Genomic DNA, 54,328 nt, shown 5'->3' on the forward strand with positions numbered 1-54,328 from the left:
AGGGAGACTCCATCGCTGAGTAGCAAAGGTGGGGGCTTATACCCAGACCACACTATATAGTACACACTATATAGTACACACTATATAGTACACTCATACCCAGACCACACTATATAGGACAGGAGGAAAAGTGTCTGAGTTAGAGAGACCTGCGCACAATGCTATAGGGTAGAGTAGATAGGGTTTTGCATACTCTCTCTCCAGAGATCTCTGTATTTTTACTTGCTTATAATAAAAGGTTAAAGACAAGACTGGTAATGTTTTCTCTTGCATCAACGAACATGCTGAGCTAAGGTGAAAGTGGAACCAAGCGCAACATTTTTGGTGACTCCCGACGTGATGCGAGACGTTTTGGAATTCTTCGTCTAAAGGCTGTTAGTTCATCCGTGCCGGCACAAAAACTAGGGGTAAGCAGAAAACCTGTTACAACAAATTTCTGCAAATTGTGCATAACTAAATTGTGATGAACTAATGGTACTTGGGCGATACCAAATTAAATCCAGTCTTTGGTAAATAAATAAATAAAATAAAATAAATAAATAAATTTTTACTAAGGAAAAAGGGTTTCAGTCCCTAAGGAATAGGGTTTCAGTCCCTAAGGAATAGGGTTTTAGTCCCTAAAAGGAAAAGTGTTTCAGTCCCAAAAAGGAAAATATAGGGTTAGGTTGAAGACAATTTCAGGTGAGTATCTGTTTTTTATCAACATGGTGAGGAAACGCAGAAGTCATACAAACAGTTTGATGTAGATTGGAATGTTGGTTCATGGGAATGAAATACTTTAGAGAAACAGATGAATATGACCAGTAAAGTAATTTATGCTATTGAAAAAAATTGTAAGAAGTGGGACTAAATAAGGGCTGGCTGTTATGCTAACTTAAACGTATGGGTGACCAAGGCAGGAAGGCAGGTGACGACCGTGTGTCTTGAGGTGACATCATTGACCATAAATCATCACAGTCTCTCTGCAAATTAGAACAACTGAAAGAGCAACAAATGATCAATTGTGAAAGAGAACTAGCATTGCGACGCAAAATATAAGTGTTGTTGGCTTGGGCTATCGGGGAACAGGCCAGGAAGATAGCGGATAGTAAGAAAGATATGCCACCCTCACAGGAGAGTGCCACCAACACTACAAAAGGAATCTACGCAGTGGTTAATGTAAAAACAGGAACCCTGCAAATAGTTAAAACCCCCAATAAAGAGTGTAAAAACCAAAGCAAATTGAGCCGTTCGACAAGATGAGAGAGGGGGGGAGAACTGCGACAGAAGACAGGCAGGCGAGCAGAGGTAGTGAAGCGTGCTAGTCCTGTTAAAGGATTTAAATTAGGAAAGACCAAGAAGGGAGTTAAGGGAGCAAGAAAAAGGGAAATAGACAATAAAAGTAAGTCAGGTCGTGCAGTAAGGATTAACTACAAATTAAAAGGGACTTGGGTGGAGTCAGATGTTGAGAGCGCACACGTGGGGGTAAGTGAAGAGAGTGAAGATAACATGTCAGAGGGAGAAACAGTGGGGGGGTGATGGTTTGAAGTCAGGAAGTCTCTCCCTAGTAGAGGAACTTATAGAAGCCAGAGAAGAATGACGTAATGTCACAAAACAGCTTCTCTCGCCCCAGCATTTAGCCCCAGAGTGTTGTGAGTTGGATGAGTCTGTAGGCCCGTACCAGGGCACTAGATCTAGGGCACTAGACCCACTGGCCTTGGTGAATATCAGCCTCTGCCATTGACTGACGTCACTGCCCTGTCTGACCAACTTCCCCCTCTCAGTGAGGGAGGAGGCATTTGGCTAGTTAAACTGGATAAGCTGACAGCAGGAAAGAGCTTGGCTCTGGGAGACTTAGAGGAGGGGTAATAATAATAATAATAACAAATAAAAATAATAAAAATAAATACTTGAAATTGTTTACACTGCGGGCCCTGAATACATAATCCATGAAAGTAGCTTTTTTGGATATTGATCAACATTTCCATGTTTTTCAAATTTTGTTGTCAGTTCAATATGGGGAACCTGACGCCAGTTAAAGTGACTGGGAAATGTTTAATAATAATAACAACAATAATAATAATGATAATAATAATAATAATAATAATCTGTATTTGTATAGCACCTTTCATACATACATGCAACTCACAGGATAAATTAAAAAAAAGAAAACATTAAAAGGAAGTAAAGAGAAAAGAAAAAGAATGTTAAAAGAAATTAAAGATGGAAAACAATAAAAGAATGTAATAAAGTGACAAATTGTGAAATAATAGAAAAATAATGCAATAAAGTAAATAAGATGGCATTTAGAACAGAGTTGGAGTTTCTTAATTAAAAGCAGATTTAAACAGGAAGGTTTTGAGACTCTTCTTGAAGCTGGGCAGAGATGAAATGTCTCTGAGCATGTTGTTGCACTACAACAGTCCTCAGAGCGGGGGTCCGCCCCAGAGACCTCAATATGTCCCCTAAGTGTATTATTTTATACAGTAGTATCAACAGTTTGGGTCTAACCTAAATTTTAGAAGAAGGGGTTTTGGGAAGGGGCAAGGAAAGTCACAGTGATCCTGGCAACTTCGTTGTGGCAGGTGGGGTGGATGTTCTCTTTGTGTTCAGGAGAGTCATTGGGCGAAAGAGAGTCCCCACAGAACCGTAGGATGAGGGCCAGAGGTCAGAGGTCCAGCACCAAACCCTTCTGCAGTACCAGGGCAATGGCGGGGCCCTGATGAAAACTCGGACAGCAAAGCTACGGCAAACCCTATGCTGTCCCTCACTGGCGGTACTCAAAGACTATCATTTCTGGCTGGAGAATATCAAAGTCTGAACAGAACTGTTCTAATGATTGTACAATGCGGCCAGCAGGCCATTAAACACAGGTTCAAACACTGCACCTGTTAACCTGTGTGGAAGAGACATTACAAATGCACTGTTCACAGACAGCAGACACCTGATGCACCTGATGTCCACAGACTGGCCTCCACGGTTGATATCTACAGGGGTATCCTGAAGCCTCACTCATGGGCCTAGAGGGGCGTCCACTCCCAGTTCATTTCCTGGAAGCCGGATCACTTTGATTGAATGTCCCACCACCCGACCCACTTCATGTTATATTGTTTTATGACACAGCAGGTGATCCAATTCATGGGGAGGAATTTGAGGAACAGCTATAGAATCAGGTATGGGAAATTAAAACTAGGGGTCTGTGAGGCCTAAGGGTGCGGCGACCCCTGCAAAGCTGAGACATGCCCAGCAGTGCTGGTATATGATGGGAGATTCAGCCACTCCACAGATCTCATTAGCTTCACACACGGGTCACATGGGAAAGGAGTAGGGAAGCATGACAAGGAGAGCCAGTACACTGAAAAATTTGGAGTATGGTTTACTAAAAAAAAAAAAAAAAAAAAACTTAGGAAAGTTTTTCCATGTAGAAACAGCAAGTAAATTTAACAAAGCATATATTCAAGTAATATTTACTCATAATTTTCAGTGTATTTAACTACAAAATGTTTCAGTAAATGTTACTTTGCAACACAATATATGCAATTAGATTTTACTCGGTGTACTTTAGTAGATTTTACTACAACAATGTCGCACCACATTCTCCCATGGCTTTTATTATTTACGTAATAGTAGTAATTTTTGAAGTTCTTTAGTAATGTTTAACTGATAAATATTTTTATTAACAGTATTAATTTCTGATATAAAACCAGCATTAAAATGTTACAAAGCATTGTGCAACATTTTGTGAAGCAAGAAAAAATTGCTTCTTTTAGTGCAGCAACAGTAACAAAATCTCAGCTGCGCTCCGCTGAAAAACATTTGACTTGCTGATGTCACTACGCATGCGTGGATCCTGCAAGTGACCTTTTACTTGCTGTTTTCAGTTTAGCTTCTCACAAAAAGAAAAATTACAAAAGCATTGTAAATTTTACTTTGCTATTTAGACTAAAATATACAAATGTATTTGAAGACAAACAATTACAGAGAAACACCAAGTATTGCATGTAATTTTCTGTGAGATTCTTAAGTAACCAGCTGGTACTAGATAGTACTTAAATAAACTTAATTATATTTACAAAGTCAAAAATCATTTTTTATAGAGTACAGCAAGGCATCGGTAACAACTAACATTCTGAGTGTGAGCTAATTTAAATCTTGTAATACCTAGTTTATTAAAACAACTTTATTTGACTAGTATTTCCCCATTACAGAGAAAGACAATTCATTAAACTAAAGCAGGCATTGGCACAGGCCGTGGACTTTGTTGTTGATTATAAGTTTAACCATTCTTCTTAGAAATTTCTAGAACACAGTCCTGAATGTGGTTTCAGGAAAAGGAGGAGAGGAAGTCAACTTCCTGTTAGATTGCACACAGCATGAAGCAGAAGTCGCACACACACAGTTACAGGATATCAACCTCGTGTACAGGCTGCTTAGACTTGCAGACGGCTGCATGCACTTTGGCAGGACAGTCTTTCCAATTGTGTGACTGAGCCCTCCCACATCTATAACAGACAGATGATGTAGCATACTTGTTCTGTTTAGCTCTCTGTTGTGCACTCCCCTCTTTCTTCTGGGCACGCGAAAGCACGTGCACCTCTTCACTAGGCTCTTTAATGGGTGCCTGGCCACTCGCATCACACAGCAACCCCTGTTGTTGTTTCACAGTTTCGCTCTGTTTTACTCGCTGTACAGCTGTAGTCAGGGTCAGTTTTGCATCCATCTGTAATTTCTCGGAGAGGGTGACATCTCTTATGCCGACAACAATGCGATCGCGGATCAGTTCATCTCTGAGAAAGTCTGCTGTTTCTCCTGGTTCCTGTTTACGCATGTTAAACTTCGCCCTTTCGAAAATGACATTGTATTCTCCAGTGAAATGGGCGTCAGAGCACCTTTTTACCTCCATTAGCTCGGATGCATTTAGGATATCCTCGGATTCATCTCCTATAGAATATATCAATGTATTGACTTGAAAAGCTTCTTCCCTTTTAGCCAATCCCGATACTACCCTGTACCTCTCAAACCGTTGGGTCCAGTTTTGGATATCTCTGCAGTCAAACTTTTCTGGTGGGTTTATGCGAAACACCTCTCCATCGTAGCTAGCTGCAGCGGAGCCTTCCATGCGTTCCCGCTCAGTGTCGGACATTTCAAATACGAGTCAATGCTTAATCCTCACTATGCAGTTCTTGTGATGTTAGTCGCATGTACATTAGGAATAGAACAGCATAACATTGAAGAGGCACCACTTCTGACACCATGTAGTAATTTGTAGATCAGTCAGGAAAGACTCCAGGGAAGATCTAAGAATAAACAAGGAACTAAAGAGAATAACCCTGAGGACAAGATGATTAACTTAGAACAGGATCGACCGAGAAAACATAACAAACCAACAGAGTCGTGGCTACAAAGCAACAGGGAACACAGAGGCTGGCAAACGCAAAGACTGACAAAGACTACAACAAAGTAAAGAGTTTAAATAAGCGTTTACCTACATAAGGGAACAAGACTCTAATATGTATTTAATAACTAGGAAAGCCAGGACTGGTACTAGGAAAACACGGAATGGAAAACACCAAAGGAAGGAAACATCTGACAGAGGCGACGGAGCTATATGTTACAATATCTGTGTTAGGATAGGTGAAGTGAGGTTAATAACTGTGTTGGGGTTGGACACCTGGTTAATATCTGTGTTAGGTTAGGTAAAGTGAGGTTAATAATTGTGTTGGTGTTGGACACCTGGTTAATATCTGTGTTAGGTTAGGTGAAGTTAATAACTGTGTTGGGGTTGGACACCTGGTTAATATCTGTGTTAGGTTAGGTAAAGTGAGGTTAATAACTGTGTTGGGGTTGGACACCTGGTTAATATCTGTGTTAGGTTAGGTGAAGTGAGGTTAATAACTGTGTTGGGGTTGGACACCTGGTTAATATCTGTGTTAGGTTAGATGAAGTGAGATTAATAACTGTGTTGGACTTGGACACCTGGTTAATATCTGTGTTAGGTTAGGTGAAGTTAATAAATGTTTTGGGGTTGGACACCTGGTTAATATCTGTGTTAGGTTAGATGAAGTGAGATTAATAACTGTGTTGGGCTTGGACACCTGGTTAATATCGGTGTTAGATCAGGTGAAGTGATGTTAATAACTGTGTTGTGGTTGGACACCTTGTTAACAGTGTCAGGTGAGGTGAGGTTAATAACTGTGTTGGGTGAGGTGAGGTTAATAACTGTGTTGGGTGAGGTGAGGTTAATAACTGTTGGATGAGGTGAGGTTAAAAACTGTGTTGGGTGAGGTGAGATTAATAACTGTGTTGGGTGAGGTTAATAACTGTTGGGTGAGGTGAGGTTAATAAATGTGTTTCATGTCCATCTGTCCTGCGTGTTGACCCCTGGACTCCTTAATGGGAGACATTGCCTAGTGCTACCAGCAGGACACTGAACATTTGTAGCATTACCCCTTAATAGTAGTTACTATGGTGACCTCCTACCATCCCACACAAACAAATTGGTGGTGTTGCTATGGTGACCTCTTACCATCCAACACAAGCGGATGGACTGCCAGGGCAGTCATGGTCTGGTGGTAGGGAACTGGTCTTGTGACCGGAGGGTCGCAGGTTTGATTCCCAGACCTGAGGCCATGACTGAGGTGCCCCTGAGCAAGGCCCTTAACCCTCAATTGCTCACTTGTATAAAAAATGAGATTAAAATGTAAGTCGCTCTGAATAAGGGCGTCTGCCAAATGCCATAAATGTAAATGGATGGTGTTACTATGGTGACCCCCTATGAGGTCTCTCACCACACAGAGACACTCACCACCAGTGTTGGGGAGTAATGAATTACATGCCACCATCAGAAACTACTTGTGATTATGCCAAGCCTTTGTGTAAATTGTGTGTGTGACTGGTTGTCTGTGACTTGTACCTGTGTTAAATTGTAAAGCGCCTTGGGTATTCTGAAAGCCGCTATATAAATCAAACATTCATTCATTCAATCTCGGAGTTTGGAGGTTTATTGGCCTTTTATATCAGAAGGCAACCACTATTGAGGTTGTAAGCGAGCTAACAGCAAGGTGTGCTGACCGTCAAACACTGTGGTTTCCATAGTTACCTGCTGGGCTAGCTACTACCATTCACTTGAATGTGTTTGTCCTTTTGCATGTTAGCTTGATTTACAGGCTAACCAAATTAGCTGTTTAAAGTCCTAAACAGGTATTCGTTAGAATCATACATGACTATTATAGACAATGACAGAAGGTATCAAATGAGTATTTATGACTGTTTGGTGTTGGAAAAACGTTTGTCGATGTCTATGACACGACCTAGCCTAGTAGTCAGGGTCAGTTTTGCATCCATCTGTAATTTCTCGGAGAGGGTGACATCTCTTATGCCGACAACAATGCGATCGCGGATCAGTTCATCTCTGAGAAAGTCTGCTGTTTCTCCTGGTTCCTGTTTACACATGTGAAATGAGTATTTATGACTGTTTGGTGTTGGAAAAACGTTTGTCGATGTCTATGACACGACCTAGCCTACCCAATTGGTATCATTGGACCTATCTTAGACCTACCGTTCAACAAGCAATACATTTAAATAAAATTTGTATGAAGTAGTGAAATACAGTTTGGTATCTAATCAAGTGCAACACGTGCAGATTGTATAGAATGCAGTATTTAGAGATACAATGCAGTTAGTTACAGCTAGTGTAAGTAAAGATGGTTAATAGATATGTGCAGAGTAGATAAATTACTTAGGGAAATGCATGTGTGTGTAATGTAGTTATGGCAGTACAATGCACAGGGCAAAGAAAAATAGCATGGCATAAATAAATGTGATAAATACAGATGGAATCATACAGATTATCCTATACCACTGTAGATAGGGCTATACAGATGTGAATTGAAGAGGAACACTGTACAGATGTTGTGTGGATGGTAAGGTATGGATAGAGGGGAAGGAAAGAATGGTCTTTGGGAAGAGTTCAATAAGGTGACCGCTGTGGGAAAGAAGTGGTTTCTGAACCTGCTTGTGTTAGTCTGCAAACTGTGAAAATGGTAGAGCCTGGGGGAGGAGCAGAAAAGAGTATGGCCTGATGACAGTAGTCTGAGAATCTTACGTGTCTGGTGCAGGCATCTCTTCTTGTGGACCTCCTGTGATTGCCTGTCAGCAATTCCCTCTCAGCTTAGTACTCTTTTAAGGTTCACACTGTCAGTTCTCAAAAATTAAATGTTGATCATGGGTCAATACTCATATAAACCTTAAAGTAATCCAAAAGTAATTAGTTACATTACTTCTTAAAAGTAATCGGGAAAGTTACACTCCAATTACATTTTAAACAAGAACACACAGAAAAGGTTTTATTAAACCTTCCTTAGTCAGCATTTGGGCAACACGGTGGCTTGGTGGTTAGCACGTTTGCCTCTCAGCACTGGGGTCTTGGGTTCAAGTCTCTATCTGAGTGGAGTTTCCATGTTCTCCCCGTGTCTGTGTGTGTTTCCTCCCACAGTCCAAAACATGGAGGTTAATAAATTGGCAGTCCCAGACAAATTCTTCCTGAGTGTGTGTCTGTGTCTCTCTCTGTTCAATAAAAACAAGTTGTTGTGTGTGTGTTTGTGTGCCCAGTGGTGGATGGTGCTCTGCCACTAGGGTCTGTCCTCTCTCCCCTTCCTGCACCCCATTCAGTCCCCCAGGGGGCTGTGGGCTCCGGTAGAGAGTACGCTGTGTGTGATTGGCTGCCGCTTCTCGCCGGTGTATGATTGGTTGTCTGTGACGTAGCTGTGTTAACAATTGTAAAGCGCATTGGGTATCTAGATAAGGCGCTATATAAATTGAAACATTCATTCGTTTTCTCTGGACACGTTTGTTAAATTGACATTTTAGAGACCAAAGCAGCCGTTGGTCTCCTCGTGATAATTAGGAATCACTGCTTGGTGCGCGTAATCCGGTGACCATGTGTGCGTGGTACATTGACCGTTAAACAGCTAATAAACCTCCATCCTAAACATTTGTTTTTAAAGGTTCACATCACGTTTGATGTTACAAATGTCTGAGGGAATTTAACGTTTCGTTCAAGTCTTCACTTTACAGTCGCGGGGATGTAAAACATTATTCTCCGGACAACTGACACTGTAGTGAAAATACCGTTAAACTCTCAGCAGAATTGTGATGACAGACGAAAAATGCTTCTGTAACATAAAAGCGCACTAACAGCGCACTAACTGCGTTAACCCACCCGACGTTCAGATGAGGTGAGTGGGTGGACTGTATTTATTTCGAAACTATGTAACGCGAGCGCGTGTTCTCCGAACGGCGCGTGAGTCTCCGCCTCTTGCTCACTGAACGTCGGTGTTTCTTCGTTCAGCGCTCCTCCCCTCCTCTTCCTCCCCTCCTCTTTCACCTCCTCCTCTTCCTCCTGCCCCTCTTTCACACCATTAGACACATTTTTTCATACAAGTAAAGGCTTGTTTACATTTAAAACCCTGTATCAGATAAGACCGTCTGCTAAATGCCCTAAATGTAGATGTACATAACTACTGGCCTTCAAGTACCAAAGTATTGAAAGTAAAGTATCATCATCTATTAAGGCTCTAATATCCTGTTATTATCTTTATAAGAAGACTCTTGCATAATCAACTCATTTACATAAACACACTCTATTATCACTAACAGCGCACTAACAGCGTTAACCCACCTGACGTTCAGATGAGGTGAGTGGGTGGACTGTATTTATTTCGAAACTATGTAACGCGAGCGCGTTCTCCGAAGGGCGCGCGCAGAGGCGGTCTTTGCATAGAGGTGTTTCTTCGTTCAGCGCTCCTCCCCTCCTCTTCCTCCCCTCCTCTTTCACCTCCTCCTCTTCCTCCTGCCCCTCTTTCACACCATTAGACCCTCAACACAGAGGAGATACAGAGAGTGTAGGGATACTGACCCTCAACACAGAGGAGGTACAGAGAGCGTAGGGATACTGACCCTCAACACAGAGGAGGTACAGAGAGCGTAGGGATGCTGACCCTCAACACAGAGGAGGTACAGAGAGCGTAGGGATGCTGACCCTCAACACAGAGGAGGTACAGAGAGCGTAGGGATGCTGACCCTCAACACAGAGGAGGTACAGAGAGCGTAGGGATACTGACCCTCAACACAGAGGAGGTACAGAGAGCGTAGGGATACTGACCCTCAACACAGAGTAGGTACAGAGAGCGTAGGGATACTGACCCTCAACACAGAGTAGGTACAGAGAGTGTAGGGATACTGACCCTCAACACAGAGGAGGTACAGAGAGCGTAGGGATGCTGACCCTCAACACAGAGGAGGTACAGAGAGCGTAGGGATACTGACCCTCAACACAGAGGAGGTACAGAGAGCGTAGGGATACTGACCCTCAACACAGGCAGGAATACCTCCAAACAAGTATAGAGAGCTACGTCAGAGACATCGAAACAGGAGAGAGGAAGAGAATAAGTGAGCTTACTGAAAGAAGTAAGAGAGTGCAGCACAAGGAATGGAGGGATCACCAGTAAAGGTGCAGGACCAGATCTAGGACCAGATCTAGGACCAGATCTAGGACCAGATCAGATGGACAGAACAGCAAAGATGCATTGACCCCTCACTCAACACCTGACACACCACCTGGCGATAGGCCAGGGTACACATTGAACTGCAAAAGGGAGACTGTAATATCCATATAGTTGAAAACTACAGAAAACGTACACACACTCCAGCTGGAAAAGAAAATATGAAAGAATTCAATAGTGTTGCAGTTGACAGAAGAATGACCACCTGGACAGAAGAATGACCGCCTGGACAGAAAAATGACCACCTGGACAGAAGAATGACCACCTGGACAGAAGAATGACCGCCTGGACAGAAAAATGACCACCTGGACAGAAGAATGACCGCCTGGACAGAAAAATGACCACCTGGACAGAAGAATGACCACCTGGACAGAAGAATGACCACCTGGACAGAAGAATGACCGCCTGGACAGAAGAATGACCGCCTGGACAGAAGAATGACCACCTGGACAGCCCAGAGTTGGTCATTCTTCATGGTCAGCGAGTTAACACCAAAGTCAGAAAGGCCCTGCCATCCCATTTAGCAGTTTTGGGTGCATTAAAATGCAAGTACAAAAGTTTGAAGAATACAAAGTCCAAACAAAGCTTGGCACAGTTGTTGACAAGAAATACAGTGATCAAGAAATATAGGTGCAAAACAGCTCTAAGGAAAGCCATTACTCGTGAGTCCCGAATCTTAAAGAAAACAAAAACATTCCTGGAAATCGGCAATAGAATGAGAGTGAAATCCATCCCACAGTTTTTTCTTCATGATGATGTCAGTAGACTGACAGCTGGGAGGAGGAGCACCATAACTCTTCAGAAGGTTAAGCAACAGAGGAGCTCAACCTCCACAAGAAATACGTGTCAGAGCACCAGCAGGTCTCCTATGCTTTTTTCTGCCATCAGCAACCATTTTGGGTTGTTCCCCTTTCTGACCGAGACACAAAAACATGTCAATGTAAGATGCAGTTCATGACAAGTTGTTTAGGCTTGGTATTTCAAACTGCATAGAGGAAATGTCTGACGGCACTGTCTGCAACAGTTCCAAGGCATGTGCTTATGGTGATTGCTCAGAGTGTAAATCATCTGCCTACCCCTTAAGCCAGTCTTCAGATAGGGAGGTGACTCTGAACCAGTGGTGCCATGAGAAGGTGAACATCACTCAGCAAGGTGAAGAGACACGACAGTACAATCACTGTCAAAAAAGATGTCCTACTACGAGAGGATGTGCTTGTGACACAATTCCAAGACAGGCTCATTGTATTTACATATGTTTACAGATTGAAATTAAAACACCAGTTCCATAGAACAATATAAATAACACATTTTGCATGTAAATTGTCAGAGAAAATGCCTCATTAGTGTTAAGGACTCCATAGAAGTCTTATGGATGTCACTGGTGTCTCATTATGTCACTGGTGTCACCGTGTGCACTTTCGGGAACATCACATAAAAACATGTCAAATTTGTCATGGTTCGGATTTTGAATTAGTTCAAATTCATTAGTTCACACAGACTCTCACCACACAGTGACACTCACCACAGAGACTTACCACACAGAGAAACTCACCACACACACTCACCACATAGAGATTCTCACCACACAGAGACTCACCACACAGAGGACTTTCTGAGAGAGGCAGGTGTTGTGATGACTGGAAATACTTCATTATAAATTATTAAATTAGTGATTAAATAAAAAATATAAAAGAATGTTATAGTGTTATAGATAAGGGATATTAAAAAAATTTATCTAAAAGTACAGATTAAGTTTAAAAAAGGCAATTAATCCGTCCTTCTCTTAGCCATGCAACCCCCCACCAACCCCGTAGGTCTTTTATAGACACACACACACACACACACTCACACAGAAAAGGTTTTATTAAACCTTCCTTAGTCAACATTTGTTTTCTCTGGACACGTTTGTTAAATTGACATTTTAGAGACCAAAGCAGCCGTTGGTCTCCTCGTGATAATTAGGAATCACTGCTTGGTGCGCTTAGTCCGGTGACCATGTGTGCGTGTGTAGTGGTATGGCCAAAACCAAAAAGTAACTCCGACTACGCCACCCCCGGGGGTATAAGCTCCCGGGGGACAGTAAATTTTGATCCTCCAACCTCCCAAAATTAGTCCCAAATTACCCAGGTTCCCGCACACTTCAGGTTCTTGCAATACACAGAGACAGGGTCAGAATAGAAATGTTTATTAATAACAAAGTCAATTTATAAATCTATTTACAATTTATAAATCTATTTAAAACCCGCACTCCCAAACACACACCGACTCACTCACACATTGGGTATACTCAGCTCCAAATCACACAACTCAAAAATGGCAAATAACTCAAATAAAGAACAAAAGAAATATTATGGGCCTTATGCCTGCCCTCCCCAGAGAATGACTGAGCACACCAAGCAGCAGCACGATAATCCCCCAAAACCCAGTGATCACACACAAGAGTTTACGCACGTGATACAGATAGTACACCCCAGCGGCACCGCAGATATCACCCCCCAACAAGGGCACCACAAACGGCCCAACCACCCCCCAGGAGGAACCCAAGGCCCAACGAAATTAAAACCAAAGAAACAAAGCAAATCCACACAGCGATAAATTAACCCAACCACAGCAATAAACACAAGAACTGGATACCCACTTACACCCACACACGCGCGCACACACACCCACACACGCGCGCACACACACCCACACACGCGCGCACACACACCCACACACGCGCGCACACGCTGTCGTACGCAGGGACCGACACTCGGCCCCGCTCACCGTAATATCGCCGTTGGCGGGGTCAACACCATGTGCGCGTGCACTATAATAAACACATAAAACTAGCAGCAGAACAACAGCCGGAGCGAAGCCCAGCACCGCGCGGCTGATGGTAGGTCCGGTAGAGAGAGAGAGAGAGAAGCTGGAACCACCCGGTAACCCCGATCCAGTGTGACTAGACGCCCAACCCGAGTGCTAGTCTCGGGGCTAACAGGCACAAATATGGAGCCAAACCACGAGGAGCCCACGAATGAGATAACCCGCTGTAATGGGTTACCAGCGCGTAGCGCAGGACACAAGAACTTCTCAAAGCCACGGCAGAAAGCCGGCCACTGAGTGAATCACCTCCAGAAAAGTGTAGTTTAAACGAGCCCAACACAGCCTCAGCAGAAATTGCCCACAGATAACACACAGCAAACTAAAGCCTGGTTTATACTTTCGCGAGCGACCGTAGCGCGCGACTCCGCCCACCTCGCGCGACCCTGCGCGAGCGGTGTAGGCGTTTATACTTTCGCGAACGTCGCTGCAGTGTTCTCCGAAACGATAGGTGGCGATAGGTGGCAGTGGAGAATAAAAAACCTCTGCAAAACCGGGGAAAGAACATTTTTACCTGACCAGAGACCGTATATATACATTAGGTATCAAACATAAATATGGCTTTGCAATGTTGTCCGAAACGATATGTGGTAGTATAAAGAAACACCCCTCAAAAAAAGGGGAATGAACATTTACCTGACGCATTTTGATGTTGCTTTGTGTTTCAGGTTTGAAAAGTGCTGGAATTTAGGCTAAAGTACATTAAAATGTTGAAATTACGTTAACAAATACTAGCCTCTTGTAATTCCAGGACGAAACATGAGAGAACGTGAAGACGTTAAGATTGAGCGTTTTGAAAATAAACAACCATTAAATAATGTGATAAAAAGCGAATTATTTCGACTATATGTATTAATATTTAACTTAATTATGTTTATCGTGCTATAAAATATTGAAATGGACCTTGAAAGTTCCGTACAAGTGCTTTAATTCCACCTTGTTTAGGTGTATGAACCCTGCAAACATGACTTTGTCGATCGCGCTGAAGCGCGGCGCGCGCGCGAAGTTACAAAATTCGAGAGGTGCACGACCTCGCGCCGCGACAGCGCGCGAGGCCCTCGCGCACGGGCGGAGCCACAGCGATTACGTCATTTTCGCCGCGCGGACCCTCGCGCCGCTCGCGGCGCGTCGAGTATAAACCAGGCTTAATGCCGATGACCGGACAGAACGGCGTAGGGCAGCCAGAACGTGCATCTGACAGTGTCGGCGCCCTGAATTTAAAGCCCAGCCCTACGTAAGATGCCCGAGCAGCGTGATGACGCAACCCATGACGCAGCATGGCTGCAGCACCCGTAGTGGTGCCGAGGCACCACTACACGTGGTACATTGACCGTTAAACAGCTAATAAACCTCCATCCTAAACATTTGTTTTTAAAGGTTCACATCACGTTTAATGTTACAAATGTCTGAGGGAATTTAACGGTTTTGTTCAAGTCTTCACTTTACAGTCGCGGGGATGTAAAACATTATTCTCCGGACAACTGACACTGTAGTGAAAATACCGTTAAACTCTCAGCAGAATTGTGATGACAGACGAAAAATGCTTCTGTAACATAAAAGCGCACTAACAGCGCTCTAATGGCGCACTAACAGCGCACTAACAGCCACTTCTGCGTTAACCCACCCGACGTTCAGATGAGGTGAGTGGGTGGACTGTATTTATTTCGAAACTATGTAACGCGAGCGCGTGTTCTCCGAACGGCGCGTGAGTCTCCGCCTCTTGCTCACTGAACGTCGGTGTTTCTTCGTTCAGCGCTCCTCCCCTCCTCTTCCTCCCCTCCTCTTTCACCTCCTCCTCTTCCTCCTGCCCCTCTTTCACACCATTAGACACATTTTTTCATACAAGTAAAGGCTTGTTTACATTTAAAACCCTGTATCAGATAAGACCGTCTGCTAAATGCCCTAAATGTAGATGTACATAACTACTGGCCTTCAAAAGTACTAAAGTATTGAAAGTAAAGTATCATCATCTATTAAGGCTCTAATATCCTGTTATTATCTTTATAAGAAGACTCTTGCATAATCAACTCATTTACATAAACACACTCTATTATCACTAACAGCGCACTAACAGCGTTAACCCACCTGACGTTCAGATGAGGTGAGTGGGTGGACTGTATTTATTTCGAAACTATGTAACGCGAGCGCGTGTTCTCCGAACGGCGCGCGCAGAGGCGGTCTTTGCATAGAGGTGTCGCTAGGCAAGTGCCTTGGGCCCCTCCCACTGCAGCCCACTGTAGGGCCCCCTGACTAGCTAACTTATTTCTTGCATATTATTGTTGATGGGCCCCCTAGCTAAATTCGCCTTGAGCCCCCAAATTGCTAAGTCCGCCACTGGGCGTGCGAGTCTCCGCCTCTTGCTCACTGAACGTCGGTGTTTCTTCGTTCAGCGCTCCTCCCCTCCTCTTCCTCCCCTCCTCTTCCTCCCCTCCTCTTCCTGCTCCTCTTTCACACCATCAGACACATTTTTTCGTACAAGTGAAGGCTTGTTTACATTTAAAATCCTAACGACAGGAAGGCTGCCATGACCTTTATTCTAACACTTACCGAACTCCACATTTCTCTTATATCTCTTATATGTACTTTCTGCAAAAATAAAATATTACAGAAATGGTTTATGTTTACACTTCTGTTAAATGAAAACACACTTTTGCCGGGTGTGAAATGTAAAGTAGCATATGCATGCATGACAGAGAGGATGAGCGAGGCAGTTGAACATAGCTCGCTTTGTTTTCAAATGTCAACGACCTCTCTGTCACTTTCTGTCTCTCTCTGGTTATCTGAATGTGTACTGAAACACACTCATAAGTCACATACCCGCTGGCACTGTTATATTTTTGGATTATAAATTTAAATAACTCGGATTATATATGGTTCTACTAGGGAGTTTTTCCTTGCCACTGTCGCCCTTGGCTTGCTCACTGGGGGCTAGGACTCGGCACTTGTAAAGCTGCTTTGTGACAATAACTGTTGTAAAAAGCGCTATATAAATAAAATTTGATTGATTGATTGATGGTTCGGTTAATATGTCAGCGGAGGTGGCAGCTTACACAACCACCCTAAGCACATACTTGAGTTAAAGTACAGATACCCAAGGTAAAACATTACTCCAGTACAAGTAGAAGTCTCCCCTTTAGTCCTCTACCTTAGTTAAAGTACAGATACCCAAGGTACATCACTCCACCCTTAGCAAAAAGAAGTTTGTTCAAGTGTACTATGAGTATACTTATTTTTTACTAAAACTGAGGAAGTATACTTGAAGGTGACTTTTTATAAACTATATTTTAGATACTTAAGAATAGTATAGTGAAGTATACTTGGCTTATACTGAAAAGTATAAACAGAAGTCTAAGACTAAGTACATTAATACTTATACTTGTACTTTAGTATACTTTTTACATCTTTCTGCCACAAAGTACTAATACTTACTATATCTTGCTCCAAATGCATAATAAGGTCGTCATCGACTCATGCCTAACTTTTAATTTATATATTAATAGTATAATGCTGGAGTTTAAAATGTTATGTTTATGTTTTTACAAGCATATGCACAAGTTTTGCTTTACCTGTCACGCTACAGCCCCTGACCCCTCCCCTTTGGGCGTGTGTTTATGTTGTCTACGTCTAGTCGTCTGTGTATCTTCGTGGGTGTGGTTGTGTCTGAGTGTGTTAATTGGTCTCACCTGTGGCTCGTCTAGTGATCACTCGGGACTTATGTGGTTTGTCTATTTAATGTGCGTTCGCGCAGTGTCCCGTGCTCGTCTTTGTCAGAGTTGATCATGTTTACATGTATAAGTGTTTCATGTGCGCTGTCTGCGCTTTTCATGTGTTAAATAAAGTGCCGTTTGTACCACAAGATAGTACTTCCTGCCTCGTCCTTATCTCGCACCCCAGCGGCACATTACCACTTTTTACAAACAAGGACTTGATCTTGGAGAGACCATTATGTTTATATTTTTTTACATGCAAATGTGCACTTTTCCTTTCATTTTCTCCTGTATGGAAGGACTTTATTTCATATGTATTTGTTTTTGAAATGTGTGAAATGTTTGAAAATATATTGAACTTGTTTTAAACATTGTCTTGTGATTTTGTAAATGCATCACACTCTTGTGTATATACAGTAAACTTCAAGAATACTTTAAGGAGTATATTTCAAGTACATAAATCGTAAGCTACAAGTAATATGCCAAGCAAACTTAAAGTAAACTAGTGAAATAACAGTATACTTAAAGTATACAATAAAAATAGACTCAAAGTATAACTAGTAGAATGGCAGTATATTGAGAAGTGTACTTGTGGTATACTTTAAGCATACAAGAAGGATATACCAAGTACATTGATAGCATATAGATGAGTATACTAGTTTTATACCATAAAGTGTACTTTTGAAAACTTAAAATGAACTTTAAAGTATACTTTTATAAACTAGAAATGTTCCAATTTAGTCAGAAAAAGTATTAACTTGGTATACTTTCTAGTACACTTAAAGTATATGGTCTGTAGTATACTTGCTATACTTATACTTATACTGAAGTATACTTAATAAAATGAACTTTAAGTATACTACTTTTTGCTAAGGGCAGTACAAGTAGAAGTGCCCCCTTTAGTCCTCTACTTGAGTTAAAGTAGCTTGATTCCAAACACCAAGCGTCCTGGCGGAGTGATCCTCCATTAGCTGCTCTCTGCTATCTTCAAGCGTAGACTGAAGACTCACCTGTATGTTGTCCTTAAATCAGTACTAAACACTGATTCCTGTAGTTTAGTGGTAGTCTGGTTCAAGGGGATCTTGAATTCTGGCCTATCTGCACTATTATGTAGGAAGAATTCTGTGATCAGATGCAAAGCACTTTGTAAGTCGCTCTGGATAAGAGCATCTGCTAAATGCCCTATTATCACTCTTTGTACAACAATGTTTAATATAATTAAGTAATTGGTTAATTAACTATATTAGAGTTAATAGTTGTAACATCAGGGGTGTCAGTGAGTTATCAGACTGACTCATGTGCTGAGCAGAGCAGGTTTATTAAGGGCAGGTCCATAATCAGAGCAGGTTTATTAAGGGCAGGTCCATAATCAGAGCAGGTTTATTAAGAGCAGGTTCATAATCAGAGCAGGTTTATTAAGGGCAGGTTTATAATCAGAGCAGCTTTATTAAGGGCAGGTCCATAATCAGAGCAGGTTTATTAAAGGCAGGTCCATAATCAGAGCAGCTTTATTAAGGGCAGGTCCATAATCAGAGCAGGTTTATTAAGGGCAGGTCCATAATCAGAGCAGGTTTATTAAGGGCAAGTCCATAATCAGACCAGGTTTATTAAGAGCAGGTTCATAATCAGAGCAGGTATATTAAGGGCAGGTCCATAATCAGAGTCGGGGTCACAGTCCAGGATCAACAAGACAACACTGAGATTCATAGTAACTAACAGAACTGAACAGACTAGCAAAAGGACATTAACAAAACACTAAGGAAAATTCACATTAAATTACTAGAAACACTTGACTTACGTTGGACATCCAGATTGCAAAAAACCACTACATATATATATATATATATATATATATATATATATATATATATATATATATATATATATATACACAGAAACTCACAAAACACAGCCAGGAACAACGTTCCTACATTCATTAACAGCCCTGAACAAGACTGTAACGCAGCACACGCTGCTGAGCGAGGAGGCCGACACAAACGCTGAGAAGAGTGAGATTTATTAGAGGGAATTCCATAATCGAGGTCGTAGTCACAAGCTGGGGTCAAAACAGGTGAGCCATCCCCGTTGACTGATTGATAGATACAAGGGCATGATCACAGACAGTCACAAAACAGGGCAGGGTAACACTGAACAGAGAGCAGACAATGGAGAATATGATACCCACAAGGCAGCGATGACAGAGCACAGAATACAAACACCAAACCACGATCGAACATTAATCCATGAAAGAACGAATAACCGACAAGGGGCTAGGGCAGGGGTACTCAACTGGCGGACCGCGGTCCGGATCCGGACCCGAACACAGTCCTGTCCGGACCCAATCTCATTCCTGATTAACTGGATACGGACCAAAACAAAACCGTAGCATTTATTTCAGGGCTATTGAAAAAACACTCCGTCACGAGTGTTACGTTTGTCACCCCCGCTCAACAACTTACGTTTCGTGCGGCGAAAATGACGTAATCGCTGTGGCTCCGCGTGTGCGCGAGTGCCTCGCGCGCTGTCGGAATTTTGTAACTTCGCGCCGCGCTTCAGCGCAATGAACAAAGTCATGTTTGCTGGGTTCATACACCTTTATAAGGTGGAATTAAAGCACTTGTACGTCACTTTCAAGGTCCATTTCAATATTTCCCAGCATGTTAAACATAATTAAGTTAAATATTTATACATATACTCGAAATAATTCGCTTTTTATCACATTATTTAATGGTTGTTTATTTAAAAAACGCCCAATCTTCACGTCTTCACGTTCTCTCATGTTTCGTCCTGGAATTACAAGAGGCTCGTATTTGTTAACCTAATACAAGAGAACTATTCAGTCAGACAGCTATTTGTTGTGAAACCAAGTAGTTACAATTTCAAGCATTTTAAAGTACTTTAACCTAAATTCCAGCACTTTTCAAACCTGAAACATGTAGCAACATTAAAATTGGTCAGGTAAATGTTCATTACCCTGTTTTGAGGGGTGTTTCTACCACATATCGTTTCGGACAAAACGCCTATCGTTTCGGAGAACACTGCAGTGATGCCCGCGAAAGTATAAACGCCTCCACCGTTCGCGCACCGACCCGACCCCCCCCCCCCGCTCAACAACTTACGTTCGCCACCCCCCGCCGCACCGGACCTCTGGTCACAGGTATCTGCCAAAATTGGACCGCGGACAAATTTAGTTGAGTACGCCTGGGCTAGGGGAACACAGGAATATATATACATGGCACTTAAACAAGATACAGGTGAGGACAATAACAACACGGGCGTGGCAGACAGAGGGAAACCAGGGCAACAGACAAGCAGGGCGGGGCTAACGGGCAAGGAACAACACAGACACAGGGAACAGGGACACTGGAGTGACAGCAAGGAGAGGGGGGCGTAGCGAGGCTAAAGGCTAGCCCTAGCAGCCCGGCTATACCATCGCTATTCCTCGCGAACGTTTGCTCTCTCGACAACAAACTGGACTACATTAGACTTCAGCAAACTACCCAGCGTGAGTTCAGAGACTTCTGTGTTTTAGTCTCTGTGGAATCATGGCTGAGCAACAACATTCCAGACAGCGCCATTCAGCTAGCGGGGCTAACCACGTTCAGAGCGGATAGGAGTGCTGCCTGTCTGGGAAGACCCGGAGGTGGAGGCGTGTGTGTTTACATCAGGGGTCACCATGTCGCCCGCGAGGACGTCATGAGTCGCCCGTGGGCTTGTTTTAAAAATAGTTCACTATAGTGCTATGCACGAAAGCGCTGCATCCTTTATGTTTTTGCTACTATTATAGATTGTCCGCGGTTGCTAGCGGTCTTCCCGCTTAGCAATTGACACTCGCACACGCACAACTTTCATTCGTCAACCCCCCCCCCAGGGCTCAACAACTTTTCGTTCGATTGATGCGTATTAACCTGGTAGCCCTCCGCAATAATTGGTATTCAAGAAGTAGCTCCCAGTTTCAAAAAGGTTGGTGACCCCTGGTTTACATCAACACGAAATGGTGCAACAACAACACTGTGACTGTCGCTAGACACTGCTCTCCACTAGTGGAGTTCCTGATAGTCAAATGTAGACCTTTTTATTTGGCACGAGAACACACCGCCGTGCTGATAGCCACTGTGTACATACCACCTAGCGCTAGTGCTAATGCTAAGGAGGCACTATGCCATCAGCGATCTGCTAATTAAACACCCAGACGGACTGTATCGCCGGAGATTTCAACCATACAAATCTCAAGTCAGTCCTCCCTAAATTCCATCAACATGTGGACTTTGCAACGAGAGGAGCGAACGCGCTATATCTTGTTTACACAAACATCCCCAGCGCGTACCGGGCGGAGCCCCGCCCCCACCTTGCGCTCTCGGACCACATGTCTGTGTGGCTCACCCCAGCCTACAGACTGCTCGTCAGACGCTCCAGACCAGTTCAGAAGCAGGTGAGGTTAGAGCGTGCTGCATGGGACATGTTCAGGGAGGCTGCAACTGATGGCGACACAGTTAACCTGGAGGAGTACACAGCATCAGTCACTGGCTACATCAGCAAGTGCATTCATGATGTTACTGTCTCCAGGACCATCACCACACGCCCAAACCAGAAGCCGTGGATGACTGCTGAGGTACGTGCCCTGCTAAGGACCCGTGACTCAGACTTCAAAGCGGGTGATAAGGCGGCCCTGAGGACAGCAAGGGCCAAACTGTCACAAGCCATCAGAGAGGCAAAGTGCGCACATGCCCAGAGAATCCACAGCCACTTCAAAGACACTGGTGACACACAGCACATGTGGCAGGGTATCCAGGCAATCACTAACTACAGGACAAAACCACCGTCCTGTGACTGTGATGCCTCCCTCCCTAATGCCCTGAATGACTTCTATGCACGGTTCGAGGCACAAAACGACACGTCGGCAAGGAAGACTACGCCCAAGCCAGACGAGCAGGTGTTGTGTCTGTCTGCAGTGGATGTGAGGAGAACTCTGCGCAGAGTCAACCCACGAAAAGCTGCAGGACCAGAAAACATCCCCGGCAGGGTGCTCAGGGAATGTGCAGAACAACTGACAAATGTTTTCACGGACATCTTCAACATCTGCCTGAGCAGCTCCACTGTCCCAACGTGTCTCAAAACCACCACCATAGTCCCCGTGCCAAAGAAGTCCACAGTGTCCTGCCTCTACGACTACCGTCCCATTGCGCTCACCCCCATCATCATGAAGTGCTTCGAGAGGCTAGTCATGAGGAACATCAAGACCCAGCTGCCCCCTTCACTAGAGCCCCTGCAGTTCGCATATCGTCCCAACCGCTCCAAGGACGATGCCATCACCACCACCCTTAATCTCTCCCTCACCCACCTGGAGAAGAAGGACACCTACGCCAGAATGCTGTTCATAGACTTCAGTTCAGCATTCAACACCATCGTCCCACATAAACTCATGGGGAAACTAAGCCTGCTGGGCTTAGACACACCCCTCTGTAACTGGATCCTGGACTTCCTGACTGGGAGACCCCAGTCAGTCCGGATCAGGAACAGCACCTCCAGCACCATCACACTGAACACTGGGGTCCCCCAGGGCTGTGTTCTGGGTCCTCTACTGTTCACCCTGCTGACTCATGACTGTGTAGCAAAACACAGTTCCAACCACATCATTAAGTTGATGACACAACAGTGCTGGGTCTCATCAGCAAAGTTGATGAGTCAGCGTACAGAGAGGAGGTGCAGTGGCTGACAGACTGGTGTAAAGACAACAACCTTCACCTGAACGTGGACAAGACCAAGGAAATGGTTGTTGACTTCAGGAGAGCATGTCACACTCACTCTCCACTCAACATCGATGGGTCCTCTGTGGAGATCGTTAATAGCACCAAGTTCCTTGGTGTCCACTTAGCAGAGAACCTCACCTGGACCCTGAACACCAGTTCTACAGCCAAGAAAGCCCAGCAGCGTCTCTACTTCCTCCGGAAGCTTAGAAAGGCCCGCCTCCCTCCACACATCCTCACCATCTTCTACAGAGGCACCATAGAGAGCATCCTGGGCAGCTGCATCAATGCCTGGTTTGGGAACTACAATGTCTCTGACCGCAAGACCCTCCAGCGTATAGTGAGGACAGCTGAGAGGATCATTGGTGTCTCTCTCCCCTCCGTCACGGACATTTACACCACCCGCTGCATCCGCAAAGCAACCAGCATTGTGGATGACCCCACCCACCCACCCCTCCCACACACTGTTCTCCCTCCTCCCATCGGGAAGAAGGTACCACAGCATCCGGTCCAACACGGCCAGACTCTACAACAGCTTCTTCCCACAAGCCATCAGACTCCTCAACGCCAGACACTAAACTGATGGACTTCTCCTCCATACATACACTCACCCACACACACCCAAACACTTATCCCTGACAATGTGAAGGCCCTTGCATTACACACACTACTTTACTGTGACAGGGACTCCCTTGTATACTGCCTATTGCACACGGCACAATTTGCACTAACCAAACCTACCTCTTACACTTCTCTGTCTAGTGAAGTGTCTGTTTGCACTCTGTATACTGTACAGTCTGTATTGTGTTGTACTGTCTGTGCGCACTTGTGTTGCACTTGTGTTCTGTCTGCACTGTGTGTTATTTTGCACCATGGTCCTGGAGGAACGTTGTTTCGTTTCACTGTGTACTCTGTATGTAGTTGAAATGACAATAAAACCACTTTACTTGACTTGACTTGTGGTACTTCACAGGGTGGTGGTGTGTGATAGTGGTGGAGGGGGTAGTGTGTGATACTGGTGGTGGTGGTGGTGGTAGTGGTGGTACTGGTGGTATTACCTTTTGAAGCCAGTGAAACACATGGATAGAGTCACTACCATGAGTACTGATGGCAGTAATGACCAGTGGGTCTGGGTTGGGACCAAACACACCGGCATGCTATGTACAGCTCTGTAGTACTGTCTCCAACCTCCACTACCAATGCTCATGCTAAAGCTAACACTGTTGCTCATAATAGATCACTTCACCTGCAGAATAGATGTGGACCACTGCAGAACCACAGAGAGAACAGAGAGAACAGTAAACACCTGTCGCCAGGATCACTCCAGCAGAGCTACAAACTCACAACCTGCAAACACAGCTGACACCCTCATAATTGGGGATGATTGTATCAATGGCATGAAATATCATAAACTCATAGTCAGAGGTGGGTAGGAACGCGTTACATTTACTCAAGTAGCTTTTTGGACAAAAATGTACTTTTGAGAGTAGTTTTAATATGAAAGACTTCTACTTTTACTTGAGTAAATATGTGCTGAGAAAAACGTGACTTTTACTCCGATACAATCGGATTTGTGCCGCCCGTTACCGTTACTTTAGTTTTGTAAATAATTCGTCTTTTCAGTGAGAAGACTGACCAACGTCTCGTCCCCTGAGTATATGTGACCAATGAAATGAAGCCGGTCAGTCACGTGATCACATATGGAAATTTTCTCCACTGGTAGAAGCATCCACCTACCGAGCATCCCTGACCTCATACAGCCAATGTTTACATTACAAACATGTAAAAGGACAGTTATATAATGCGCTGTCAGTTGTGTCTGCCAAACGTGTGGACATTTAAACCTACAAGAACTTGACGCCAAATTTGAGGAAACACGTTGCGATAAGTTTGCCGTATATATAATTTTGAATTCTTTGTGTAATGCTAAATCTCTGTTACAACTGGAAGCATAATTTTGTATGATGTAATTATTAAATGTAACGCAGTGCAATACTAAAAACCAGTTCACACTCTGTGAGTGTACACACTAGCAATATATTATGACTTAGTTGAACCAAAGTTTTCTACAAATTGATTCAGTTGGCATCAAGTTGTAGCTACACGTATTGGCTGACAGTCTCCTCAGTGTGACAGGCAGGGTGAGCGCCATAAAATGGAAGCGATCACGCCAAGTCTCAGGGGAAAAGTATGGTTTAATAGAAAAAGTGTGCAAACCAAAAACCCGTGGCATGATCCAAATGAAGGATATGATGACCAGCGGTCAACTGGTACAAAGACAAGACATATATAGACAAACAAACGACCCTCAGGTGAGACGGATCGTGGGCTCCGCCCACCTGAGGGACGTACACCACAACAACAACAGGACAACTGCCGCTGTATACGGGGGCGACCAGTAGGGGGCCCGCCGTACCGTGACACTCACTTAGTGCCTTTGTGGAACACATTGAAGTTACACAGGCCTAATAATTAAAAATATTATTTATAATAAATAATATTTATATAATATATTTATTTATAAAAAAAATTTCATTATTATTAAAAGTAATTGTTTTCTAAATTACATCATGTTTTGCATGATGTAATTTATTGACACGAGACAGTACTCTGCATTTACTCACTACTTGAGTAGCTTATAATCAATCAACTTTTTAACTTTTACTTGAGTAAAATTTGGTTCAAGTAACAGTACTTTTACTTGAGTAAAATTGTTGAATACTCTACCCACCTTTGCTCATAGTTCACTGTAAACCGAACATCACAGTCTCTGAGCTAAATGATAAACTGCCAGAATTACTTGCTGACCACTCAACAGTTAAACGACTTAATACAAACCTTGAACCTCCTGAACCTCCCAGCAACAGTGGAGAAGCTGGTGTTGGCTGGGACAAGACTGTCACTCTCCTTGTGGGCCAGTCCTCAGGTCCAGCGTAAGATCAGCACAACTCCCTCTCCATCCACACCTACTGTTTCATCCTCACCTCCATCCTTCACACCCTCAGGTTCAGTGTAAGATCAGCCCAACTCTCTCTCCATCCACACCTACTGTTTCATCCTCACCTCCATCCTTCACACCCTCAGGTTCAGCGTAAGATCAGCACAACTCCCTCTCCATCCACACCTACTGTTTCATCCTCACCTCCATCCTTCACACCCTCCCCTAAGAAGCGTCAGGCTTCCCCACCACCCTCATCTACTGCCTCATCCCCACCTCCATCCCTCAGTCCATCCTCTAAGAAGCATCAAGCTCTCACATCACCTGTGGCACCCCAACCACCACCAAAAAGGCAGCTACGCTCTCTGTCCCATCACCAAAAAGACCCCCACCCACCATCATATGCTGTAGTGGAGGACGTCACCTCTGGCTCAAATAGTTTACCACGCTGATATTCTCCGGGTCCCTGCTGTGACAGAAATGACGTCAGTGATACTTGTTTTCTAAAGAAGCTTGGACCCAGTATGACTGTTATCTGTCACATTCCAGTACTCATCAGAAACAGGAAAAACAGGGAGTATGTCTTGAACACTGTGCATGTGACAAACCTGCACTATGTAAGATATGAGCCACAGTGTTTGATGCAGAGCACAACAGTTTTTAAGTCAGCTCTTCTTAATATTAGGTCACTAACAAACAAATCACACTTAATTAATAATTTTATTATAACCCACGAGCTTGATTTTATGTTTTTAACTGAAACATGGTTAAATTAATGCACTGCCACAGCTGTATTAATTGAATCAGCACCACCAAACTTCAAATTCATAAATGCTCTATTTAATGATTCCTACCAATGCAAGCAGTTATCATTTGGTAATTTTACATCCTTTGAGTATCTCTGTGTAGTTCTGACTGGCATCCCAAAATATTATTAGTAACGGTCTATAGGCCTCCAAGATACAATGCAGATTTTACTGATGAATTTTCAGATTTGCTATCTCTTATTTCCATTGATTTCAACCATTTTATAATTGTTGGGGGTTTTAATATACATGTTGACAATCCGAAGGACAGTTACACCAAGGAGCTCAGTGCTATACTAGACTCATTTGGGCTCTCTCAGCATGTGGCTGGGAATACGCACGGTCATGGTCACTCTGGACCTGGTTATTTCAAAAGATCTCAACATATCAGCCTCTGTTAAGCTTGTAGCTTTATCAGATCATTACTGTGTGTTCTTTGATACATGATACTTGATACTTCAGCAGAATGGATAACTCGGCATGCCAATTATAGGAAGAGGTTTATCAATGAAAAAACAGTTACACTTTCCACAAGCTAAATGAGCACAGCTCCATATGAATCATCTGGATATGTTGATTACTGGTTGAACATTTTCAACTCAAAAGTTGTTCGTGTTATGGATGAAATTGCTCCACTCAAAGCTAAAACTATTTCAGGTAAACAGAGAGAACGCAGGAAGGCTGAACGAAGATGGCGTAAAACAAAACTTCAGATTCACAAAGAAATATACAAAGATATGCTGCATGTTTACAGTATAATCATAGGTAAAGCAAGGCAAACCTTTTACTCCCAACACTCCGATGCCAACGGGCACCCCGAAACGGCGGAGGATGAGGTCAGTCCTCCCCCATCCGTGTACTCGGAGTCCACGCTGTATTACGGGGAGGGGGAGAACGTCAGTCCACCTCCGTCTATTTGCTCCGAGTCTACGGTATTTTATGGGGAGGGGGAGACCGCCAGTCCACCCCCCTCCGTTTGCTCAACCCCCTCTGGGTCTAACAGCGAGAGCGATACAGAAGACCGTGCCTCGGTTAGCTCGGACCACTGGTGGTCGTTGTGGTGTTCGTGTCTGTATATAATTTATGTGTATATGTATATAAATAGTGTGTATAAGTGTAAATATCTGTGTAAATAATCTTGCTTGTTTATTCGGCCCAGACGGGAAGAAAAGACACAACGCTCTTTTGGTTATACCGTTCTCTTTGTTTTGTCATAGGTAGTTAGGGTAGGTTATTGTCATTTATTTTCATTTCTTTAAACATGCATCAAACGTTTGTTTGTTATTTTGAGCATTGGGTCGTGTCCTGGAGTTACATCCCTTGGCCATAATTTGAATAAATATCAATCATTTTCATCATATCTATCACAGTCTCTCTTTCATAATATACTCATTCTCTGTTAGGGCTATAGCCTAGAGTAGTCGTAACAATACGGAAAAGGGGTGTCCGCAAAGGGGTGTCCGCAAGGTGAGGGGCTTCCTTGTGCCCCATCAGAGAGGAGCAGCATGAGCTGGTCACGCTACCCAGCCTCTGAAGAGCCAATGTCGCTAGGTTGGGGAGACTCCAAGGGAGAAGAGATGGAGACGGCAGAGGGCGAGGTGGCGCTGTCCCCGGGAGTGCGAGTGGGCGGTGACACAGTCCGTGGCTTGATGTGGGGGTCCGGATTGCCCGCGGAGGTGCCACATAGAGCCGCCAGTAAGCGGCGAAGGGCATGCACTCCAGTCGCTCCCAAGAAAGCGCCCGAGGCATCCCGAAAGGAGAGACCAGACTCTCGTCCTGTGGGAGCGTCGGGCAGCGCCACGGGGGCTCAGAAGTCGGTCCCGAAGACCGGAGGGGTTCTGCCGCCTTTCTCGCCTGCGACCCCAGGAGGAGTCGCGCCACTGCTAGCGCTCTGGCAGGCAGCTCGGATGATAATGTGGCTGCCTGTCCCTGTTTGTCTGTACCACTGTGTTTCCCTAATTTCCTGTTCCCTCTTGTTCCTTTCGTGTTTAATGTTCCAGTGTGTGTGTGTGTGTGAATATGCCCGTGTTTAATGAGGGTGTTCTAGCGGCGGTTCCCACCATCAGGGGAGACGGCTCTCGGAGGCTCGTGATCCCGGCGGTTCCGGACCTGCCCGTCGGTGTAGGTTCGGGGCTTTCCAGCTGCACGGGACGCTCCGGGAGTAGCGAGCCCCTGGTGGCGGGCTCTATCTATTTTCTCTCAGTTTCTAGTTTGTGATAGAAATGCTGAAACTCTGCTCTGTTGCCGGGGGGGGGGGTGTAATGGACAAAAAATAAGTATTATATCGTGATCGATCGATCGCCAGTAGTTGGCGAATCAGTAACTCGTGTGAGCGTGTGAAGACAGTAAAATGCGTGTTTTCCACTACGCCAGTTTTTAAACTATTAGCGGCTCGCTAGGCTTATAAACAAACCGCACAGCACGAAGATGTAGCAGTGTGTCGCCCTCAGAGCTGATGAGGTAACCGGGCCACGACACACACCGTTAGTGCAGGTGAGAGTGGACCGGCTGGGGAGCCGCATGAAACCAGGCGAAGAGCCGCAGGTTGGCCACTCCTGCTGTAGGTCAAGGAGACTAGACAGAGAGAAGGCGAGAGTGAAGACATGTTCCAGGCTGGTGACATGTTCCATGTTCCAGACAGACAGCAGGCCCAGCAGAACATGTTCCCCTGAGAGTGGCAGAATTTATTCTTACAGTCCCTTGTTTAGTATTTATATATTTAATAATTTAATGACAACTACATCATCTGACTGTAATTGTGCTGACAATGTTTCACATGACCGACCAGCCCTTATGAAAGGGTTGGAGGTTTGAACAATAAACTAGAGTGATTTGGTAAAGTAACCATCCTGTGTGTGTGTGTGTTGCTTTCGCTAACTCACTCTCCGAGCGCTCGTATCTTTTCTTACAGAGAGACCCCGGTTGTTGTGACAGAGAATTTCCACGACAAGTTTTATTGCTTTTTTAAACTATTCCTATATTTTATTATCTTCTTTAATTCTTTTATATCATTGTATCTTTTATTTTTATATTGTAATCATTTTCATTTCTATTTGATTTCTTTTAAAATTTGTTTAAATTTTTATGTATTATGGACAACACCTTCCTAAGGTGATAGACCTCAGGTCGTAATAATCTTCTTTCTTTTCTTGTGTAAAGCACTTTGAATTGTCAGTGTGTATGAAAGGTGCTATATAAATAAACTTGCCTTGCCTCAACACCACCCACATCCTCAACACCACCCACATCCTCATGACCTCAACACCACCCACATCAGCCACACAGCCTGTGAGTTCACAGCCTGTGTTACACCATACTGATTCTTCCCAGACCTGTTTTCTACCAGCCGGTTCCAGTGCACAACACAAACAAACATGTTAAGGGGCCTCGTGTTCACACCTGAGAGAGCAGCAGGCATGTTTGGCACTACAGACATCTGCTGTACAATCTGTTGTACCATAAACCTACACAGGAAGTCAGATTCACCACAGTACTAGCATTACAGCTAACATAATGATCAGATCCACCACAGTACTAGCATTACAGCTAACATAATGATCAGAACCACCAAAGTACTAGCAATACAGCTAACATAATGATCAGAACCACCACAGTACTAGCATTACAGCTAACACAATGATCAGAACCACCACAGTACTAGCATTACAGCTAACATAATGATCAGAACCACCACAGTACTAGCATTACAGCTAACATAATGATCAGAACCACCAAAGTACTAGCAATACAGCTAACATAATGATCAGAACCACCACAGTACTAGCATTACAGCTAACATAATGATCAGAACCACCACAGTACTAGCAATACAGCTAACATAATGATCAGAACCACCACAGTACTAGCATTACAGCTAACATAATGATCAAATCCACCACAGCACTAGCATTATATCTCACTAAATGTTCAGAACCACCACCGTCATAACATTATATCTCACTAAATGTTCAGAACCACCACCGTCATAACATTATATCTCACTAAATGTTCAGAACCACCACCGTCATAACATTATATCTCACTAAATGTTCAGAACCACCACCGTCATAACATTATATCTCACTAAATGTTCAGAACCACCACCGTCATAACATTATATCTCACTAAATGTTCAGAACCACCACAGTCATAGCATTAAATCTCACTAAACTAAACTAAACTATGAATAGTTTAAATATATAAATAGTTTAGAATATATAAACGTTCATTTCCGATAGTGTTTTTTTCTTTTTGTACAAACTTTTACTTTTACAAAGTTTTTTGTTCTCATCCATTGTGAATCCTGTTATCAGCAGAACAGTCTGCTCAGAGTTGACTTGAACTCTGAAATCTGAACCGATAACTCTGGGTTGAGTTGAGTTCAATTTTGTCACTTAAGAGTTTAAGATGCATGTTAAGATTTATTAAAACTGCTTTCTGGAAAATATTCTTTATGAAGAACTAAAAATAAGACTAATACTGTAAAATAAGAAAAGAAAAACAGCAGCCATTAAAAACCTAACACCTGAATTCATAGTATATCCATCTCGTAAGGCCTTAAATATAACACACACATTTACATTTACAGTATTTAGCAAACGCTCTAGGACTGCACAAGCACTTCAGTAGCTTCCTGTGAAAGGAAGGGTGTTGCAGGGGAGAAATCACACACACACACACACACACACACACAGTGTTAAAACACTACCCCCCCCCCCCCCCCCCCCCCCCCCCCCCACACACACACACGGTGTTGAATGGAGGTGTGACCGGTTAGCTAAGCAAAATAAGAAATCTTGAGGTTTTCAGTTCCAGAAAGTATGCTCTCTGAACCCAACCTACTTCCTGGTACATTTCCTGAACTGAAACCATGTTTTAAAGACAATACTCATGCAAACATGGTGTGTCCTGTCCTCGAGGTTCTAGCGGACATCGAAGTGCAAATTATTTGAAGATATCTTTGCAGGAACGGTTTATTAACATCTGATTATCCGGTATTAATATCTCACATTTTCATGTTACCTGTGTGATTACAGGACAATATGATGGCTTCCTCCTGCCAGACAGAGGGTATTCTTACATGCCCTACCTGATGACCCCTGACCCTGACCTTGACCCTGACACACCATGGTACTGAACTGTGTTTCTTCACCATATGTACATGTGCGGTACTGAACTGTGTCTCTTCACCATACGTACATGTGCGGTACTGAACTGTGTTTCTTCACCATATGTACATGTGCGGTACTGAACTGTGTTTCTTCATCATATGTACATGTGCGGTACTGAACTGTGTTTCTTCACCATATGTACATGTGCGGTACTGAACTGTGTCTCCACCATACGTACATGTGCGGTACTGAACTGTGTTTCTTCACCATATGTACATGTGTGGTACTGAACTGTGTTTCTTCATCATATGTACATGTGTGGTACTGAACTGTGTTTCTTCATCATATGTACATGTGTGGTACTGAACTGTGTTTCTTCACCATATGTACATGTGTGGTACTGAACTGTGTTTCTTCACCAAGTGTTTCTTCATCATTCAAACTGGAATAAGTAGAAATACACACTTATTACTGTAAATGTATAAAAATATTCATTACAAACAGAAGGGAAAATCTTCCTGCTAGGTAGTTTATGTGAATATGGCTCCCTCTAGTGGCCATGTTTACCAAACAGATTACAAACATAGTTAAAATCACAAAACAAACTTTTAATATTTAACATTTGTTAATATAAAAATAATAAAAATGTTATAGTGTATATTATACTGTTGTATATACATGTGCTTACATGATTACAGATTTGTGTAGGTTTTTGTGAATTATCTCAGATGTCTTTATGTTTATATGGACACAGAAATAAAGCCCGTCCTGCTGCTATAGATGTGCTGTAGTTCTGATGTAGTAGTACCACAGTACTAGCATTACAGCTAACATAATGATCAGAACCACCAAAGTACTAGCATCTAGCAAAGTACTAGCTTAAGAGTTTAAGATGCATGTTAAGATTTATTAAAACTGCTTTCTGGAAAATATTCTTTATGAAGAACTAAAAATAAGACTAATATTGTAAAATAAGAAAAGAAAAACAGCAGCCATTAAAAACCTAACACCTGAATTCATAGTATATCCATCTCGTAAGACCTTAAATATAACACACACATTTACAATTACAGTATTTAGCAAACGCTCTAGGACTGCACAAGCACTTGAGTAGCTTCCTGTGAAAGGAAGGGTGTTGCAGGGGAGAAATCACACACACACACACAGTGTTAAAACACTACCCCCCCCACACACACACGCACACATACACACACACATAAATACACACACGGTGTTGAATGGTGGTGTGACCGGTTAGCTAAGCAAAATAAGAAATCTTGAGGTTTTCAGTTCCAGAAAGTATGCTCTCTGAACCCAACCTACTTCCTGGTACATTTCCTGAACTGAAACCGTGTTTTAAAGACAATACTCATGCAAACATGGTGTGTCCTGTCCTCGAGGTTCTAGCGGACATCGAAGTGCAAATTATTTGAAGATATCTTTGCAGGAACGGTTCATTAACATCTGATTATCCGGTATTAATATCTCACATTTTCATGTTACCTGTGTGATTACAGGACAATATGATGGCTTCCTCCTGCCAGACAGAGGGTATTCTTACATGCCCTACCTGATGACCCCTGACCCTGACCTTGACCGTGAGCCTGGACCACAGCTACACTATCACCTGGACCACTGGACCACAGCTACACTATCACCTGGACCACTGGACCACAGCTACACTATACCTGGACCACAGCTAAACTATAGCCTGGACCACAGCTACACTATAGCCTGGACCACAGCTACACTATAGCCTGGACCACAGCTACTCTATAGCCTGGACCACAGCTACACTATAACCTGGACCACTGGACCACAGCTACACTATCACCTGGACCACAGCTACACTATAGCCTGGACCACAGCTACACTATAACCTGGACCACAGCTACACTATCGCCTGGACCACAGCTACACTATAGCCTGGACCACAGCTACACTATCACCTGGACCACAGCTACATTATAGCCTGGACCACAGCTACACTATCACCTGGACCACAGCTACTCTATAGCCTGGACCACAGCTACACTATAGCCTGGACCACAGCTACTCTAAAGCCTGGACCACAGCTACACTATCACCTGGACCACAGCTACACTATCACCGGGACCACAGCTGTACTGTACTGTAGCGATACTGAACTGTGTTTCTTCACCATATGTACATGTGCTGTACTGAACTGTGTTTCTTCACCAAATGTACATGTGCGGTACTGAACTGTGTTTCTTCACCATATGTACATGTGCGGTACTGAACTGTGTTTCTTCACCATATGTACATGTGCGGTACTGAACTGTGTTTCGTCATCATATGTACATGTGCGGTACTGAACTGTGTTTCTTCATCATATGTACATGTGCGGTACTGAACTGTGTTTCTTCATCATATGTACATGTGCGGTACTGAACTGTGGTACTGAACTGTGTTTCTTCATCATATGTACATGTGCGGTACTGAACTTTGTTTCTTCACCATATGTACATGTGCTGTACTGAACTGTGTTTCTTCACCAAATGTACATGTGCGGTACTGAACTGTGTTTCTTCACCATATGTACATGTGCGGTACTGAACTGTGTTTCTTCACCATATGTACATGTGCGGTACTGAACTGTGTTTCTTCATCATATGTACATGTGTGGTACTGAACTGTGTTTCTTCACCATATGTACATGTGCGGTACTGAACTGTGTTTCTTCATCATATGTACATGTGCGGTACTGAACTGTGTTTCTTCACCATGTGTTTCTTCATCATTCAAACTGGAATAAGTAGAAATACACACTTATTACTGTAAATGTATAAAAATATTCATTACAAACAGAAGGGATAGTCTTCCTGCTAGGTAGTTTATGTGAATATGGCTCCCTCTGGTGGCCGTGTTTACCAAACAGATTACAAACATAGTTAAAATCACAAAACAAACTTTTAATATTTAACATTTGTTAACCAAGAAGTTATAAAAGTCATGGATGAGGAAACCTTATAAAAATACATTCCTCACTTTGGTGCCCATGTGGCCCGTCGGCTGCAGAAGAAATGCAGAGAAAAAAACTTTGATAGATCGCTGACGAGCCAAGATGAAGCTTCAGCACAATCTACTGGGACAGGGCCTCAGTATGGAAACAGGAATGCATTTTTAAAAAACTAGAAAAATTGAACTGGGCTGGATGCATTATAACGATGGTAGTTTTAGGCAGGTCAGATGGAGGCACTAGAGACATCATTGTCAAAAAAGATGACAATGTAGACAAAATTCTTACAGATGGGGAAAAAAATTTCTTTCCCAAAGGAAAATCATCTAATGGACAAATCGAGGACTTCACCTTTAGTGTGTGTTTAACAGGCTCAGATGAACCCTTGGATGGTCAATTAACAGTTGGAGAAATATATGACAGTACTCATCACAAAGTACTTAGACTATACATATGCTCAAAGAAAAAAACAAGTGGTGCAGATCTAAGTGACTCATCCGACTATTTAGAGAGGCCCTCTCAAACAGAGGCCCTGATGTTGTCAACTGCTTTTGCCAGCAGTTCCTCACATACCATGCCACCTTCTCAATCTACAGATGAACCTTTGTATAGCTCCAGTCCTGTGATGCAGAACACCTCCACACACATGTGGATCTGAGCAGAGAATGAGTGTGTCTCATGATGATGAAGTAATCTTTCTCGGTGAAGATGAAAACATTTATGTAGATGTGTTTTGTGATACACTGGATTATCCACCTCTCCATACTGACCAGAATGCATCAGATGCTAGTGATGATGCCTTGAATTCCCGTCCTGTTAGTAGCTCCCAAATCACTCATACCAACAGTAACTCAGACACAGACGCTTTCTCTCAAAGTCAGCCAGAACAAGTCCTAATCCAAGAAGAAGCTTTGTCAAATAGCTCAACCAGTTCATTTTTTGAAAATCCTGAGAATGTTGTTGAGAAGATCATTATTCTAATTCGCAAAATACACTGCATTTCTGAAATGGTTGAGGCATTTGCTGATGAAAACATTCTATATGCCAATGTTGGCTTTAGACGTGTGCTTGAAAATGGTGTATTAGAGAATGGAGTGGGAAGTGGGATTGCTGTGGACTGTGTGACTGATTTCTGGAATAGGTTTTATGAAACAAAAACATCAGGGACAAACTACAAAATTCCAGATTTACATCATTCTTTCCAGGAGCGCGAATGGAAGGCTCTGGCTCGAATTTTTGCTTTTTTGAATTTATTCGAGAAATTGATGAAAAAAAATCTAGGACAATTTTTACGGTATTGTACAGGATCTGACCTTCACCAACATGTCTGAGTTCGCCAGAAGGCCAGTGGCCCACACCTGTACTTGTCTGCTGAAACTTTCAAGTAATTACAACAATTTCTCTGAATTTAGGTCAGTTTTCGTCTGTTTTGCAAAATGGAGTGTGGATTATGGAAATAAATTAGGACGTAAAATGTAGAGAGCCTTTTTTTTTATCAGATTTTACTGATAGCGTATATTTTATTTGAATGACTTTTGACTGTGTGTTGCACATATTGTGCTATGTTTTGTTTTATTGAACACTTTTTCAATAAAACACAAATGTGACAAATGTGCCACAAATTGATATTACAGTTTTTGACGACTGCTAACATGCGTTTCCCAATACTTGTGATACATTGTCAAAACTCTAAACACAGCAACACATTGACCTCACACAAATAGCCAAATAGTTATTGTGTTCAAAAACGCATTTTCTTAACTAAATAACAACTCTGCATTTCACAACGCAAACAAAGTTTTCTCTTTATACACCAACTTTGTTAAAACACAGCAAACCTGGTTCATTATCCAATCATTCTTTCAAACACTAGCACATATTCTCTATTCGAGATGAACATAGTCAATCACTGTACAAGCACTGTAAAAAAACTAACATTTGATGGCAATACAGAAACAGTATTACATGTAATATTTTACTCTCTCCCAGCAAACAACAGACATTTTACAGTAACATCTGTTGTTTCCTTAGTCAGTTCATTTTTACTGTAATCCGCTTCATTTGGACTTTGTTTTCAAATGTACATTTTTGGCAACATACTGTCTACACAATGAGTGATATTTACTGTTAGGTACTATATGGAATGTAGATTAGACAAAAAAGGAGTCAGTAACAGTTTTGCAGTAAAGGGTATATTTTACTGTATTAGGGACATTACTGTAAATTGTGGCCTAACCTAAAAAACAATTAATACACATATACAAAAAAAGCCACACAAGGGGGAAAAAACAGAATACAAAACTGAAGTCTTTTTATGTGTAATGTAAATGGTCTTCAGCAGTTGACCACGTTTTCATCCACATTACATCTGATGTTAGCCCTTGCCATGCACCTGGGATAGAAAAGCTTGGTATGCCTTATTCACCCCTGGCAGTCTTCAGCTGAAATGTCTCTGCAGCCGGGATCCATTGCATCCAGGAGGGACATTTGGTCATGGGGCCGATGATCATACACCTTCCACCTCCAGACTGAAAAAAGTTCTTTAGTGGTGTTGAGGAAAGGCGAGTAGGGCGGGAGGAAAAGGGACATCACTCTTGGATGGTAAACCAGTTTGTGATGACATGAGAATGACAGAATGCTACATTGTCCCATCACAAATGTCCTCGTGTTTCCTCCCACCTGTTCCCTTTCTGCTTCTGGAACCAGTTGTTGGTAGAGTTCATTCAAAAATGAAAGAAGGAGGTCACTGTTATAGGGACCAATCTGGCATTTGTGAAGGACCAAACCAGCACTTGAGATTGCAGGACAAATTGTTATATTTGTTCCCCTCTGACCCGGTACATTACTGTACTTCATTTTATTTGATTGATTGATTGATTGATTGATTTATTTATTTATATAGCGCTTTACAACAACCAACTAAGGTGACCAAAGCACTTTACAATAAAATGAAATTACATTAATATACAGTAAAAACATCAGGAATGCATACATCGGAAGTATTGTCAGAATACTTCTCAAAATCAGTCCACTACATGGTATTAAAAGCCTGTTCAAACAGAAAAGTCTTAAGCTTAGATTTAAAAGGTTTCAGATCAGAAATTAACCGAAGATCTAAGGGAAGATTATTCCAAAGTCGGGGTGCAGCTACAGAGAAAGCCCGATCACCCCAACGCTTAGATCTAGTTCTCGGAACGTCTAATAAAAGACGATTCGATGACCTCAAGGATCTCTCGTGTGCGGGAAAACTTAAGAGATCAGTTAAGTACAATGGTGCCAATCCGTTCAATGCTTTAAAAACAAACATCAAGATTTTAAAATTAATTCTATATTGAACAGGAAGCCAGTGCAAATTAAACAAAACAGGTGTAATATGTTCGCGTCTGGAGGTGTTAGTTAAGAGACGAGCAGCTGCGTTCTGGACGAGCTGAAGTTGTCTCAGAGAAGATTGACGAACACCAGTATATAGGCCGTTACAATAGTCAAGTCTGGAGCTAATGAAAGCATGGATTGCCTTCTCTAAATCAGTATGATCTACAAAAGATTTGACTTTGGCCAGCAGACGCAAATGATAAAAACTGGATTTAACTACAGAATTAATTTGTTTATCGAAGTTGAGTTCCTGATCGAATAATACCCCAAGATTTCTGACAGTAGTATTTAGCTTAAAAGGTAAACCACTGAGGTCCATGGCAGTAGCATCACCGAATAAAATACATTCAGTTTTCTGTTGGTTCAGGAACAGAAAATTATGATTTAGCCACTGTTTAACATCAATTACACAATTGATAAAAGATAGCATCGGATTTATCACGTGTGGTTTTAGAGCCAGGTAGATCTGTAAGTCATCTGCGTAACAATGAAAAGAAACATTATGTGCAGATATAACCTCCCCAAGTGGCAACATATATAGGGAAAACAGGAGGGGACCAAGGATAGAACCTTGGGGGACTCCACATGAAAGAGGTGCACACGAAGAAGAGGCGTCATTTATCATAACTGAGAACGTTCTATCGTTCAAGTAAGATGTGAACCACTTCAAAGCAGTGCCACGAATACCGACGACGTGCTCCAAGCGAGATAAAAGAATAGAATGGCCCACCGTATCAAACGCAGCTGTTAGATCCAGCAAAACCAAGATCACAGGACATCTACTGTCTACAGACATAGCGATATCATTGTGGATTTTCAGCAGAGCAGTCTCAGTACTATGCCTTGATTTAAAACCTGATTGGAATTTTTCAAAAATGTCATTTGATTGTAAAAAGGCCTGCACCTGTATATGAACTATTTTCTCTAAGAGTTTTGAAAGATAAGATAAATGAGAAATTGGTCTAAAATTGGATAAAACTGAGGGATCTAAGTGCGGTTTTTTAAGAGAAGGTTTAACAATAGCATGTTTAAAGATACTGGGCATAATCCCTAAACTAAGACAGGAGTTCATAACAGTTACAAGAACAGGACCAACAGTATCAAACACTTCCTTCATTAACTTAAAAGGAAGACAATCAAGAGGACAGTTTGTGGGTCTCATCTGACTAACTAAGTTCTTTAAAGAAGAACAAGACACCAGTTCAAATTGCTCAAATGCGGCTGAGATAGGACCAACTTGGAAATTAAGAATTTCAGACATAACAGTAGAATGTCTCACAGATGCCACCTTGTCAATAAAATGTGAAAGGAAGTTATTGCACGTTAAAACTGATGTCTCAAGCAAAACAGAAGTTGGAGGATTTAGAACAGAGTCAATTGCGTGAAATAGCACCCTGGATGAGTGATTACTAGTTGAAATAAGATTAGACAGGAATTGACACTTTGCTTCCTTAACTGACCTCTGGTACTGCATGAGGTTGTCTCTAAGATTTGCCAATGATACTAATAATTTATCTTTCCTCCATTTTCGTTCGGCTTTACGGCACTGTCTCCTAAATGCACGGGTGGTATCATTTAACCAAGGCTCAGCTTTGTAACTAGCCGGTTTAAATTTAATAGGGGCAACAGAGTCTAAAATTGTGTTACACACTTCATGAAAAGAATCAAGCAAGCTGTCAGGACAGGTTGAGGTACTTAATGTATTTACATGAGAATCAGTAAATGCAGTGGCAAACTGCTCAGCTGCTGAGGGTGGTAAAAAACGACGATAACATCCTGCCATCAGTGGTCTACTTTTAAAAGAAGGAACATCAAAGACAATAAAAATAGGGAAATGATCTGAGATAGCGGTCTCAAATATTTCACAGCTAGAAATGGACAATCCACAAGAAATAACAAGATCCAGGGTATGTCCAAGGTGATGTGTGGGACCATTGACCATCTGAGTCAAATTAAAAGATGCCAAAACACTTAAAAATTCAGATGCAAGATGGTCAGAGGAACAACAGATATGGATATTAAAATCCCCACAGATTAAAAAATAATCATAATTAAGAGTAATGTCTGCCAAAAACTCAGAGAACTGTTGTAAAAAGTCCTTATTATATTTAGGAGGACGATAGACAACGGCACATAGTACTGGGTGAGCAAATTCAGTAACAAACAGCTGCAACTCAAAAGAAGAGTAAGTCATAGGAGGTAATAGTCTACATTTGAATTTCTCTCTATAGATTGTAGCAATACCTCCGCCACGACCTAACAGTCGTGGTGAACTAAAAAAAGAACATCCAGGGGGGAGGAGCTCAGAGAAGGCGCTATTATCACCTGGCTGCGTCCACGTCTCTGTCAGCAAAAGAAAGTCCAAAGAATGGGAGCGAAAAAAGTCGTTTAAAATGAACGTTTTGTTGGCCAAGGATCTGGTGTTCAACACGGCCATACGAATGGAGCCCTGGTCCGTTTCCCGATCTGCACGGCCAAGAGGGCGAAGATTATCATTAATACGGCTCCGTCTGCAGATCTTCACATGTCGACGGCAGGGATACGTTTGGCCAAGGTCGAAGTTCACCGGTTGAAGCCAACGATAACAGTACTTCATAGGCCGACGCACATCATAATAACCAAATGGTCGAGGACTCCTAGGAAAAAAAGAAGCCGAAGAGTCGCCCGCAAACAGTGCCAGATGGGCTCGAAGCTTCACCAGCCGTCCGCTTCTATTTCATTGATCTATATGTGCAAAAAATATGTATTACAGTAATAGCTTTTCAGCTGCCTTTGTTTTTGCAGAACTTTGCATTTTATACGATATTTAAGGTTTTGAACCTTAGATTTTCATTTTTTACATGCTGTGTGCAAGCATTTGTAAATAAGGCAAAAAAGATCCAGAATTTTGTTATTGGATAACCTTGTGTGTATAGAAAATTTAAGCATTATACAAACATGTAAAATGACTGCATTTTGTGCCATAACAACATGAATTGAACTAATAGTATAGCCACTGAAGATTGATGTTGTGTTCACTGTGTTTAGAGTTTTGAAAATGTGACTAGATTGGACAAACGCACGTTAGCAGTCGTCAAAAACTGTAATGCACAGACTATGCTTTTCATGTTATCACTGCACATGTTGTGCTTTCTTGCTGCTGACAAAAAAATTCAATGTTAGTATAACTCAAAATACTACTCAATGGATTTAGCATTTTTACAACCGAGTTGTTTTTACCAAATTAGATTGCTTGATATCAGTAAAATCAAATAGAAAAGGTTGTTTTAGATATAAAAAATTATGTGGTTTAGTTCACATAAAGGTTTTGAAGTGGAAAAGTCACACTGTATTAATGAAAATATTTGTTTTATTAAAATGTCTGCTGGCACATATATATCTTTTTTTTTCGTGGTGTATAATGATGGTTGCATAAAGCAAAATGTAATGAGAAAAGCCTATTGTGCAATACACCATAGTTACTTTAAACTATTTTTAACTAAAAGATAACAAAAAGACTATTATTAATGAAAATATATTTTACAAGTGAATATTTGGCTAAGCTTGAATCTCTGTGTCTGCCTATCAGTCTTGCACACTGATTTATAGTTTATGTCTTTCCATGAATAAGCTAAAGAAGACCGGTAAGTCATTTTTAGGGTATGTTGTGTGTTGTGTGTATGTTTGGTGTTCAAAATACCAGCAATGCAATAATTAAAATCACATAAGATGTCTTATGGCTTATTATTAATAAGCAACTCTGCTCATATGCTGGTGTTGTCTGCTCTGCACACAGGCTGCTCGATACCATACCGACCACATAACCTTTGGCTTGTACAGCGTGACATTTTGCCACCTCACTGTGAGAAGAAAAGCGTGTCAGGCGTCCTGGGCAGCGTGGCTCGGAAGGTGAGCTACCTCACCGCGGAGTGTGCCAGCGGAGAGGAGGTAGAAGCTGAACGCCGAGGATTGAGGGCCGCGGCGTGTACCGCCGGAGAGGAGGTGGAAGTTAAACGCCGAGAACTGAAGCTGGAGGTGGCAGGCCGCAACGTGCACCAGCGAGGAGCGGCGGTGGCAAAGAAACGAGGTTGGAAACAGGTGATTAAACCATGCCGGGAAGACGGGGAGAAAGAGAGCCAGCAGGAACGGAGAACATGGAGGAGATCAGAAAATCATTAAACTTCATGTCGGCCGAGCTAACCAAGTTGGCTTCGCAGCAAGAAAAATTAATGGGACTGATGGATGAGGTAAAGGCACTAAAACTGATGGTGCAGGAGAGAGACAGTAGAATATTGGAACTGGAGAAACGAGTGGACGATATGGAGCAATACTCAAGAAGAGAGGAGGTAATAATATCTGGACTGAAAACAAGACACAGGACATATGCTAGAGTTGCTTCAGCTGAAATAACAACAGAGGATGCACCACGAGGTGAGATACAAACACTGGAGCAACAAGTCGTGTCTTTTTTACAAAGTAAAGACATTAACATTAAAAAAGAAACGATATCAGTCTGTCACAGCCTGCCCAGCAGGACAGAGGAACCAATAATTGTAATCAGATTCATCAGCAGAAAGATGAAAGACGAACTCTTAATACAAGCAAGGAAATTAAAGGGAACAAAAGTATACATAAACGAACATTTAACAAAAAAGAATGCAAACATCGCAAAAAAACAAAAACAAATTTGGGCTACTTGGACGAGAAACGGAAATGTTTGGATTAAAGCAGGAGAACGAACACAAGCCAAAATAATAAAAGAGAAAAAAGAGTTAGATGAGTTCAGGAGGGGACAAACAACACAATGACAAAGCATTTAGGAACAAAGGAATAACACAAAGCTATTCAAATAAAATAAACTATCATAGACACAGATAACCAAAATATGGACTGTGATGATACAGAAATCAAAATATATAATTCAGATAATATTGTAGATGTAAATTTTTTTCCAGGAATTAAACAATGTGACTACTATAATGAGGAACAATTTAACAATGATAAACAACTAGATGGAGCGCTGTCAATAATTCATTTTAATAGTAGAAGTTTGAATGCAAATTTATCTAAAATAAAAGACTACTTAAAACAATTACAGAGAAAGTTCAGTGTTATAGCCATTTCAGAAACATGGCTCAATGATGAAAATATACAAAGTATTGAAATAGAAGGATATGGACTGTACTACATGAATAGAGGTAATAAAAGAGGTGGAGGAGTCGCATTGTTTGTAAATACTGAAATAAAATGTAAAATTAAAGATAAAATGTCAACAGCTGTTGACAATCTAATGGAAATAATTACAATTGAAATCATAAGTGAGATCTCAAAAAATATAATAATCAGTTGTGTTTATCGGCCACCCGACTCAAATATTGAAATATTCTCTAATAAAATCATGGAGCTCCTTGAAATGAGTTATAATAAAACAGTTTTTTTGTGCGGTGATTTCAACATTGACCTTGGGAATCAAATTGATACCAGTAATATGTTCATTAACGCAATGTATAGTTTGGGTCTCTATCCATTAATATTAAAACCAACAAGAATTACAACATTTACTGCTACAATAATTGATAATATATTTACTAATGTAAGAGATGGAGAAGTGTTGAGTGGACTTTTAACAACTGATGTAAGTGATCATCTACCAGTTTTTACTGTTTATAAAAATGATCAATGTAAAAGGTCTATAGCTACAACAAAAAAGAAAAGGTTTAATACATCAAAACATACTTTGGATAAATTGAAAGATGATTTAAATAAACAAGACTGGAAAGAAGTATATGTTAATGATGTTAACAAAGCATATGACGCATTTATGAATACTTTGGAAGTTTTGTATGAAAAACATTGTATGGAAAATGTTCCCAAGAAAGATGTTGTGGACAAGCCATGGATGACCAAAGGGTTGAGAAATGCCTGTAAAAAAAGAATGCTTTATATTCATCCTTTTTGAAATTAAGAACAAAAGAAGCAGAAGACAGATACAAGAAATATAAAAATAAACTGGTATGGATTATAAGAAAACATAAGAAAGAATATTATAGTGACTTATTAAGCAAAAGTAATGGTGATACTAAAACAACATGGGGAATAATAAATAGTGTCTTAAAAAATCATAAAGCACGATCAGGTATTTCACGATACTTTGTAAAAGAAAATAAGGAACTCTATGACCAATATGAAATAGCAAATGAATTCAATCATTATTATGTTAATGTTGGTCCAAGTCTTGCGGCTCAAATATCAAAACCTGATAATGACGTGACTGAAACAATCAGAGGTTGCGCAAACAGCATCTTTCTTGGTGAAACAAATGAGGATGAAATATTGAGTTTGGTCAAAAATTTTGCTGACAAAAGATCAAAAGATTGGGTGGATATGGATATGATGTTTGTTAAGAAAATAATGAGATATGTTATTAAGCCATTTACATACATATGCAAGTTATCATTTTCAACAGGAATATTCCCAAACAATATGAAAATTGCTAAGGTAATTCCAATTTACAAAAATGGTGAGAAATGTGTATTCAGTAATTATAGGCCAATATCCTTATTACCACAGTTTTCAAAAATCTTGGAGAAATTGTTTGTGACCAGATTGGATCAATTTATCAATAAATATACCATTTTAAGTAATAGTCAGTATGGATTTAGAGCCAATAACTCAACTTCAATGGCCCTCATCGAACTGACAGAACAAATAACAAATGCTGTTGATCAAAAAAAATACTGCGCTAGTATCTATGTTGATTTAAAGAAAGCATTCGACACAATTGACCATAGCATTCTACTTGAAAAACTAAAAAAATATGGGATTAGAGGACCAGCATTACAATGGATAACTAGTTATTTGGAAAATAGAAAACAGTTTGTACAAATACATGATGTAAGATCTGAACTCAGTGGAATAACATGTGGAGTTCCTCAGGGATCAGTACTTGGACCAAAATTGTTTATCCTATATGTGAATGACTTGGTCAATGTGTCTGGGCTCTTTAAATGCATATTATTTGCTGATGATACAACATTTTTTTGTTTGGGTAAAGACATTGAACGTATGTTAGAGAAAATGCAAACAGAATTTGTGAAAATACAAAACTGGTTTAAATTAAACAAATTATCATTAAACTTGGATAAAACTAATTATATGATATTTACAAAAAGACAAAGAACTGTTAATATTCTGTTTAGAGTTGGGGGTGTGGAGATAAACAGAGTCAGTGAAGTAAAGTTTTTGGGTGTTACTATAGATGAGAAATTGACATGGAAACCTCATATAAATCACCTAAGAATAAAACTAGCTAAATCTATTGCATTGCTTTATAGAGTAAGGGACTTGTTTAATGATAAAGTTTTGTATATGTTATACAACACATTAATTGTCCCACACTTGGTTTACTGTGTTGAGGTATGGGGTAAAGCATGCAAGACTATTACACATCCTGTTTTTGTTTTGCAAAAAAAAGCTGTAAGAGTTATCACTCGAAAAAATTACCATTATCCATCTAATATATTATTTTGTAAATTGAAATTATTGAAATTTTATGAGTTGGTTGATTATAATATATTGTTAGTTATGTACAAAGCTCACCAAAACATACTACCTTCAAACATTCAGATAAATTTTGTGAAGAGAGAGTCCTGTTATAATCTTAAGGGAATAGAGATGTTTATAAAACCTAAATGTAGAACATGTTTGAAAGAACGGTGCACCGCAATCCAAGGAGTAAGATTATGGAATGATCTGAAAGATGATGTTAAAAGGGCCAAATCACTGTACATGTTTAAGATATTGATAAAGGCTCGACTTTTAAAAAAATATGAAATAATATGAACTGTATATATCTTGTAGTTCAAATTGTATAGTTGTTTGTGATTTTATTTAAGCAGGCCATTAGTGCTGCTAGTGTATATTTTATTACATTGTCGATACGTGAGTGTGCTGTTTTAGCGCCGTGAGAGGTGAAACGTCTGGTGGCTGCTCGTGAGAACTCGCATCCAGCGCAAATATTATATTTGCTGGTTATATCGCATATACACCCACATATTGTGTCTGAATTATCACATTTTTCTTTATCAGTGGACTGTTGAGAGTGATCAAATTCTGGAACGGCTCCGTCTTCCGGATCAAGAGATATACTTGCTGGACACCAGTACTGCAAATTTTTTTTCGAGCTCCATCTAACACCGTCACCGTAAGACTGTTCCATACGGATCCGGCGTTAGTCCGGAGACAAGAAATTTTTTTTTGTTTGGTTTGTTTGTTGTGTATATATATATATATGTGTGTATGAATGTATGGTATATATATATATATATATATTGTTATTATTCATGAACATAGTATATATATATTTTTAATAGACATCATTTGAAAAAAATTCCATTCGTCTGCGTATTTGTGTGCTTAAGTTGAGTGCGAGCTAGAGTTGTCTCTAAGCTGCCCCAAATATAATTTAAATTATATCAACTACAAATTTTATTTATTCACTCCAATATCCCAGACCCTGTAGATTAATTTCCTTACAGGATCATACCCTATATTTTATTATTGGGTTACATAAACACTACACAATTACCTGGATGACATCAAGGAAGCAGAACTGGACCTAACTAGCTAGCACACGAGCTAAAAGCTCACGAGGCACCAACCACGCAGAACTGACACAGAACTGGTTGATAAAACTGCCAATCCATAATAAAAGCTCTCTTAATGTAAAAGGCAAGAGTATGTAACAGATAAAGAGAAGGTCCTGGGGCAGGTCCTTTCTCTCTTTTACCTAGAAACAACGGTGTGAATTATTTTTTTAAACACACTATTTTGTGTGGTTGGAGTATTATTACCTTGGACAAACCTCTGTGCCAGTAAGGAGGCACGAAATATTCTTGAATTGTGCACCGAACCGGGCCATTCTGTGTTGGAAAATAGATATTCTGATATATTAAAATTAGGGTTGTCCCGATCCGATATTTGGATCGGATCGGCCGCCGATATTAGCAAAAAAATGCGTATCGGCAGACACGAGAAAATGCCGATCCAGACTCCCGATCCAGTTTTTTTAAGTCCGATCCCGGTTTTCCTGCGCACCCATTTAGATAATCCATTCCAGTTTTTGCTAGTGAGAGTAAAATCTGGTCCGCATTTTCCAGCACACCTTCAGCACACGAGCGTAGTTTCTGCCCCAATTTAGCTCCGTGGCATCTCGGACCGCCGTGTAAATTTGAAGTTATCGGTCAGTTGTGTGGGATTATTTTACCTTAAAGGATGACAAAGACGAAGAGGTAGAGTGCAACATATGCCACAGTAAAGTCAAGCGTTGTGGTAAAGCTGTAAGAACTTTTAATACCACCAATCTAATCAAGCATTTAGCGAAATACCACCATAAACAACATGACGAGTTTCTAATGAAAACCGAAGACAAAAAGAAAGGTCCTACACAACTAACACTGGCAGAAACGTTTGAATTGAAGGGAGTGTATAGATGGGGATGGAGCAGCAAAGTGTGGAGTAGAAGGCATTTTGCTTTTAATTAGTTTATGATATGTGCACGGATTTTTTTTAAGCTTTGGTTTACACTTGTTCAAGAGCACTGATGGATGTTAATGTTAATAATACACTATTTTCCACTCAGGTTGTGTGTTTTTTTTAAAATATAATTTACAATATTATTTGCACTTGTGGCTTTTTAATCCGTGGTTTACTGATGCTATTTCTGTTTGTTATTTAATATTTTGTCTATTTTGAGTTTATTAATTGCTAAATAAACAGGTCAGTTTCTCCTTACCAACCATTGTGTATTATTCAAACACACCTAATTCAGCTGGCTACTTGTTATCAAGAGTAAAACGCTTTTCAACATGAGTTTGACAACAAAGTAAGTTGGCTAAATAACTTTAAACTTTAATACATGCTCGGATAGACCGGTATCGGTATCGGCCGATATCGGTATCGGATCGGAAGTGCAAATAAATATCGGTATCGGATCGGAAGTTCAAAAAGCTGGATCGGGACATCCCTAATTAAAATAGATATTTTGATACATTAAAATAGATATGCTGTGGTGCAAATCATCTAGAACACAAAGTGACAAAGGTTGAAAGTTGGACTGACTGAATTTACATGCTTTAAAATTTGGGTAGACAAAACTTGCATGTACCTGTACATTGATGTGGTAAAATGATTTTGGATTCACATAGTCTGCCTCAGTGGGTCCAGATGGAACCTTTATCCAGATGTGAGTGAGTCTATAGCAACAATGATATTAGCAAATCCTGGAGAATTTAATGCATTTTGAACTAAATTAATTTTACCATGAAATAGTTGATCAAGATGAATACAAAGCACTTCTGTAAATGCTCTGGATAAGAACATCTGTTAAACCATGTAAATTTAACTCAAAGTTACTGATCAAACCAACACTACTTCTCATGCATACATACTAGCTGTTCTGAAAAAAAGCTTATTTTATGCGTAGGATGCCTCTGTGATCAAGGAATTTATTTAATATATTAGGGAAGTGCTTAAGCACAAGGCAAACCTTTCGAATTTTGCGTTCTATTTTACACTGATCTGAATTTGTTTTCAGATTAAACCAATAAATTGAAATGTGCAGAAACCTCACTGAATAATACTGAATATGTACTCTGAAAATCAAAATATAAATTGCTTCGGGAAAGAATTATAACATTTTAATAATAATAATAACAACCTGCAATAATACGTAATTACAGTGCTCAGTTAAATGTATAAAGATATGAGATGATATATATGATATGATATGCTGTGGCGGAACCTGGTTCCTGACTATGACATCACAAGGCTCAGCCAATAGAAGCAGTCCGGCTAAGCTAAAGACCCCCCCCCGCAAAATTCTTTGCCTCTTGTGCCTGTGAGACATTTATCTACCGTGTTTGATATTTTCAGGCGCGCGTGCCCAAAATCTCACCGTGCGCCTGAGCAATTTGGCTCAGCAACATTTCGTCACCAGCCAATTGGAAGCTTGCTTGGCGTCACATGACACTTCGGCGTTAACGCCGTTAACGCCCACCACTAATGAAAAGTAAAGAACGTTGAACAGATAATAAATAACAATTTGGCGATAGAACAAAAAAATACAGAAAGAAAATGGCAACGTACACAGAGCAAGTTGTAATGCCCGACGCTCTCCAAGAACTTCAACTCGAAGAGAGGCTAGTTGAGCTCTGGCCTGACTACGGTTGTTTGTACGATGTATGGTCACCCGACTTTAAAGATAGAGCTAAAAGAGAACAAGCTTATCATGATTTGGCTATCAAATTGCAGCAGACAGGTAGGTTTGTATGTTTGTGTAACACCCCTGTGTGTTTGCTTCTTTCAGATTTGAGCATGCCTACTTTTGTCTTAATGATTAAATTACAATCCTTCAATTATATGACTTATGACAAAATCCACCACATTTATTATTATAAATGTATTTATTTATTATTAAACATTTATTTTACAGTTGAATGGGTGAAGAACAAGTTGCGGCAGCTCCGCAACTGCTATACTAAAAGTAAAAAGCCAGTAGTGGGAGTGCCAGGAAGAATCCATCTAAGAGGACACTGTGGTTACTGGAAAAATTGCAATTCCTCGCACCCTATATTGCCACAAGACCCACCGTGTCCTCAATTAATCCGGTAAGTAAACTGAGCTAAATTACACTGAAGTTATGCGATCCTGCCAAGGAACGGAGCCAACGTCAGATATGAAGTACTGTGTAATTTGTTCACGTTGCTTCTTGGCTTGCTGTGTTGGGTTCCTCTGATGATTTTGTGTCATGCCAAGCAACTGTGGGTCATTTCTCCAGGCACCAGTCAGGAATTTACCAGCCTCAGTATCTTCAACATCACACACACTCAGGTAGATTTGCTTGTTTCGGTCAATTAGGAGATTATGTAAACAACAAGATGCCAAAATTAGATATACAACTTTATCAGGGCAAAGCTGAATTGTGGTGAGAAAAACACGAAATCGATTCGCTAATATGCCGAATGCATTCTCAACTGTACGACGAGCATGAGAAATTCTATAGTTTAATATTCTCTTTGGTTTGTCCAGTTGCCTCTGTGGGTAGGGTTTCATTAGATGTGTGCTCAAAGGGAAAGTGTCATCTCCAATCATGTGAAAAAGCAGTTTCTCAACCATCCCATTGACAGTTGATGGGACAATTGTTAATTACAAAACATTCGTTTTTGTTATTGTTTCATGACACTATATCATTTCACATTCTATTTGTACTTGTAAGCTTAAAGTTGTTATTGGTACTGTTTGTTAACACGAGTATCATTTTCAGATGTTCTGTTGTGCTTGTTTGAATAAAAAAATATTTATTCTTACCTTCAAATATTCATCCTTTAACACTTCATAAATTGCATGGCATGTGTCAGCGACTATGTCTGACATTGTGGGTTCTCCCATCCTGAAAACTTCGAAAACTTTCGCCTAAAAAATAACACACATCCAATGACAAATGATAAGAATTTGCAAATAATTGTGTAAAATATATTAACCATTTCATTGCTGGATACCTCACAACTAGGGGTGTGACGAGATCTCTGTGTCTCGTGATCTCGCGAGACTCAACTCCGCGAGATTTCTCGTCGTGTTAAAAATCTGTCTCGCGAGATTTGATGACGTCACAATGACGTGGGAAAATACAGGTATTACTATTGAAGATGCCCCGCCACTTTCAAATCATTTGTTTGGCATCATTTTGGGAACCCGGCGTAAATGATAAATGGCAAGAGAGTGACTGATAAGACACTGACCATATACAAACATTGTATGAAAATAATGCCGTACAGCGCGACTAATACGAGCAGGATGCAGAGACATTTACAGGACCACCACAGCTCAGTACTCACATCAACATATCTCACTTGAACAGAGGTAGCAAGGACAGAACGGCGCTTTGGCAAGTTGAGACAGCAAAGGATATCGGGAGCAGTGTGGGGATGCTAATATGTGGACATGCTAATATTCTTAAAAATGAACATGGCAGTGTAGTTGCAGCAAATTCAGTGACATACTTGGTCAGGCTCTATTTGCACTATTTGCACTCTGTATTGACAGAGAAGAACTTTTTGTTTTGTACATAATACAGTGAGTCCCCGCTTAACGACGGGTCTGGATAACAACGGACCGGAGTTACCACGACTTTTAATTTAATTTTACGTGGAGGAGCAGTGGAGTGTTGTGTAGTGTAGTGGAGTGTTGTGTAGCCCATCTCGGTAACGCGATCGCTCTTTCTCACGCTGTACGCACGAGAACATTGTTAGTTTTTTCTATACTGTATTTACGATCAAAGCGTATCTAAATATAGGGTCACGCTTAACAACGAAAACTGCTTTACAACGGACTTTTCAGTCTCTTACATAATGCATGTTATGCATTAACATAATGCATTAACATTTCAAAATGCATGTTTAAAGTTAAATAAAATTTAAATAAAAGTCTATTGTCCAGTCACATAATTTGTAATTTTAGTGTTCTTAAAATCTCGTCTCGAATCTCGTGAACCCAGTCTCGTGTCTTGTCTCGTGAGCTGAGTGTCTCGTCACACCCCTACTCACAACTAATGTTTTTCTTTCTGATTAATTTATTTTGCTCCCACAAGAGGACATACATTTACTGGGAATAAATATTAGATACAGAATGAGGTTCTCCTCATTAGCCAATTGTTGAGGGCTTTAAACTTCTATCAACCACTTTAGCCCAGCGTGTTCGTTTGATGGGAAGGAGATAGCAGGAACAACAGACCAAAATTATAGCAATACCAAAAAGGCCTTTATTAAAACAGAGATATCTCTGGGGATCTCACATCCTAACATTTACATCAGAGAGACCCAACAAGTGTTTGTACACATGGACGTAATTTTGATTTCAAAAGTGGGGGGGACATGGATTCGTCGCTATTTAAATATTTGGTTTTAACCGTAAAAACTGGGGGGGACCAAAACCGGCTTTTGAAAAAGTGGGGGGGAGATGTGTCCCCCCCCCCCCCCCCCCCCCCCCCGTCCCCCCCCAAAATTACGTCCGTGTTTGTACATGCCATCTTTATATATGATTTCTCCGCCCCCAAACGCTTTGATCTTCTTCTATACCTTACATGGTGTTGTTGTTCGAGCAAACATGATTTTGCTGTTCAAGCAGACATGACTTTTCCATTTGTTTCAACATATTAGAATATCTGTTCAAAGGGATGCGGTCATACACCGGTATGTTGTACTTCTCCTTTATCAGTCTCACACTGCGGTCCTCAACTTCCCGTTGACCGGGTCATCTTCCCTTTGAAACTCCTTACACATCATGATTTCCTAAGGCCCTTCTTAGGGTTCACAGCTTAAACACATCTAATCCAGTAGTTATATTAAATTACTATATTATGTTAATGGTAAGCAAAATATATTGTTGCTAATGCTAGTGCTAAGAAAAAACCCAAAATCACAACACCAACTTTCTTTGCTTTAAATGTACTTAGAACCTAAAGTGACAAATCTGAGAGATGCAATTAAAACTAAAAAAGAACATTTCAATTTTTCATTCTTAAATTGCCTATTGCACTACTGATCATGAATCAAGAATCCAAGGACATTGCTGAAATATCAGAATAAATGTCCTCCATTTATTTTAAGCCCTGCTTTTATAAGTCTGATTTGTAGTATAAATTATCTTTAGTTTACATACCAGTTGCCAGAAACCTGAGGGTAGCATCCAGTCGTTCACCAGGGCAGATGCTGGATCTCATTACAGTATCCTCTCTTTGAATAACAGGCCCGACTTTGAGTAAAACTTCTTGAAAAACATCCCAATCGAGTCGAATCGAAGTGGAAGTTTCTAAAAGTTACTGGGTCCTCGAATCTCCTGTACGAGGTTCGCGTACACGTCCAGCTCTGGTCGTCTCAACATCCACTTTCGAGTCCAGACGGTCCTACTTAGTAATGCGCGTCTTTTACGTCGACGGCGCATCAGTAAAACGGCAGCAAGACCCAATCTTTCTTCATTTGTAAGACTATCTAATCCTGCTATTTTCTTTCCGTATTTTTTTATCGCCAAATTGTTATTTATTATCTGTTCAACATTCTTTACTTTTGATTAGTGGTGGGCGTTAACGCCGAAGTGTCACGTGACTCCAAGCGAGCTTCCAATTGGCTGGTGACGAAACGTTGCTGAGCCAAATTGCTCAGGCGAGCGCGCACGGTGAGATTTGGGGCACGCGCGCCTGAAAATATCAAACACGGTAGATAAATGTCTCACAGGCACAAGAGGCAGAAAATATCAAACACGTTAGATAAATGTCTCACAGGCACAAGAGGCAGAAAATATCAAACACGTTAGATAAATGTCTCACAGGCACAAGAGGCAGAAAATATCAAACACGTTAGATAAATGTCTCACAGGCACAAGAGGCAGAAACTTTTGTCTCAAGCGTCCGCACACGGCGAGCAACTGGGGGGGGGGGGGGGGGGCTTAAGCTATATGACATCACACGGTCGGCCAATAGGAGCGGTCCGGCTAAGCTAAGCCTCAACTCTAGCCTGGTATGGAGCTAGTTCGTATATGTTGCTGTAGCAACTGAGCGAGGCTCAAGTCTAGCCTCTTTCGTGGAACCGAATTTGACCAAAATGAACCAGGCTCGTCTTAAAAAGCCCGACTTAGTAAGTTAGCTCGCTTCGTGTCCCCTGAAGTCGCTTCCACGTTTGCCTGTTTTCTGCCTCCCTCATTGGTCAGCCCCACCCTTAGTGCGTTACACACCCTCATAATGAACCAATCACAATACACAAATACACAGGAACGCCCTCTTCTGCAATGAAAAGATATATAGCACATCTTCCTCATTGCTTGTGGGGAAGAAACTGCTTGTTGAGTTTCTGTTACTCACGTACCTCATAGTTACAGCCACTGTCTATATTGCCAGGTACACCGAGTCAAGATAATAGCGTGTCTCTCTGGGAGTTTTTTCAACTTATAAACCTGCTTTCAGAAACACCTCGGTTATACCTCGAAATGTCCACTAGAGGGCGACACATACCCGAGTGTCCAGACTCCTCGTATTCACGTGAAACAACGCCGGTGAAGCGTTTTCATGGGACTTACAACAATTAAAAATGTCTTCCTTAATGCGTAATCCTGCATAATGCTTATTACATGTGTCATGATAAACTACAAGTGATAGAACATTGCTGGCATATCCTTCATGAAGCTGAATGCACACATGGTTTGATTTATGTACGCATTAAGAACGCATTAATCCTTA

At 41.3% G+C, this 54,328-nt stretch overlaps 1 protein-coding gene and 2 long non-coding RNA genes across 3 annotated transcripts in view; 2 read left to right on the plus strand and 1 right to left on the minus strand.

Moving 5' to 3' along the window:
- Nucleotides 1–487: 487 nt before the first annotated feature.
- On the plus strand, nt 488–36,164 carry LOC143486777 (uncharacterized). The gene is made up of 3 exons (XR_013123663.1): nt 488–681; nt 31,638–31,731; nt 33,230–36,164. It is a non-coding gene; the product is annotated as an uncharacterized LOC143486777 (long non-coding RNA).
- Nucleotides 36,165–49,546: 13,382 nt separating this feature from the next.
- On the minus strand, nt 49,547–53,422 carry LOC143486781 (uncharacterized). The gene is made up of 3 exons (XR_013123666.1): nt 52,759–53,422; nt 50,410–50,514; nt 49,547–49,941 (listed from the first exon to the last, which is right to left on the minus strand). It is a non-coding gene; the product is annotated as an uncharacterized LOC143486781 (long non-coding RNA).
- Nucleotides 53,423–54,250: 828 nt separating this feature from the next.
- The window catches only part of LOC143486700 (disks large homolog 4-like), an 84,647-nt gene continuing 84,569 nt past the window's right edge, over nt 54,251–54,328 (plus strand). Inside the window, exon 1 of the mRNA XM_076986051.1 lies at nt 54,251–54,328. This exon is cut by the window's right edge and continues 86 nt beyond it. The gene's annotated coding sequence lies outside the window, so the exon portion shown is untranslated.

This window comes from Brachyhypopomus gauderio, unplaced genomic scaffold, assembly GCF_052324685.1.
Source record: "Brachyhypopomus gauderio isolate BG-103 unplaced genomic scaffold, BGAUD_0.2 sc45, whole genome shotgun sequence".
Classification (NCBI taxonomy): Eukaryota; Metazoa; Chordata; class Actinopteri; order Gymnotiformes; family Hypopomidae; genus Brachyhypopomus; species Brachyhypopomus gauderio.